General features: G+C 46.4%; 3 protein-coding genes and 1 pseudogene across 3 annotated transcripts; 1 reads left to right on the top strand and 3 right to left on the bottom strand.

Moving 5' to 3' along the window:
* The first annotated feature begins 3,162 nt into the window (after nt 1-3,162).
* LOC144129452 (uncharacterized) lies at nt 3,163-26,717 on the top strand. The gene is made up of 3 exons (XM_077663634.1): nt 3,163-3,534; nt 25,975-26,127; nt 26,199-26,717. The coding sequence occupies exons 1-3, from the start codon at nt 3,163-3,165 to the stop codon at nt 26,715-26,717; spliced, it is 1,044 nt and encodes a 347-aa protein (XP_077519760.1).
* A 6,013-nt stretch (nt 26,718-32,730) lies between these two features.
* Nucleotides 32,731-34,232, bottom strand: LOC144129451 (uncharacterized). Its single transcript, XM_077663633.1, has 2 exons — nt 33,201-34,232; nt 32,731-32,736 (listed from the first exon to the last, which is right to left on the bottom strand). Exons 1-2 carry the CDS (start codon nt 34,230-34,232, stop codon nt 32,731-32,733), a joined length of 1,038 nt encoding a protein of 345 aa, XP_077519759.1.
* Nucleotides 34,233-36,016: 1,784 nt separating this feature from the next.
* LOC144129450 (uncharacterized) lies at nt 36,017-37,192 on the bottom strand (annotated as a pseudogene).
* Nucleotides 37,193-40,993: 3,801 nt separating this feature from the next.
* On the bottom strand, nt 40,994-43,628 carry LOC144129449 (uncharacterized). The gene is made up of 3 exons (XM_077663631.1): nt 43,550-43,628; nt 42,027-42,154; nt 40,994-41,180 (listed from the first exon to the last, which is right to left on the bottom strand). Exons 1-3 carry the CDS (start codon nt 43,626-43,628, stop codon nt 41,043-41,045), a joined length of 345 nt encoding a protein of 114 aa, XP_077519757.1. The 3' UTR covers nt 40,994-41,042.
* Between the last annotated feature and the right edge of the window lie 10,614 nt (nt 43,629-54,242).

The raw sequence follows: 54,242 nt of genomic DNA, 5'->3' as shown, positions 1-54,242 counted from the left end.
CATCCATCCATCCACGAGTCGGGTCTACGCCAAACATAGGAGCCGCGAGCAGCGCGCCAGACGAACGAGCCGTCGGCCGCCGCCTTCCTCCTCACTCTCACGTAAAGACGCAGCAGACGACGTCTCACGTTGCAAGCGTCGCCTCTCGAGCTGCTGTGCAGCAGACCGATATCTGTATTCTTTCTGGTCATACCTGTGTAGCCGAGACAGAAATAAAATCTCAGTTATCCCCTAGCACAGAGAAGTCCTCAGTTTATTAAGCCATCCTGCTGTAAACAGGCACGCAACATTGTGTCAGAATTAGAAAAGTACCGTCAGCGCGTCAACCATGGAGAAGATACCACCACCTGCGAAATTCGACTCCACTGGCTACGCAGCGGAACAATGGCGAGCCTTCAAGCAGAGCTTCACGCTGTACCTCAAAGCAACGAACACAGCGAGAGCAGCTCCAGGCCGGCAAGTAGCACTTCTTTTGACCGTCGGAGGCTCCACACTTCTCGACATTTACAACACTTTGGACTTCGGGGAGACGACCGAAGCAAGACCACACCCAGAATTTGACTATTACACGCATGTGATCAGCCTTCTCGACGCGCACTTCCTACCGAAGCAGAACGAACTGTACCCGCGATACGTCGTCCGATCTAGAATGCAGCATCTGGAAGAGCAGTTCGATAATTTTCTCACGGACTTGAAATTGAAAGCGCGCGACTGCGGGTTCGGAAACGAATGAGATAAAGTGATCCGCGACCAGAACGTCTGTGGAATTCAGGACGAGAGAGAGCGAGCGGTCATCCTAAAGTTCGATGATCCAATTGATCCTCGAGAAAGTCGTCAAAGCGTGTCTTGCTCACGAGGCTACAAAACTTCAGATGAAAGCGTTTAAAGAGGGATCAGCTGTACGCGGGAACGAAATAAACGCTATCAGGAAGCATAATCGTCGCACCTTTCGACAGTAAAAGCTCTAAAGAAAAGGAAAAACCTCCTTCTATGACGATTGCAAAAAAATGCACGTACTGCGGAGGAAGCCACGAATGCAAAAGAACAACAGCCTGCCCAGCTTGGAAGCAAGTGTGCATGAAGTGCAAAAAGAAGAAACACTTCGCAGCAGTATGCAAAAGCAGCAGGGTATGATAGCGACGAAGAGGACATATTGGCAGTCAACAATGAAAAGCCCAGCTCAGTCTACAAACTCCTAGAAGTGAACGGGAACGAAGTAAAATTTCAAGTAGACAGTGGAGCGGCAGTTGACGTGATAATTAACAGCCAAACACGTCCGTCCACAGCAGCTGAGAGCGAGCTCAACGACACTGCGGGAATGGAATGGAAGCAAAGTTTGCTCGTAAGGCAAAGCCCAACTTGAGGTAAAAGCCGCAGATGGAAAGAAGCATGTCCTGGAATTCGTAGCTGTTGGAGATGAGCTCACACCGGCGACAGTCTGTGTGTGTCTTCCTCTGGTCTTGCATCTTTTCTCGCTGGTTTTTTCACGTGAACATGTACCAACTCGCCCAACAATTCACGCTTCTGAACTCTAATCGGAAGAACAGCAGAAAAAATCGGTCTCATAACAATTGACTACAACTTAGTAGCAACAGTTGACGCTCCAGAAGAAGACCTCACAAGGGGCTTAGTGGAAAAATACCCAGACGTCTTTGGAGAAGCATTAGGAACACTAGCGGGACAAGTATACACCTTAATTGTAACTAAACAAGAAGCAATCCCGAAAGCCGTAACAAGCTGCAGAGTGCCTGTCAGCATAAAACCACAATTGGAAAAAAAATCCTGGCGATGGTGGAAAAAAGAGGAGTCATAAAAAGCATCACCGAGCCACGCAGTGGGTGAGCCGAATCGTCGTGGCAACGAAGAAAATGGCGACAATCTGCATCAACCCACAAGCGCTAAATGAAGCACCGGAAAGAGAGCGCCACACACTGCCTACTCTCGACGATGTCCTACCGGAGCTTGCAAAAGCCAATATCTTTTCAAAATTAGACCTTCGAGAGGAGATTGATACTGGCAATGCTGCCTCGATGAAGAATCAAGCCTCCAGGTCACGTTCCAAACGCCCAATGGTCGATACCAATGGCTCCGCCTACCGTTTGGACTAGTGGTAAGCAGCGAAATCACCCAGAAAAGACTGCAAATGGCACTTGAAGGCCTCAACGGAGTTCTGTGCATAGCAGACGATATCCTTGTCTACGGAGTAGGTGAAACTGAAAAGGACGCGCGTAAAGATCACGACAGAAAGCTCGAAAACGTTCTTCAGCGATGCCGACAGACAGGAATACGTCTCAATAAGGAGAAGACACGACTACGCACAGCCACAACCGTTTTCCTGGGACACGTACTGACCAAGGAGGGGCGGAAAGTCGATCCTGATAAGATAAGGGCAATTCAAGAAATGCCTCAACCAACTAATGTGCAAGGCCTGCAGCGATTTTGCGGAATGATTAACTATCTCCCCGGATTCCTTCCAAGAATCTCACGAGTGCTGGTACCACTCAGAAAGCTCACAGTCAAAGACGCATCATGGCATTGGGGAGAAGAGCAAGAACAAGCATTCTGAAGTGCTAAAGAGGCAGTGACAAGAGCTCCTATTCTCGCATACTTCGATACGCGAAAGCCAGTCGAGATACAGCGCGATGCCAGAGATCTCGGACTGGGAGCGGCTCTCCTTCAGGACGGAAAACCTGTGTCATTCGCCAGCAGAGCAGTAACGCCGACAGAAATGCGCTACGCACAAATAGAAAAGGAAATGCTAGCGATTGTCTTTTAACTGCACAAATTTCATCAGTACACATTTGGAACAGCTACAACGATCATCAGTGACCACAAACCTCTTCAGTCTATCATGAAGAAGAGACTAGCTCAAGTCCCAAGACGGCTGCAAGGAATGATACTCCAAACGCAAAGGTACAACATCACCATTGAACACCGACCATGGAAAGAACTACTGCTAGCCGACACATGTCAAGGGAATTCCTTCCCAGTCAAGACAGTGAAGGTCAACTCGAAAGCGTCAACGTAGTGAAGTACCTGCCAGTGCGCAAGGAAACTTTGGAGAAAATTCGCGATGCTACGAAGAGAGATGACTCCCTGCAAACGCTAAAAGCAATCATCGTGTTAGGATGGCTGCAAGCAAAGCGCCAAGCGCCGCGAGACATGCAGGTTTACTACCCATTCAGAGATGAACTCACAGTTGAAGATGACTTCATCTACAAGGGATTACGACTACTCGTCCCAATGTCTCTACGTCGGGAAATCAAAGAGAAGCTTCACGCAGCACACATGGCAATTGAGAGCTGTCTTCGCCGCGCCCGCAAGTGTGTTTTCTGGCCAAGGATGAACGCAGAACTTAAAGACTACACTACAAGATGTGAAGTGTGCCAAAAGCATTCGCCTTCCCTGCAGAGAGAAACTCTCGTGCCTCACCCGGAACCGAAGTACCCGGGGGAACGAGTCGGAGGCGACATCTTCGAGCACAAAGGAAATAACTTTCTGGTGACAGTTGATTACTTCAGCAACTATTGGGAAGTGGGCCAACTAAAGGCAACCACGTCAAACCATTTGATACTCAGGCTGAAAGCCCACTTCGCCAGATGCGGAATGCCAAGATTGATAGTGAGCGACAATGGACCGCAGTTTGCGAGCGAGGAATTCAAAAAGTTGGCAAAGAGCTGGAATTTCGACCACAAAACCTCAAGCCCGAGATATCCGCGCTCAAACGGAATGGCCGAACCAGCGGTGAAAACAGCAAAACTCCTATTGAAGAAAGTGGAAGAAAGCAATTCGGAACCACAACTGGCGTTCCTCGACTTCCGAAACACACCGCGCTACAAGGAATAAACGCCAGCCCGGCGCCCACAAGAACGACTTTGCCGATGACAGCAGAGCTGCTGCAACCAAAAACACTAAATGTGACATACAAGAAACGTGAAAGAAGGCAATGAATAATATTTTATCACGACTGCCATTCGAAGGACTAAGCAACATTGCAAGAAGGACAAGAGGTAACTGAAGCATGGTGTGACAAGCCGAGCCGGGAACATTTCCCGGCCACGAGTGAAAGACAATTAACACGCCAGTCGAGGGCATACCACGCACTGACTAGCCCAGTCATGCGTGCCTTTTTATTGATTGACGCGGTGGTGCCCTCCAGTGATCAATAACGTCACATCCCTCCCACCCTAAGGTAATAACCGACTGCCTCGTTTCGTAAAGGTAGAGTGACTAGTTCACTCTAGTAAAGGTAAGTTAGCCGTCATTGTCCTTGGCTCTTCTCAATTCCGAAAATCCACAAGTTAGGTGACAAGTGGCTGTTATTCACTGCATATCAGAAGAGGTATTCAGAGTGTTGTATTGGGGCCCGCGGCTGAGTGGAGCCGGTAGATAACCTCTGATGTGCACTGTGAAACTGCAGGGTGCGATTGTGGGCCTAAGTCCTCAGCAGATTGGTTGGGCTAAAAATTGATATGAAGGAAACTGAAGCTATGCTGCATTGTGTGGGAGAATGGAACATGTAATGCAGATAACCGATGGTCTGTTTTGGCAGTGGAGTGGATTGCTAGGCAAGGAGAATGTAGCCTGCATAGGCCTGGGATATTTCTAGATTGCTAGGAGGAGTCTTTTTTCCTGCGGGGTGTGCAGCTAGGTTGATAATGATGAGCTCCAATATAGATGCACTCCGTCCTTTTTGCATTTGATGAAGCAGTGTTAGGCACTCAGCTGAATGCTTTCTCTAATAGTACCTTAGCAATGTTTTTTTCAAAATAAATCATAAGGAAATTATGCATATAGCAGCACTTATTAAAAGGATTGCTCATTCAGATTTGCTGTTATTTTGGTTAGTCTGCCTGTCATTGATTTCATATTTGATCACTATGTTTAAATTGCAGCCCAGTCATTATTGCATAAGCCTTGTTGAATGATCGCTTTTTATACACGGTCATGACATATTCAAAAAATGTTTACAACCATTGTGCATACCTTATACAGGTTGCCATGTGGAGAATGCAGGGTGGGAAATTAGAATATTCCGAGCTGCATGTCAAGTATATAGAGGCGTTGTGCACTGGTCTGTTAGGACCTTGAACTTGCAGCACCTCTTCATTGTTGCAGACTCAACCCCACTTTGTTGCCTGCTCATACCACGTGCAGAGCCCAACAAGTTGTACTCCCACCATCACGAGCTAGTGTCTACAAAGGCTGCAGTGCTCAACGTACCATGGTACCCAGCAGAAGATTAGTGCAGAAAAGGAAAGCATTGGTGCGATGTGTTTTAGAGAAATGAGCACATCAAACTGAGACAGACTGGGGACCATACAAGAGGAACCAGTCAGAGGAAAGGAATGCAATAGAAATTTTAAATAACTTGAGAAAAGAGGTTTTCCAAACTTTTGCTTTATATGACCGAATCTTGTGTACTGCTGATCAAGACAAATCTCAGGATATAGTAAGAAAAGATGACATTCTGCTTTTTACTTGTATCACACTGTGAGGACATTGGGCATTGGTCACTATGGAAACAGACAGGAAGTTTGTGTGAAAATGTTTTGAGGGGGCGGGCTGTAATGGCAGAGGTAACTGGCAAAGTTGGTGAACATCAGCATTAAATAGGTGCTGCAAGCACAGCTTACAGCACTGCACTTTGGAAATAGAAAGATAGTGTTGGCTAACGGGCACATTTATAAACTATAATTTGTGGGTTTTAACATCTTGAAGCAACACGAACTGTAAGGGGCATTCTAGTGAGGGGAACAGTTCTAGTGCGGAAGAAGTCTGACTGTCGGGTTTTTAATGTGAACTGACAACACTTAACAAACCAATTTTTGCCTTTCACTTCCATCAAAATGCGGCCACCATGGGCGGAACTGAACATGTGACCTTAGGATAAGCAGATGAATTCCAAAGCAACTCTTGCAGGTTACAGCACACCAATGGCTTGGCATAAGGTGAATAACACATCACAAGCACATGGCAAGTCTGTTCCCATTGCACAGTCATGTTAGCCTATCGATCTGCCTTATGAAACTAGAGCAGAAGCAGAATTTATTGTTGAAGAACATGCTATTTCATTACACTAATTGTGCACATGTAAGAGACCGTTGCAAATTAAATGTGGTTTGCAGTCTCTGGCTACCCGGCACATTTTCTTGGCTCAGTTGGCACCGAAGCAACACTACAAGGACCTCGGTTAGGAGTAACCACACACTGCTATGACAGAATCACCAATAGGGACACTTGCAACAAATTCAGTGTGAGAACTCTGGTTATGACGCTGTCCTATTAATAATAATAATAATTGGTTTTTGGGGAAAGGAAATGGCGCAGTATCTGTCTCATATATCTTTGGACACCTGAACCGCGCCGTAAGGGAAGGGATAAAGGAGGGAGTGAAAGAAAGGAAGAATATAGGTGCCGTAGTGGAGGGCTTCAGAATAATTTCGACCACATGGGGATCTTTAACGTGCACTGACATCGCACAGCACACGGGCGCCTTAGCGTTTTTCCTCCATAACGCAGCCGCCGCGGTCGGGTTCGAACCCGGGAACTCCGGTCCTATTGCGGAAGTTGCAGAAATTTGGCATCACGTCACTAGTTTAGATATCCCACTTTAACAATAATATATAGAGTGGAATGACATGCACAGTGTTATTATTGTTTTCAGTTGCATAATTAACATTTCTATAATTAATTTCATGCACTTAGGCAAAAGCACTGTTGCAAAAAAGCACATTTTCACAAGATTGCTCATCGGCCAGACAATGGTGAGCATTTGCAAAAATTCGGCAGAGACTCTTAGGACTGCTTATGTGTGGGAATGCGAAAGCATGTCGTGGACGCAAGATGTAAACGTTTGTTCGCGCTTTGGGGGCTGAGTTTGTTTCAGGTGACATTTTCCCCCCTTTTTTTCTTTGGAGTATGACACAAGCTGCACACACACGCACATATGACACCATCCTGTGTGACGAATGGTTGCATGACAATTTTGTTATAAATGTCGAGGAAGCTGGTGCCGCATGGAGGTCTGCCAGTGGCGAGTATATGTAGAAGAATGACAGGTATAGGATTGTCTGAAGCGTTGCTCGCCTTGGTGTGTGCATCATATGGCCATTTGATGACGTCACCCTATGTTTCATGTATTTTTCTTGCCATTGCTGGGATTTTCTGTAGTATTTGTGAGTATACACACACCCGACGCCAGCTTCTCTTGTAATTGGAGTAGTAATGGTTTTGCATTAAAACCATGCTAAGTTTGTCACTTCATCCATGAGTAGCAGTATGTCTAATAAGGAAATAGTTGCTGACGCCATTCCTGCTGCGTTAAAATAATGCACCTGTTACCCATGAAGACTTAGAAACACATCGACGTATTTGATAAGCTGTCAGTAGTTGTTTTTGTAAAATTGTTTAAGTTTCACAAAACAACAACTGTGCATTGGGAAGAGCCTGCTCAGAAGCATTGTACCACAAGTGCATGCATGTTTGCTTCCCTTATATTTTTCTTCCCCCATTTCCCATGAAGCCTTTCTTAATTAACCGACCCAAACACTGGAACACATGGCATCACCCAACATGAAAGGTTTTCGTTGGAAGAGATTTCATTGCATGCTGTCTCAAATGGGAAATTACTGAGAGCCTAGTTAAGAGAGGGATAACAGTCACTGGGAGTTCTAGACTTAGCACATAAGAGTGGACCAATGAGCGAGTAAACAGCTGAACTCGGCGCTAGCTCATATAGCAGAGGAGACAGCGGCTTGCTAAATGTGAGCTCTGATGTCTGTGAGCTTTACTCTGGCAGAGTAGTAGCTGCCGTGGGCGACTTTTAGGTTCTGTAAATATACTGCAAGCCCTCTCTCAAGAACAATGCTTCATTGGTTCCTGCAACATGCTGCTGCTTGGCACTGAACTACCAGCCGTGAAGGCGCCAGTTTAGTTCCACTGAGCATCAATCCGAAACAAAAAATTGTGTTTCACAAGAGTATATGCCTGTGATTAAAACTCTCCATCGTTTGGAAGGCTTTACCGCGATGATCGAATTATTGTTCCTAAAATTAATAAGTTGCACATGAACGTCAACATGGATTCAGCTGCAAGACTGGGCTCGAATGGAAGAGCATGTAGAAGAACTTGCACCAACATGCGTTGTGTCAGTCGTGCAACAAGTCTAGTCACCTGGTTGCAAGTCGTATGCAGCTTGTCATTTTTCCAAAAGAGACAGAGAAAGGATAGCCATAGGCATCATGGAGCCTTTAGATCAAGCTCCTTATGAGTGCCACTTCACAGTGACACCTAGCAGATGGCCGAAGGTAGATTTAGCTAATATCAAGCATCACACTGTTCAGAGAAAATCAAAGAAGAGTTCTCTCGGCCAGACCGTTGTTTTGTTCACGCTCAAATTTCGCAGGGAGAAGGCATTTGGTGGCAACTTTTGTCTTATGCTACATTCAAGACCTGTACTTGCCTGATTTGATGAGAATTGAAAGTCTGCATCATATGTAGCAATGCAGACACCTTTGCTGGCAGCGCCAGTTGTTGTCCGCAGCAGGAGTGACAATAAGAGTACATGAACATGAGATGCAAAACACGGTGCGCTCTCCAACCTCTTGGGGAAGGGATAGCACTTCAGACGCAACTGTTGTGAAGCCATTTTTCTTGGTCTGACACTGCCGCATATAATGCGGACTTTCATGGATTCTCACCTCTGCAAGCAAATACTGGCCAAAACACAGTATAAAACAAAACCTCTTTACTTGCAGAGTGCCTTAGCAGAGTATGTCCAGCCGATCACGAATAGATGACGTGACCTGTGCATCGTCATCGTCAACTATTTGGGCATGCTACTATGTACACTGCATGCTACGTGACAGAAATCTTACCAGCTAGGCCGCTTCGCGGTCAGCAGTCTAAAAAAAAAAACATAACTGGCCTCCCATATCGGTGCTCCTCAACAGATTCAATGAACTTGCAGCAGGGCCTGAAGCGGAAGTAATCTTGTGAAGCAATATGGGGCAAAGGACCATGAATTTGCTATTAGTAACTATACCAAAATCGGGCAACTGGCTAAGCAGGGAAAGCTGCTTTATATTTTTGGGCCTGAATAGAACTGCACAAACATGAGCCATCCGCATACACACTGGAGGAGGGGCACTCGTCTAAATTCACTGATGTTCGTCCTGAAATTGACGTAAAACTTCACCACCAGCTCTGCCGAAACTTTACCATGCCCTAACAATGCACAATGTTCAGTTTAGGCCAGTTGCCATTCAGCGCAAACAGACCAAGGTCTGGTCTGTGATGAGCCCTCAATGCTGCTAAATAACAACCCGAATGATGGCAGGCCTTGGCTTTGACGCATAGAACTCTGCCCTCTCACAAGCACATGGTTAAGTGTTTAGCAATGGCTATGCGAGGCGTACTTGTCGGCAACAGCCAACTGAAGCGATTGTCCAGAACTCGCCTACGTTTATGCCCGTCGGTTGAGACCTGTACGTTTAGCTTCGGGGGCTACGACGCCGTGCCCCTCGCAAGCGCTGTGCAGCTCCTTAATCTCAAGCCCGCAGATTTTGTTATCCTTTACGTAGGAGGGAATGACCTTGCGAGGCCTAAGGCCGGTCCGCAAGCGATATGCGTTAACGTCAAGGTAGTACGTAATTGCTCAGCACTTCCAGTTGCTGTCGATTTCAGTACGGAATTCTCATGCATCATTTCGTATCACAGGCCCTTGTCCTGCTTCTGCGCGACGTGGCACCTGTCGTGCTTGTGACAAAGGTGTTGCCGCGATGTTTTGCCTCGATGGACGCCGAGGCAAGTCGTCGCTTGCTTAACTGCAAGTTGACGGCTGCCGTGTGTGGGCATCTTGAACCCAGACGTGAGTACCGATTCATGCTTGTCTTAACTGTGTGCGAGGCAAGTGCAGTCAGCAAGCCTGGCGGGCGCTGGAGCGGTTTGCCGAGGAACCATAAAAGTGAAATATTGGCTCAGCTGTTCTATAACTGGTACAATTGCAGTCGACAGGACGCACAGCGTGCCAGTGCGCGTTCGGTCTAGCACCAGCATAATATTGACAACCGAGTACAGGTTCAAAACTTTCACTTTCTTTGTGGTACACGGTGGCATTGTAGCGCTTTATATAGGTGGGCTGACGACTGTACAAGATGCGACAAATATAGCGGTGCCTTGCAACAATATTTGTGCGTGGGGAAACAAATAGTCGTGTAGAAAAAGTTAACTCCTGCATGTGACCGTGAATTTGCGAACTTTTTTGACAGAAGTGAAGGCGAGCGGACAGTGACACAGTCCCCTTGCTATTTCAGAGCCCGAACTTTCCTGCGTCAATCGACCTTTGTTTTTCAGAGAGCATCCGCGAATTGAGGTGTGTACCCACAGATACTGCAATGGAGCTATCCTTCCAAGTCGAATTTCCAGGTGGCTGGCAAACTCTTGAAAGCATTCTAATTATTGCTTGCTGCGCTGGAGGGGTTGCAGTATACCAGACACACTTGCCAAACTCTTAATCAGTAATTGCATGAACTAATGTTCTTTGGTGATGTGCCCCGCGACAGAATCGCCTGCCACTCGTCACCTTGTCGTTCATTCGCCTCACGGCATTGAACAAGTGTAATTAAACCAACTCCCCGTTTTTAAGGCAGCAAGAAGTATGACTACAGTACAAATGAAAAATCTTCTGGTAATATATTGCGTTTCTAAGGGATGCTGTGAGTGTTGCAAAAATTGGCAAGAAATGAGTTTACTCTGCTGCAACCATAATAGTTAATAATAAATAGCCTAAATGACCTTCCTTGTTCCATTATGCCTACCAAGTTTTCGCTTAACTATTTCACCGAGCTATAGCTCAGATGAAGCGAGCATTGGCAGCTTGTTCGCTGAAACCATGCTAAAAAAACTTCCTTCGCAAATCCTGCTATGATTGGCTAGTCTTGTGAGTTGATTTCGGGTGGGCGCCACTTTCATGTCAGTTTTTATACAGTATAAATCATGCCTACTAAAGCCTCAAACGGCATGAGTGGCAGTGCCTGGCAGAAAGTGAGCATTGGTAAAACAAAGGAAAATAAAGACTTAATGAATTTGGCAAAAAAAAAAAACTCAGCAACACAGAGAGACAAATATAGACACAACTGTTACGCCATCAAGAGGGATGACAGTAATTTGAAACTAAGACAATGACATCAGATGAAATAAAGGGTAGGAAGCAACGCAGAGACAGACTGCAAAATTTTTTTCAGGGTCTATTTAGTATTCATGCGAAATACACTAGGTGGAAAACTATTGAATGAGGCAGGTACATAGTATTGACGTGTGCGCTTTCCATACTGGGTTGAAGAGCGAGTAACATGCCACTGTTTGTAATGTACTGCACACACTCCAGTGTTTGGTCAGCTACCTTGGGCACCTCTTGGCAGCTCACAGATTCTAGCTAAGTATCATGGCATGGCAAAACGCAAGCTGTTGTACAGTCTGTGTGTCCCGATCCAAAGCTAATTTATAATAATAATAATAATAATAATAATAATAATAATAATAATAATAATAATAATAATAATAATAATAATAATAATAATAATAATAATAATAATAATAATAATAATTTATTGCCACAGCATATTGAAATACATACAGAATCGGGCCTGTCAAAGCCAAAAGGAGGCTTGCAGGACTAGGCCCGGCAACATCGGCGAGCGAAAAGTGATGGCAATACAAGTCACATAATAAAGTACACACACTGAATACATATTATGAAGAGAAAAATAAAAAAAAATAAAAAAACTACAAATCTCAAGTGTCATTTGTTTTCTGGCACAAACGCTTTTCACAGAGTTTTAATCATGCGTTTAATAGTTGCCTTAGAAGTAGCGGATAACACATCATCAGGAAGGCTATTGAATAATGTAGGGACGTATACACAGCGTCTTGCTTTGCCGTATCTGGTCGCGTATCTATGGATCTTAAAGCGTTGGCCTTTACGTAGCGTTCTGGCCACAACTGATTTTGTCTTGAACGCAGGATTCCAGAAGTGTCGGAGAACAACGGTTTGTTTATATAAGCGCTCAAAGGAAGACCAAGGATATTAAATAAGTTATCTGAAGGTGGAAAGGAATGTGCATAGGCGGTACTTTTCAACATACTTTTTAAGAGCGTGTCTACACGGTCATGCCACTTTTGAGAGCAGTGCGCGAACAGTGTGATGCCGTATCTCAGAACACTGTATGCTAGAGCGTGCATGATTGTCTTTTTTACCGATAATGGTATGAAAGATTTAACAGTAAACAGTAACCAGGCAGTGCTACGCAATTTGGTACAAATGTGTGCCAAGTGACTGTTCCACGTGAGGTCAGCATCAAAGTAAACACCCAGATATTTTATGCAATGGACACTTTCAACTGGAGAACAATGACAGTCTTTATCATTGTGGCAGTGTAAAAAAATGGATTCATTCAGTACAGTTGTCTTCAAGGGGTTTCTAAAGCAGACTAATTTCGTTTTTTGCTGGTTTATCAAAAGGCCATTCAGAGAAAACCAGTTCATCGCATTACAGATGTTTTCTTGTAGTAAAGCAACAGCATGTTTGTAGGAAATGTGCTTTGAAAGTAAAACTGTGTCATCGGCGAATTGAAAGACCAAGGCATTAGACACTGTTGATGCGAAGTCATTTATAAATAGATTGAAAAGTAATGGCGATAAAATAGATCCCTGGGGAACGCCCGCTTTCAGTATCTAACGGCTGCTAATGACTGTGTTGTTATCGAGGGCTACGACTTGTGAGCGATCTTGTAAGTAACTTTTCAACAATTCATGAAATGGACCTCTAAATCCGTACAGGTACAATTTTCGCAACAATATTTCGTGATTTACTGTGTCGAAAGCCTTGGCAATATCTAGAAACAGGCAGCAAGCAAACAGATTGTGTTCAAAAGCCGCGTATAACTCGTCCGAGAATTCTTCGAGCAGTGAAATCGTTCCACGGCCTTCTATGAATCCGAACTGCCGGTCAGATAGAACAGAAAATTTTTTCGAAAATGATGACATGCACTCTAGCATAAATTTTTCTAAAATTTGTGAAAGTATTGGCAAAATCGAAATTGGTCGGTAATTTTCAAGGTTCTCTCTCTTGCCACCCTTGTATACCGGCCTCACAATCGCTGTTTTTAGCGTACTTGGTATCATACCAGTCTCTAAAATTCGTTAAGGATAAAAAGAAGAATATTCTCCAGAACTTCAAAATTTCTCTGAAGCAGGGCCACAGTAATACCATCAAGGCCCGGTGGTTTATTCCGTTTGAAATTGAAGATTATGCGCGCAAGGTCTACTGACGACATCTTCGGTAAATAGGCGGACGCCGATATGGTACGCGTCAAGGAACAGCTGTTTTGTGGCAAGGATGATTTTGAGCGAGACACGTGCGAAGTGTTCGTTGAACAATTCTGCGGTTTCCTGAAGATTGCATGCAAATATTTCTTGAAAAGAAGACTCATTTCTGTTAACGCCTCTGATATGATTAATCAGTGACCATGTTTTGGCGGGGTTTCTGGCTGCTCGCTTAAACTGTTCACGGTAATACTGACGTTTAGCGGAACGAATAAGCGCAACAACCTTATTTCTTGCGGTCCTATATTCGATTTGTAGTTCAATATTTTTAGGGGAGCGTTTACGACGTTTCCATAACCAATCCCTATGTGAAATTGCCTGCATAATAGTATCATTAAACCAGACATGATTACGTCTTTGTTTTTTGCGGATGATCCGCTTACATGCCTGTTCTAACTTGTTTAATTGCTGGCAGAACTGAGAATAAACTAAGTCCGGGGGATTAGACCTATATAATTCCTGCCAGTCAAAGTTTCCAATTAGATTATCTAATTTGCGCTGATCCACTATAGCAACGTGCACGTTATTTTTTGCAGTGTCATAAGTTGAGCGCCCTGGATTCTTATTAGTAGTACGGTCAAAGAAACGACAAACACTAAAGTAATGATCGGCTAAACGTTGATTAATGACAGCTGACGACAGATCGCAGTTAGGAGCACGTACGTCTATGTGATCAAGACACGACTGGACCAATCTACCACCCAGCGGTTCTTCGCGAGACGGTGCGTTAATAACATTTTCTATGCCAAACGTTGAAAGAACAGCTAGATAATCTGCCACAACCGTTTTAGTGTGACATAGCGTATCTATGTTTAAATCACCTGCTATGCAGTGTTGATCTATTGTGTTATTAGCCTGCAAGATTATTTCCAGTTCTAGAAGAAAACGGCTGATGCTGTTTGATGGCGGCCGGTAAATTGCCAGCAACATAATAGACGTTAACTTGGAGCATAGTTCCAAAGCTAGGCATTCGGCATGTGAAAATGATATATCCATTCTTGATATATTAAACGTGTCCCGGGCGAAAACAGCGATTCCAGCCCCTCTACGTGAACAACGAGTCGCAAACATTGGTTGGTAGCCCTTCAGGCTAAACAAATCTAGGCAGGAATCTGGAACATTAATTTTTGTTAGCACAAAAATATCTATAAAATCAATGGCACCTTCTGCAATAGTTCTAAACTCGTCCCAGACTTTGCGCAAGCTACGTATATTACCATTTATCAGAGTAAATTCTGTAGCAGAGTTTGGACCGAAGTCTTGCTTAAATGATTCAAAGTCAGGAAAACTTAGCGTAGCTGATGGAGCGCCGTTCATTGTATTAGATCTAGGTCTGCTTCACAGACTACTCGGATAAGAGGCGCCTTCTCTTTCCTAGCAAAGATTTTGACTCCTCTTGCCCACACAAATTTGTACTTTTCTTTTCCTACCTTCCTGGCCTTCCAGAACAGTTCACGGTTCATTTTTGTTAGGTTGTCATTAAAAAAGATCTTTTCCAGCACCTTTGATTCATCCAAGACCTTGAGTTTGCTTCGAGCGTTAAACCATCTTTTTCTGGTTGCTACGTTAGTGAAGCGCACCAGGATGATCGGAACGCTGTCTTTCTTGGCCGGAAGGCGATGTACAGCGACAATGTCGTCACGGGAAAAGTCTTCCAGCTGCAGTTTTTCCGCCACGTTCTGTAGCCTATCAAGCAGGTTTTCATTTGGAGTGACTGGCAAACCATATATCTCAAGGTTAGCATTACGGCTGTATTGCTCTGCATCGTTTTGTTCTTTGAGCAAACTCTGTAGCTGCGCGTTCTGCTTGTTCACAGTCTCACGCAATGCCTGCATTTCTTTGTCCCGAGCACATGCGGATTCCTGGCTCGCCTTTAACTGTACTCGAAATGAGTCGCATTCTTTTGACAAAAAAATTAGCTGATTCTTCAAGCTCTCCCACTGTTTTAGTCAGGTTCAGGATTTCTGTTTTCAGAAGTAGCAAAGAATCTACCTTCACCACTAGCGCTGGCAGCGATTCAACATTTCTTTTTATTTCTCTTATCTCTTCTATCAAGGCTGAAATTGCTTGAGTGCTATCTTTCACGTTGACATCGTCTAGCTGCGATGAAGAACCACAGCGCTTTCTGGAAGTTCTGCATGTTTTACAGACCCATGCTTCGCGTTTGGCTGGGCCCATTGTGTTAAATGTGTTGGGTGCTATTCCCGAGCAGCCCTGCCCTAAGTGATATGAGTGTTGGCAATCTGAGCACTTCATAATCCGCCCATCACTTGGTAATACAACTTGACAAGCAATGCAGCTATCCATCATAAGAGCATATAACAGAACAGCAAGGTGAGCAGTCGGCGGCCAAATGTGATTGAAAAATTACAGTAATATGAAGAGACGTACTACCTGTGAAAGTGCAAGGTATCAGTGGTGTGCCCAGCGCATCGCCGCCGACTGCAGAAGGGTCCGGGAAGGCGGTTCCTTTTATCTTGAAACGCTGGCTGGCTCTCAGTGTAGCCAGATGATGGTCTGGTCGAAATTCTTGAAACAGCAGCAGCTGGTTGCTCGTTCCTTTGGGCGTCTTGCGGTGTCAGTTGAGGGTCATGTCACAGGTTGAATCCATGTCGGTCCCGCTTTTCCTGTACTGCCGTACTACCTGTGAAAGTGCAAGGTATCAGTGGTGTGCCCAGCGCATCGCCGCCGACTTCAGAAGGGTCCGGGAAGGCGGTTCCTTTTATCTTGAAACGCTGGCTGGCTCTCAGTGTAGCCAGATGATGGTCTGGTCGAAATTCTTGAAACAGCAGCAGCTGGTTGCTCGTTCCTTTGGGCGTCTTGCGGTGTCAGTTGAGGGTCATGTCACAGGTTGAATCCATGTCGGTCCCGCTTTTCCTGTACTGCCGTACTACCTGTGAAAGTGCAAGGTATCAGTGGTGTGCCCAGCGCATCGCCGCCGACTGCAGAAGGGTCCGGGAAGGCGGTTCCTTTTATTTTGAAACGCTGGCTGGCTCTCAGTGTAGCCAGATGATGGTCTTGTCGAAATTCTTGAAACAGCAGCAGCTGGTTGCTCGTCCCTTTGGGCGTCTTGCGGTGTCAGTTGAGGGTCATGTCACAGGTTGAATCCATGTCGGTCCCGCTTTTCCTGTACTGCCGTACTACCTGTGAAAGTGCAAGGCAAGGTATCAGTAATAATAATAATAATAATAATAATAATAATAATAATAATAATAATAATAATAATAATAATAATAATAATAATAATAATAATAATAATAATAAATGGTTTTTGGGGAAAGGAAATGGCGCAGTATTTGTCTCATATATCGGCGGACACCTGAACCGCCCCGCTCCGTAAGGGAAGGGATAAAGGAGGGAGTGAAAGAGGAAAGGAAGAGGTGCCGTAGTGAAAGGCTCAGAAATAATTTCGACCACCTGGGGATCTTTAACATGCACTGACATCACACAGCACACCGGCGCCATTTTAAAACCACAATTTGATCACTTCAGACCTGAAAACGTGATCGGGCTGCATGTCGTGGAGAGACTCAGCTCTCAGCCTCTTTGAACAGACGAAGACATCGCTTGAAAGCTACACTGTTCAACACCGCAAGCTAGCAGGTCACTGCTCTTATGTTTTGAAGAGATATGCAAAAATCTCGGCATATTAGACTCGCTACCCAATGCACATGGAACACATGCATGGGCAGGAGTTAGGAGTTAACCAATAAATAGCCTGGCTGTGTGTGACTGCATATGTGAAAGAAAGGTGCGCACATCGAATCGTACCTGCATGTTAACCATGTTTGTGTTCAGCAGTCATGGTAAAAATCGTTTCTGATTGTAGCCGTTGTGATAGCATGCAAGTTTCGTTTAATGCATGTCACTTTTACTACTGCCATGCATAAAGCAAATTAATTCTGAAGCCAGGTTTCTGCTGCTTTGCTTCTGTTCATAGAGAACTGTTGGCCGTGAAGCATTAACTCTCGAGCCAATCGCCAAGGAAAAAACTTCAGTTTTGTGCAAGTTCATTTTATTGTTCCAGCTAAAAATTACAATATATGCAAAATATTAAAACGAACCTAAACAAATGTATACTTTTATAATATATATTTCAAATAGATATAGTAGGCCGCAATGGAAAAATTCTATTTTTGTAATATGAACTTTAAAACTATGGAAGGTACTTGTAATGACATGAACAGAAAAAATATTTAGAAAATTTTAAGCGCGCCGCTAATTATTTCATTTCAAAGAACCTAATGTACACACATTACATAACGTCTACTGGAGGAGCATTACTTGGTAGTGTTTGAATGTAGCAGTGAAAACGGGTACACTGGAGTGGAATCACATGGGAAAGCTGCACACGTGATTGTAAAGGCACTCTATTGGACCTCATCACAGCTGGCAATTTATTTACCAATTATTATTTGTATTCCCACAGTGGTCCTGTTGGAGTAGAAGTGTTGCTACCAGAATAACAGGCTCCTAATTCCAGCAAAAGTTCTTCATGTATACTTATTTATTGAGAAAGTGTGGCACACATCGGTTTTTTCCGTGGCGTGAACGCTTAAAATTCTACTTTGGCACTGTTTTACTGTTGAAACTTTTTTGTGCACACGACAGCAGAGGTAATATTTATTTGTAGGAAAACTGAAAGTATATTCTTATATTGATAAAAGTCACATAGATAACCAGTGAAATGGAGACTGAAGGGCCCCGCATTGCTTTCGGGTCCACTGTTTACACTTTTGCTGTGGCTTTTGCTGTCGTTCAAAACTATAATGAAGATGGTGCATAACACGTACAAATCAAGGATGCTTTGGGACATGCGTATTCTGACATTTTTTATTTGTTAGCTATTTTTCTGTGTGTGCTCATAATTTTATACCTTTTTTCAACGTTACTGAAGAGAATAACATAACTAAAATCTTACTGCTCAGAAACCAGTAATGAATTGCAACATCCTTCATATGTCCTCATATGGAAATGTCTTGGGCTTAATGTTTACTGAACTGCACAAGTGAAACTGTACAAGTGAAACTATGAAAAATGCGTTCATAAAATTGTTGCTGCTTTCTATTTTCAGCACTAAAATTGCACCTCTCATTCGTTCTGGTGTGGGTTTTTGGATGTGGAAATTGCAGAATGCGCAGAATTAGTACTTGATGTAGACAGAGAGAACAATAAGCAGGAATAAAAGAGGGCGAAGAAAGAGTTGCAAACGTGGCTTGCTGAGATTCAATACAAGTGTCGTGGATACATTGTCATTGCCAACAGTTAGTACTATCTGCCAGGAGCACAATGTAACCATGTTTGGAACAGCGGCTACGAAAAGACAAGTTTTTTTGGGTAGCCAGTAGTTGAGGATGCTTAATACAACCCAACCGACCGCTTGGCATTTGCGCCCAATTAGAACACTGCAAGCTGTTCTACTGGGACACTGTGGGTGCATTGAAAAAAGGATGTAGAGAGATGTGCTTGAGGAATAGAAAAAAAACTGCTTCAAGGCTTTTCATTTGCAAGAACCGCTGCCACAAGCACCAGTTATGCTCAGGTCAGTCAAGACGTCATTTTTGTAGCATGCGTAAAAAATCGCCTGCAAAGTTCACGTCTATGCGATCACACAGCCCCGATGTCCTCATTTCAAGACTTGTTAACATTATTCAGCATCCATGCATAGACATGATATCGTTTTGCTTTTTCGGTTACATGGATGGTAGAGAAGCTAAACAATGCAATAAAAAATTTCAATGCTGAAATGTTTCAAAGAGGCCATAAAACAAGTTGCCCAGACACTAGCATTCTTGATTATGAGTGGTTTATCATTCTCTCTTGGCACCTGCGGCATGCTGAAAGTTAGAGCGCCAGCACACATTTCAGATGCAGCTCATGCTCCCGGTGTCTAGGTGGTCTCACGCCAAGTGGTTATTTCTTGAATCCTTTCTCTTGGTAATGCTCTTGTGAACACGCTCTTATTCCTTCCGCATTAGACCCCTTGGTCATGGTACGTGCATGTAACTTGTTTAGTGTGGGTTTTGGTTACTTCTATGATGTAGTGTACTGCTGTGCAGAGCCGTCCCATGCAAGGCCTGTGAAATGAATGCATACAGAAAGATTTTTTATGATAGATGCTTCCACATTTCATGGTAGCTCTTGTATGGCTCTTCCGAGCATTTAGAGGTTGCACACCTCAATTGAAACCATAAATAGAAGCAACAATAATATACTAAACTCATTTTGTGAAAATCAGTTAAACCAAAAAAATTCAGCGTTTTAGAGGTGTACTTTATAGCCTGCGCACGAGCTTCACTCAGCAAAGTGCTGCAGCCAGGAGAACAGTGGCATCGTCAGACTGAGTAGTGCTGTTGTACATTTTTAGGCAATACTCCATGACCTTATAGACACCGTGGTGCAGACTTGGGCTCCACCTCCTTGTCAAGCTTAGTCTACTAATAAAGCATATTTTGTAACAGCTGTTACTTTGCCAGAGACACTTTTAATTGCATGTAAGAATAGCGGCAATGTTTGCGACCATATCAGGCCTTATTAAGAAGTGTCCTGGCTTCCGCGGTGGTCATGGTGTAGACCGTGTGATGTACGGCCCTCTGTCTCCTGGACATCTGCTGAGGTAACATTTTGCCGTTTTTAAGGAGCGCTTGCTGCTTTCAGAGCTGCTTAAGTTAGTGCAGCATCAACTTGAAAGCAGGAAATACGGATCAATTTATCACAACCAGATAAAGTGATTCAGACACGAAGGAGACTAGACAGAAAGGACTCGTTCCACTTGCCTAAGCATGCAAAGTGTATACGCCCATGGTTAGTCTGTTGCTTTTTATGTATTTTTATGCTCGCAAATAAAGTTGTACACGCTACATAGCCTACAGTCGGAATAGAAAGCAGTTTTTAATTGGGATAATAAATGAAACATGCGCCATTGCATACTATGGCATCGCTGATACCCCCGTACCACCTAGCAGGAGCAGTGGTTTATTATTAAAAAATACAAAAAGGCAGGAAAAGATGTCAGCCACGGTAATTGCTGCCTGATATGCTGAGCACCCAAGCAGCAGTGGAAATTAGATGTGCAGGAATATGTTAGCAAGGAGTACAGAAGGGAAGAGAGAGAGGAAGGAGAGGGGGAGTTTATACACTATTCACATTTACAAAAATATACAACAAAAGGTGAACAAGTTTGCGCGGAAATGTCCAGGCCCTGTCGGAATTACAACTGCATGCGTGCGACAACTGCTCATAACCGGCCAACTCTGGCGAGCGCTATTTATGTTTGTGAGTGCAGTGTTGGTCTATTTCACGATATGTGTGATAAATTAGCGCACACAGCCACTATTTGAGCAAACTTCATGTTGCAACTACTGTAGCATATGAAACTAACAAAATTTGCCTGCAGAGGGTGAACGTGCTGTGTCTATGCATTTTTCAATCATAGACTGCACACTCAAATCTCCGCATTGCAGACGTGAACTTCATGCTCAAACATCATCTAAGCCGTTTGCACACAACCAGTCTTGACACAGATAGCGGTGAGAACTGCAGGCCCCGCTTTGTCTACAAGTTTTCCGAGAAGCCGTTATGCGTGGCTGTAGTGCTTTTTTCAGCTTTTTGCAGCTGGCGAATAGGTTCCATCGCTTTGCAGTGCAGTGGCGATAGAGTTGTCTGCACATACTATGCTAAGATACACGTGAGCATTCTGTTCCAAAGAAATTATCCAGTTCAAGATATTGAACTGATTGATATTCATATTTTTCCACCAGGTACAGGTCCAGTCAGTGGTCATTACCATCTGTGTCGGAACTGTTCTAGACAGTTTAAGCAAATGCTATCAGATAGTGATGCACCCACTGGTGAAAGAGCCGATGAGTCTATCCCTGAGAATTAAGAGTTTGATCGGTTAGGTGACCCTAATGCCTCACTACCGATAGATCTGCGACGTGGGAAATGTTCTGTGAACAGAAAGCTTAGGATGGTGGGTAATAATTAATTCACAACAAAAAAGAATTTCAATGCAATCACTGCTGGCAGTGATGCGCAGGCTCGTAGTCGGTCGACCCGGGACTTTTATTCTTCAGGCCTCGTTGTCGGTCGTGGTACCGAAGAACGCGGTTTCCCATTTTTCGTCCGCGAGCTCCGACGGTGAAATTTTCCCGCCTTCCACGCCGTATTACGTCATGTCGGGTCCCTGGGCGTTCAGTTCTCGGCGGAGAGGTGGCGAGATAGGCCTAGCTCGATGGTTGGGCCGGCAGTAGGCCGGCAATATGCCTAGGTGTCCGTAGGTTGGTAAAATTCGGTTTTACCCTCCACCTGGGGTCTCCAGGTTGCGCACAAGTCCACAAACACTGTTGCGCTTTGCCTACCTGTTCCCAAAGACCGTCCGCGGAGAGAAAGAGCCCAAGGCATTATATATCTACAAAATTCCTTGCGCCGACTGCGACGCAAGCTACATCGGCGAAGCCAAAAATCTCAAAGAAAGAATTCGGCAACATAAAAACGACGTCCGCAACTTCGCAAGAGAGCGCAATCCTGTAGCCGAACATTCCGAGGTCTCAGACCATAGAATTAACTTCGAAGAAACCCGCATCCTCGAAATCGAAACAAATTACCACAAAAGGCTGCTTCTGGAATCCTAGCACATCCAAACCACCCCGAACAACATCCACCGCACAAAAGGAAACCTGCCCTCCTCCCCCCTCCCCCCAAAAAAGTCGCCATTGACCGCCTCCCCACAGTGTGACAATTAACGCAACTAACAGCCTTAACCCCCTTTCCTCCCCCTCCCCCACGCCTTTCGCATCACAGCTTTCGTTCCTTTGACCCCTCCTCCCTTCCATACTTAAAGACACTAGCTACTGCCCTCAGTCACCCCTGATGAAGGAGCCGAGTCGGCTTCGAAACTTTGGGTTTGTCACAAAGTTCATGCCTGCCCTGTCCAGCTTTGAACTTTGTTTCCCAGAAACATGTCGCGGAGCGGCGTCGACGACTTTTTCCCCCTCCCTCACGGGGGAACGGCATTCTTACCATAGCGCTGGAGGAGTCACTCAAAACTACTCCCCCCGCCCCCCCCCTCCTAGCATTGTTGCCATACAGGTGGCAAGCGCTTGCACGTGTTGGGAACAGCAGAAGCGGATTGAATGCCCCGGCACCGTTCGCGGCCCCCAATGACTCCTCGTGGGATTAAGGCATTGTGCCGAATTCTTTCGACATTCCTTCATGTGTTCTTTTTTTTCTTCTTGGGAGCTGCATTCCTCTGTGCGTGGCTAATGAAGTCTTTTTTTCCCTGTGTTTTTTTTTTCCATTCTTTGCCATGCGAAGGGGGCGATGGGAACGCCGCGCGCTGGCAGTTGGTCTGGAGATTTCGGTGCGTGCGGTCGTGAGTGAGGTCAGCCAGGGAAGTGGTCGGCAAGGAGCCTAGGCGGAGATCTGACGCGTAGAGCGCGGCGACGGTGGTCCCGACGACGCGAGGCCGAAGTTCGCCCGTATCCGCAAGCCCCCATCAGCCCCGCGACGAGCAAGCGCAGCCCGACGCTCCCTGCGACCGGACCTTGCCACTTCGCAGCTAAGCCATCGTTTCTCACCGCTCACTTCAACTCTTTTATTTTTGTATTTTTGCTTTCTGTGTTTCTCGTTGTAATCCTTTGTACTGTATTTCCGTCTCGTAACATTTTTGTGTAGCAATCGCCCTGATGTTTCTTTGTGTTGTTTTGTTAACGTGTTCAATTGGTGCTTGTGTTATTTGCGTCTCGTCAGTGTACGGCGCTACCTTGTCGGGCATATTGTAATACTTGGTTGTTGTTTGCCTAATTAAATTAATTCGCTACGGAACTTGCCTACGCCTCATGCCTCCGGTCAACGACTAATCAGGCGTGGCCCCTTTCGCCGGTCAGCAGTCGAATCGCAATCTTTCGCACGCGGGGTGGAGAAGTTTGTCACTCCTCCTCCTCCGAACTTACGGAGAGTGCAGTGGTGGGCAGGCTGGCCCGATTAATTGTAACTTCGGCGCCAACCAACACCACAGCCGCCCACGATATCTTGACAAACTGGCGTCTGCGACAGGACTTGCTGACCACGATTGGCTGTGACCGCGAGGAATAGCGTTCAAGTAATGTCTCACGTACTGTCAGAACTGAGAACAAAGAACCGTTGGTGCAATGGCAGAGTTAGAAAAAATAATTGCTCTCGGGAAGCAGCTAGGCTTCGAGGGGGTCGCCCTCCAGGAATTCCTCAGAGATGAGCGCGCGAAACAGCGCGAGCGCATGAAAGAAGAGCAGCGGCTGCTCGAGAAGGAAGAAAGGGACAAGGCGCGCTCCGCTCGTTGAATGCTCGAACTGAACGCTGAACTACAAATTTTCCACGCGAGAGGCGAGGGTGGCGGGAGCGCTGGTTCAGATTCCACTTCGGTTCAAAGGGAACCTACATCGCGTTTCACGGTCGTCAGTCCACATAAGCTAATGGCGCCGTTTAACGATAAAACGGACGACTTGGACGCCTACTTGATACGGTTCAAACGAGTCGCAGAGGCGCAGAAGTGGCCGCGAGACCAATGGGCTACTGCCCTTAGCACGTGCCTTGCGGGAGAGGCGTTGAGCGTTTTTGGCCGCATGCCGGGAGCGGATGCGGTAGACCATGACAAGGTCAAGCGAGCTGTTCTGCTTCGTTTCCGCTTGACGGAGGAGGGATTTCGACAGAAGTTCCGGACAGAAGCCCCCCACGAGCACGAAACCCCGTCCCAGTTCTTCTCCCGATTAGAGAATTACTGGGAGCGGTGGGTACAGCTCTCTTCGTGCGAGCAGACCTACGAGGGTATCTAGAGCCTCCGTTTGAGGAGCAGTTTCTAGAGAACTTAATGCAAAAAAGACGAACTGCGCAACAAGAACACGGACGAAAGGGAGGCAGACACACACTAACGCATGCGTTAGTGTGTGTCTGCCTCCCTTTCGTCCGTGTTCTTGTTGCGCAGTTCGTCTTTTTTGCATTATGATCAACCAACTAGCCCGACAAGTCCTCTAGAGAACTGCATGCCGTCGATGGCTACCTTCCTGAAGGAGAAAACGGCGGGTGATCAGAATGAGCTGCTACAAAGGGCAGACAACTATGTCACTGCTAGGGGGTCCACATACTTTGGCCGGCGTGAACTGAAACGTGAGGACCGGCCCGTAGACAAGTCCTCCGACGCTGGCCGCAAGGGCCACCAGGGAAAACCGCTACCCGCGGCAGTATCATCCACACCACGCTGCTACATTTGCGCGTGACCGGGGCATGTCGCGGCGCATTGCAAGGAGAGCCGGAGAAATCCTGAGCAGGGCAACCGGGCACGCCCTGGAGCAAAGGACGTGTCGGCCTGCATTAAAAACTGCTATCTAGAGCTGAAAGATGGCCAGTTTCTGCCAGTGGTAAACCTCGGCAGGGCCCAAGAGTCCGGGGTCCTTCCCGTCGTTGAAGGCCTCATTGCTGGGCAGAGGATAAAGGTGTTGAGAGACACGGGGTGTAACATTGTTATTGTCAACCGAGACCTTGTAACAAAGTCCCAACTTACTGGCCGACACCGAGCCGTTTACCTGGTGTACCGCTCGGTCAAAACGCTACCCGAGGCGCGAATTCAAGTTGACACACCTTACTATAGGGGAGAGGTGCTGGCCGGATGTATGGAATCGCCACTGTTCGACCTAATTCTCGGGAATATCGACGGCGCCAGGCATCCGTCCGAGCCTGTCGCGACTTGGAGGGGAATAGCCCTGAGTATCGAAGGGGCCGAAGCGGGTGCATCGGATCCCGTACAGGGACAGCCAAGTACCCCGGACGAGCCCGCACCCGCGGCGGCCGTGACCACCCGTCAACAGTCCAGGCAGCAATCGTCGGAGACGTTCCGCAAGTTACGAGTACCAACCGCGATGGCAGAAGTCATCCCGACGCAGATTAGCCGAGACCAACAAGCGGACGAGACCCTCCGGCGTTGTTTTCAGATGCAGAGAGAAGAGGGAAAGGTCCGGTGCAAGGGAGGGGGCTCGTACACCTTTCTGCTAAGAGATGGCATGCTCTATCGCCAGTTCCTACCAGAGTCAGGCTCGGGTACTTTACAGCTGGTTGTCCCCTTTCAGCATCGAAACAAGGTTCTCCGCCTCGCGCACTGCGGACTGATGGCAGGTCATTTGGGGCACAAAAAGACTTGTGACCGCATTCTGGCGGATTCCTTCGGGCCCGGCGTGCATGGTGACGCTAGTCGGTTTGTGGCGTCGTGCGACAGCTGCCAGAAGACAGCCAGCCCCACGGGGATCAGTCAAAAAGGTGCCCCTTGAGAAAATGCGTCTGGTTGACACGCCGTTTCGCCGGGTGGCTATCGATATTATTGGGCCCCTCAAGCCCACAACTCGGAAGGGGAATCGCTACATCATGACGCTAGTCGACTATGCGACCCGGTTCCCAGAGGCCGTCGCCCTGCCCAGCATCGAGACCGAGCGGGTGGCCGAGGCTCTCTTACAAATTTTCGCCCGAGTGGGTGTTCCGGAGGAGATGTTGAGCGACCGAGGGTCGAATTTCACCTCGGAACTCATGGCAGAAGTGGGCCGTCTGCTGTCTCTTCGTGTGCAGACCACCTCGCCCTACCACCCGATGGCTAACGGCCTCGTGGAAAGGCTCAACGGGACGCTCAAGAAGATGCTCCGCCGCATGTGCACAGAACAGCCCAAGGAGTGGGATCGGTTTATCGAGCCGCTTTTGTTCGCCTACAGGGAGGTCTCCCAGGCGAGCACTGGGTTCTCCCCGTTCGAGCTTTTGTACGGGCGGAACGTGCGAACCCCCTCACTATACTGAAGGAATTGCGGACGGGGGACAAACTGGAAGAGGAGACCAAGATGGCCTACCAGTATGGGATTGACCTGCGAGAGAGGCTCGAAACGACCTGTCAGATGGCACATGAGGCTCTAGAAGAGGCAGGTGAGCGATACAAGCGGTATTACGACCGCGGGTCTAAATCGAGGGCATTAAAGGTTGGAGGCCAGGTGCTCTTACTGCTCCCCACCGAGCACAATAAGCTCACGACGAAATGGAAGGGCCCCTATGTGGTTAAAGGGAAAAGGGGAGAAGTCGACTACGTGGTAGATGTTGAGGGCAACCCAAAAACATTCCATGTCAATATGCTGAAGAAATACTTCAGCCGGGTCCCTGAAACCGACTCTCACGTGCCGGTGGTTGCGGGAGTAGCCTCCAATATAGACGATGGGGCGCTGGTGTGGCCTCTCGGGGAACAAGCCGACCACTGCGATGTCGCGGCGTCCGAGAAACTGACCCCACCACAGGCACAGGAGCTGCGGTCCCTCATTTCTTCGACATAAGGAGCTGTTTTCCGATCGGCCCGGATACGCCACGTGGGCCGTGTGCAACTTGACCACTACCACCAACAAGCCCATCCAGGTCAGGCAGTACCCGCTTCCCTTCGCAGTGCGTCAGGAAGTTGAGAGGGAGGTTGCCGCGATGCTGCGGATGGGCGTGATCGAGAAGTCACGCTCACCGTATAATGCCCCAACAGTCCTGATAAAGAAGCCCGACGGTTCGAATCGCTTTTGCGTAGATTTCAAGAGATTAAATGAGGTACTGGTCGCCGACGCCGAACCGATCCCGCGCGCCGACTGCCTCATCGCGGAGGTGGGAGGCAAAAAGTTCTTCTCTAAGATGGACCTCGCGAAGGGCTATTGGCAGGTCCCCCTGGACGATCGCTCAATGGAAAAGACGGCGTTTTCGGCTCCCAGTGGCCTTTACCAATTCAGGAACATGCCTTTCGGCATCAAGACCGCCCCAGCCGTCTTTGCTAAACTGATGAGGAAGCTCCTAGACGAGATAGACAACGTCTATCATTACTACGACGACCTGCTCGTAGCGACCGAGTCGTGGGAGGACCATGTCAAGGCACTGGAGCAGGTTCTAACGCGAATCCGGGAAGCCGGGATGACCATACACCCGAAGAAATGCGAACTCGGCGCCGATCAACTGTGTTTGCTCGGTCACACGATTGGAAAGGGGACCCTTGGCCCGATGGAATCAACACTGGACACGATCCGCCAAGCCCCACGACCGATAACCAAACGCCAAGTACGAGCCTTTTTGGGCCTAGCAGGATACTATCGTGAATTCATCCCGAGTTACGCAACTGTTGCCGCACCTCTGACAAACCTGACCATAAAACTCGCACCAAACAGCGTTAGGTGGGGGGATAACGAAGAACAAGCCTTTAACAGCCTGAAACAACTGCTCTCAGAGGCCCCCATCCTACAGGTTGCGGATTTCAGCAAGCCATTTGTACTCCGTACCGACGCCTCAGATCAAGGGGTTGGGGCAGTACTGTTGCAGGAAAAGGACGAACTTCTGCATCCCGTCGCGTACGCGAGTCGCAAGCTACTTCCCAGAGAGAAGGCCTACGCAGCAGTTGAGAAGGAGTGCTTGGTCATTGTGTGAGCTATCAAGCGCTTCAATTTCTACCTCTACGGCAAACGATTCACCGTCCAGACAGATCATCAGCCACTGAAATATCTGAACGAGGCTCAGTTTATGAATTCACGGCTGCTTCGCTCGGTGCTGCTCCTACAGGAGTACGACTTCGGGGTCGAGAGCATATAAGGGAAAAGATAACGTCGGCGCAGACTACCTCAGCCGGGTGTGAATAGCCACGGGGTGAACTAAACGCGTTGCGACGGCCCAGTTTCACACTTAGCAAGAAATTTCTTTTTATTGTTATTTTGTGCATTGTTGGTAGTGTTTTGAAATGTTATGCAGCGCAAGATGTTTGCGTGTGGTCGTGTTTCAGTGTTGGACTGTTGCGACCGAATGTGCAGTGTCGAACTGTTTTGACTAATTGGGGCGTGACTGCGTGAGGTGTGGCAGTGCGTGAGGCGTGTGTCGGTGCGCTATCCTGCGAGCCTTCGTGGAAAACTGGTGATACGACGAGGTGGTGCGCGCTGGTGACAGTGATGTGCGCGTCTTTCATCTGAGGTGGCTTGTCCGCTAGGAGCGTGTGTGCATGCACGAAATTTGTGTTTTGTTTGTGAATGTTATTAAGAATATCATTCTTTTCGTGGGGGTTGTGTCACAAAGTTCATGCCTGCCCTGTCCATCTTTGACCTTTGTTTCCCAGAAACATGTCGCGGAGCGCCGTCGATGACTTTTTCCCCCTCCCCCGCGGGGGAACGGCATTCTCACCATAGCGCTGGAGGGGTCACTCAAAAATACTCCCCCCCCTCCTCGCATTGTTGCCATACAGGTGGCAAGCGCTTGCACGTGTTGGGAACAGCAGAAGCGGTTTAATGCCCCGGCACCGTTCGCGGCCCCCAATGACTCCTCGTGGGATTAAGGCATTGTGCCGAATTCTTTCGACATTCCTTCATGTGTTCTTTTTTTCTTTTTGGGAGCTGCATTCCTCTGTGCGTGGCTCCTGATGAGTCTTTTTTTCCCTGTGTTGTTTTTTTTTTCATTCTTTGCCATGCGAAGGGGGCGACGGGAACGCCGCGCGCTGGCAGTTGGTCTGGAGATTTCGGTGCGTGCGGTCGTGAGTGAGGTCAGCCAGGGAAGTGGTCGGCAAGGAGCCTAGGCGGAGATCTGACGCGTAGAGCGCGTCGACGGTGGTCCCGAAGACGCGAGGCCCAAGTTCGCCCGTATCCACAAGCCCCCATCAGCCCCGCGACGAGCAACCGCAGCCCGACGATCCCTGCGACCGGACCTTGCCACTCCGCAGCTAAGCCATCGTTTCTCACCACTCACTTCAACTCTTTTATATGTGTATTTATGCTTTCTGTGTTTCTCGTTGTAATCCTTTGTACTGTATTTCCGTCTCGTAACATTTTGTATAGCAATCGCCCTGATGTTTCTTTCTTTGTGTTAATTGTTGTGTTAACGTGTTCAATTGGTGCTTGTGTTATTTGCGTCACGTCAGTGTACGGCGCTACCTTGTCGGGCATATTGTAATACTTGGTTGTTGTTTGCCTAATTAAAATAATTCGCTACGGAACTTGCCTACGCCTCATGCCTCCGGTCAACGACTAATCAGGCGTGGCCCCTATCGCCGGTCAGCAGTCGAATCACAATCTTTCGCACGCGGGGTGGAGAAGTTTGTCGCTCCTCCCCCTCCGAACTTACGGAGAGTGCAGTGGTGGCAGGTAGGCCCGATTAATTGTAACTTCGGCGCCAACGAACACCACAGCCGCCCACGATAACTTGACAGGCTTAAAATTTAAGTTTTTGTTGGAGATGTGCAGTTTATTATAAGTCAATTCATCTGGCGCTTAAAAAAAGCACTTACAAAGGAGCAGGAGAACAACCATGCCGCCGGTGGGATCCGAACCCACGACCTCTGAATATCGCGACTGGTGCTCTACCAACTACGGCGACGGCCGTGAATGTGCTGCTCTCGTGGGTATTTACAATTATTGCGTGTAAGCGAACTTTGGATGGATGGATGGAAGGTAGGAGCATCCCCTTTGAAACGGGGCAGTGGATGTTGCCACTATGCTCAGTTTTTTTCTTTTTATTTTTGTTTACTCTGCTGTAAGTTGTTAATACAATTCGCCATTTCCTTTAAAAAAACGTCTTCCTACACTTTAAAACTTATGTCACCTCTCTGCTTTTGTGCCACCAATCCTCCAATCGCTTTTTGCTAATTTCCACCGCAGATTTATTTACATGACTATTGTTATCTCTAAACCCTAAAGCCTCAGGAAGAGTGACTGTGCCTGCATCGACATCGGGATGGATACCATCGCATTTTAGGATGAGGTGTTCTATTGTTTCTACAGATTTACCATACACAGCACATGTGTCACCTTCGTTAAATTTTTTTTCTGTAGCTGCGTGTTCTAAGACACCCTGACCTAGCTTCAAAGAGTAGGGCACTGCCTCTTGAGTTATCATAAAACGTTTCCTTCCTGATCTGCCTTTTCCAGCATCGATATAGTTCTACACTATGCTTCTTTTCCATTGAATCTATCCAATTTTCGCCTTCGACGTTTTTAACCTGTCCTTTAATGCTCTTTCTTTCTCCTTCCTCGTCTCTGGCAAACTTACTGGCCAGCTTTCTAGTTCGTTTCCGCCACTTTGTGTCAACGCTCTTTCTGTACAGGTATTTAAATACCATAGCTGCCCACCGGTTATCATCCAATTTGCTCAGGCGTTCTTCGTATAGTACTTTACACTGATCTTCTCGTGCTTCGAACGTTGCCCAGCCCATATCCTCCTGTACTGCCTCGTTTGTGGTTTTCCCGTGGGCACCTAGTGCTAATCTTCCGACGGTTCTCTGATTTACTTCTAATCGCGACTGAACTGCAGCCCTTAAGCATAGAACCGCATTCCTGAAAGTAAGCCCGGGCACCATTATTCCTTTCCAAATACCTCTCATGTCTTCATACCTGTTGTACCCCCACAATGCCTTGTGTTTCATTATCCCGGCATCTCTTCACCCTTTTGCTATGAGAGACTGCTCGTGCTTTTCCGTGTACACATGCCCGTTGTTTACCCATACCCCGAGATATTTGTATTCGGCCACTCGGGGTATTTCATGGCCTTGTATTGTAAGCTCCTGATCAGTTGTGCCGTTGAAAACCATCGCACCTGACTTAGTTGCGCTAAAACTGTAACCTAGACTGTCTCCTTCGTCTCCACAGCAATTCACCAAAGTTTGCAAATCTTTCTGGCTATCTGCTAACAGTACAATATCGTCCGCATACATTAAACCCGGTAGTCGTTGCTCAACAACCTTTCCGCCTAATGTGTATGACAGGTCATAACCTAGATTGCTTCCTTGTAGCCTTCTTTCCATACTTATCATATAAAACATGAACAGCAGCGGTGATCGAGGACAACCTTGCGTTAATCCTTTGTGTATCTGGACAGTTGTTGTACTGTTAATTCCTTCCCATGTTATTTCAACTTCATTTTCTCGATCTATTTCATGCAGAAAAGTAATTACCTCATGACTGACACCTTCACCTTTTAATACGTTCCACAGGAGTTCCCTGTTCACGTTGTCGTATGCACCGCTTATGTCCAAGAAAGCTAAATACAGAGGTCTGTTTTCCGCCTTAGCTATTTCTATGCATTGGGTAAGCACGAACAGGCAATCATCTAAGCGCCTACCACTTCTGAACCCGTTCTGAAGTTCTCCGAGTATTCTATTACTTTCTACCCATGACTGCATTTTTATTTTCACCGCCTGCATCGCCAGCCTCTATGTAACTGATGTTATCGTAATCGGTCGGAAGGATTTTATGTTCGTCTTATTGCCTTTTCCTTTATGAAGCAAATTCATTTCACTCTATTTCCAGCTGTGCGGAATTTGCTGATTCGTTATGACTGCCTCCTATACTTTTATGAGCGTTTCCTTGCCTCTTGGGCCAAGTTCATTAATTAGCTTGATTGGAATTTCGTCGATCCCTGCTGACGTACATCTTGGACCTTTTTCCAGTTAAGATTCGTCAGTTACACGCTGTTTTCTATTGTGCGTTCCTGTGTTGCTCCCTCATTTTGGGTGACTATTCTATCGTCTTTCTTAAATTACTCAGCTATAACTGATGAAATGTAGTTCACAGCGTCATCTCCCTCTAAACATTTTCCTTCGGCATCGTGAATCTGTTCCTGCCCAGCCAGCTTATATGGTTCCAGAATTTTCTTGGCCCCCCTTTAGTTGCATCGCGAACTTCAGCCAGCCAGTGATCAGAGGACTGCTTTATTTTAACCTGGACGAGGACCTGCACTTGCTGTTTCTTTTGTCGATAAGATTCCCATTTTCGGCCTATTTCCTCTTCAGATATCTGCACCCTCTTTGCTTCTCTGTGTTCCCGTGATGCCAACCGTCGCTGTTCGTTTCTGGAGGCTGTGCGCTAAAAAAAGACGTTCACAGGAGAAAGAAGACAACAGGAAAGAAGCACAACTTTCAACTTTAATGACGACAAAAGAAGCCGGGCGCACTTATATATCACCTGTTATCCAGAGATAAGCTGCATGAGCTAGAGCGTCAACCTAATCACCAAAGACGAGAAAGAGCAAAGGAGGATTTTTCAGTGAGATTAAAAACCTATGAAGGTGAACATATCAACACGTGCTGAGGTATGGGCTAACAACAATGCATTATAACATGAGAATACAGATGTGCATGAAAGATGTTAATAAAAAAGAAGAAGTACGTAACAACATGAAAATATGAATAACAAAAAATTCTGGCAAACAAAGAAAAGAAGGGAGACGGGGGAAAAACCGTGTAAAGGGCGGCAGAAAAAGTTAAAGGCACATTAAAACTTCTAAAACCAACTAAAATACATAGGAGCGAATGGTTTGAGAGATTAGATATAACCATCCAAATAGGATAGTTCATTCCTAGAAAGGTTAATAGATGGAGTGCTAAAGCACTTGTCTTTTCTTAGGTCAATGAAAAAAGCCTCAATTACTTCTCTCTCAGTCTTGTCTGGGGCCTTAGCTAGAAACTTTGTTTCATTAAACTTGGGGTAGCAGTTTTTGCAATTGTTACAGTGTAACGGAAGGTTGCCTCCAGATCTGTTCTTCAGGGTGACGTTGTGCTTGCGGGCGCGCTCATTAAAACATTTCCCGGTTTGCCCCACATACACTTTGCCGCACGTCAGGGGGATCTCGTACACAACATTGGCAGTGCATTGGGTGTATACAGTGTGATGTTTGATATTACAGACCTCCTTAACAAGTATCTTGGTCACCATCGGACATAATTTTGCTAGTTTGCAGGGAGCCGAAAAAACCAGCTTAACCCCGTGACGAGACGCAACTTTCTTCAAATTGTGCGAGAGACTGTGCAGGTAAGGCATTACCTGCACAGGTTTCTGTTCTGTGGTTTTAGCTTGATCTGAATTTTTTATCTTTTTCAAAAGGTTTTCAGACATGCCGGTGACCAGGTGGGCTGGGTAACCTGCAGATAAAATCCGGTCAATCTGGGACTGGAAGCTTTCCCCTATATTGTGGGCGCATGATTTTTCTAATGCGGATTTCATGCAAAGGGATACTATGCCACGCTTGACCAGCTTGGAGTGGGCACTGTCATAATTCAAAAGTGGTTTCTTTGAGCGTGGCTGATAAGCCCAACACACATGCGCATCTGTAAATATAAGTCGAAGGTCCAGAAACTGGAGTCGATCATTTTCTGCCCGTTCATGCGTGAATTTTAGGCCCCTTGATAAAGAACCAAAGGCTGTGAGAGTTTGATTTATAAGTGTATCTGCGGCACAGTGTGTAGGCACATTAAGAAGGATAAGATAGTCGTCGACGTATCGGAAAATACGTGCTATCCCTGTTTCCTTCAAGCTGGCTTCAATGCGACGGTCAAATGACGCCAGAAAGATTTCACATAGGACCGGAGCAACTGACGAACCTATACATATTCCCGCCTTTTGTAAGTAAAATTCTTCCCGGAAGCAAATAACAGTAGAAGCCAAATAAAACTCTAGGAGGTCCAGAAATTTAACAGTTGTGACACCAGTGGAATTCTGAAACCTGACTTCGCCATATTCTTCCAAACGTTCTCGGACACCAGCAAACAAAGCGTCGTGAGGCACAGAGTAAAATAAGTCCTCAACGTCAATAGAAAACCCGTTGGAGGCTGACACCTTGCCTCCTTCCAGGACCTGCACGACTTCCGTTGAGCTTCGAACGCGGTAAGGGTCACCACCAGCTATCCTGTCCAGCTGGCGCCGAAGGAAGTCGCTCACCACTTTTTGCCACGTATCTTTTTCAGACACAATGGCACGAAGTGGGCATGCAGGCTTGTGCGTTTTTCCTGAGAAGAAAATTTTGAGGTATCCGGTCTGAGCCACTTTGACTGCCTCTCCTATTGATTCCAGGTTCATCCCTGCAAGCAGTTTTAGTGCGGCCCGTTTTTGTCAGGAAGGGTTGAAGTCGACTAGTCTAAAGTTCTTCTCGATGGCTTCAGTGGCTTTTTTGTTGAAGGTATCATTCGGCATGACAACAAAACCACCTTCTTTGTCTGCCTCCAGAACAGCGAGGTCAGACGACTTCATGAATTTGGCAAGTCTATTGAGCGGAGGGTTCTTGCTCGGATGCAATTTGCTGAGGCATGCGACACCTTCCCCAATGATCCGGTCTCTATCTTTGTCATTGACTTTGCAGCCGATTTTTCGTACCATCGCTACCAGAGCCGGGCGGTTCGTCTGAGGCTCAAAACAGTACTTGGGTCCTTTTTGCAAGATGTTCTTGACTCCGCTTGGAAGATCGACGTCACCGAGGGTGGTAACGGTGTTGGCACACTCACTTGGTTGGGCTTTTGGTGGCAGTGATAGCCTCGTTGTCTGCCACAGAAACTCGATGGATCCGGCTGCCAGCTTCCTGTATCCACTGAAGAGGGAGTTGGCCAGCAAAGGATCAGTCCCTTCATAGAGAAGAATTCGGAGCCAGTCATAGCATTAACGCACCTGTCGCCAGGATTCGGATTTCAGAACCTTGCAGATCCTTCGGGAATGGCCCCATGAGGGTTCGAGGCCACCGAAGAGTAATCGAATTTCCCAGGGCACAATTCTCCGCTTCATGCAGTAAGAAAGAAACCGAGAGCGGCAGGTTGCGACGGCGATTAGGTTCACACACAGAGCAGCAGCAGCTTGCCTGGGCTGGTGACAGAGTAAAGAGCCCGTAGTAGGAGAAATGTGATTTAGTAAGACTTTCTGACGGGCTAGTTGGTACATATTGATTTCTGAGGCTGTGCGCTAAAAAAAGACGTTCACAGAGAAAGGAGACAACAGGAAAGAAGCGCAACTTTCAACTTTAATGACGACAAAAGAAGCCAGGCGCACTTATATATCACCTGTTATCCAGAGATAAGCTGCATAGCGCACAGCCTCCAGTTGCAGGTCAGTGACCTAACGGCCGGGCCTTTTCAACCTGACAGCTATAGACCACGACCTAGTGTATAAAGGGCGACCAGAGCATCCCGTGGTCGCCTATGGCAGCGCGCGGCCGAAGAAATACCACGTGATCATCGAGTAGGGACCAAGCGCGCCGGTAGAGGCCGCCAGTGCTCACCCTCACAGCAACGCCCGAAACACGCCGGCCTGCCTTCAGGAGTACGGCGATGATGGTAAAAATTCGCGCAGGAGCTGCAGTAAAGTCGTCATTTCACATTATAGAAAGGGTGTGGCTATAAAAATGCGCGGCGATACAAGCGAGAGGCACTAAACCCCAGATATTTGCTATCTTCGCTGTGTAGTGCAATGAAATTTGAAACTACTTTGAATGCGCGGCCGTGCGGCTGCTAGGATTGAAATGGTGTAATCCCTTAGAGCTTTTTTTCCCTCATTGTCTGCTGAAAAGTTGGTTTAGTGCTGTGCTGCCATTATGGTCTAGTGCGCACTTCCCGTGCTAGCCGAGGCCTGAGCGCGCCCGCATTTCACTTTCCCGTTGGTTTCGCTAGTCCCGAGCCGGACGCAATGAACGCACATACGTACCGCTTTGCAGGGCCCACGCGTTTCTTTGCTGCATTCGGCACGTTCACTGAAGTGACATGTCGTTGAGAGTGCGGTAGAACATGAGTAGTTCTAATTGCAGTGCATGCCACAATCGCAAAAATGTGCTGTTAATGACGTATTTATTTACGCCGCTTTAACAAGTGATAACGAAAGTCTGAGCCTGAAAAATGCCAAGGGCGCTTTATTGTGCCATCAGAGAGATAGTCACTACACTTTAAGCACTTTTCTGGAGTCTGGCTTCTTATTCAGTTTTTTTTGCGTTGTCCTCAGTGAGCAGCCCAGCGAAATTTGTCAAAAAGGGCCTCATGAACTTTTTTACTAACCAGTTTCGCAAGTTCCATTCTATGGGCCTCCGAATGATTTCTGTCGCACATAAACAATGGATTTTTAACAATTGAAGGGACTACAACCTCTCCAAACTTTTTTAAAGGCTGTGGCCCTTTAACTAGCACTGCAGCCGCTTTACAGGCAGCACCCTCAAGGATAGAAACGAAGCCCACAAATGCCAAAGTGGGGTAGGAGAGCCCTCCCTTGTCAATTCCTGCAATAAGGGCAATGGTAATTGAAGTGCATGTCGGTGCACGTAACTTGTAAATGCATCCCAAGCAGTCAATGTTGTCTTGAACTGCCCTTACCAGGAAGCCAGCAATCAGAGCTAGTGTACTTGACCTCAGGCTCTGTGGTGGCAGACCTGGAAATAAAGTGTGGTAAAAACAGTAAACTGGTTAGTGATTTCTTTGAATAAGAGTGCTTGCTACAGAGACCTTGACATCGAGTGCAGGCCAGCATATAGTTGAATAAACAGCCACTTGAGACATTTTTCAGAAAATGCCTATACATGCTTCATTGTTATCATGCCCTTTTTTACAAACATGCAGACCGTTAGAAGTAAATTCTTAGCTATGTTTGCAGCGCTCGCTCCACAGTGCATTGATTAGGACAAAATGCTTACTTGGGTACCGCTCCAATGCAGACAGGTAGGGGAGAAGAAGCTTTCCAACATCCTTTCCTGCAGTGGCATTAGTCACTGTTTGAGCAGGCAGACGTGATGCTGCCCCTAGACTTGCCACCACACTTCCGACATTGCCACTTGGTGAATAATGAATGATCCCAGTGACCAGAATCTTCTGAAGTGCCGACAACGCTGAGTAGGCATCTGTTTGATCATTGCTGCCATTTAGCTGCCTAACAGCTGAGAACAATGACTCTACATCATCACTAGAAAACTTTCCCGTTAGCACGAAGTGAAATCCTGCATTTAGCAGGTGTTTTGTGCACATAACAGTGGATTCGGTTGTTACTGTCAGTGCCTTGAGAGATAAGAGTTTCATTTCATAATGAAAATTCATATACAAGAGAAGAAAATAATCCAAAATGTAAAGCTATGAAAGGGTGGTTGCCAAGTGATATTTGGGCAAAGCAGTTTAAATGGTTTAAGAAATAAAATCAGGATGACCTTTGTTCACGGAGATGACCTTTTAGTGCGCTAAATGTGGCGTGATGTGGAGGCAATGATTTTTTAAACTCATATGACTAAAAGTATTGCTGGAGATCATATTATAGGCTTTTCAGTGAGCACTTTTTCCGCAATCCTCTATCATGTTCTGATGATGTGAAATGCCAGTCCCCAATGTGTGCCACAGTTGTTTACACCTCAGCAGAAAAGTTTTCCACCAATTTTGTGAAGAGAACCTTTGGAACGCGTAGGGAAACTTAAGGAATGTTCTATTGTCAAATTTTTATGGTTGCTGCGGGTTGGGTCCACCGCGAGAGCAAACAAAAGTTCATTCTGGTAGAAGTCCATGTGGCCACAAATAGCTCCTGCGCAGCTGTAGAATTCAAGACGCTAATTTCTTGAAATTCAGAAGCCATTTTATACTGGAATGCATTTAAAATGTGTACTGCTCTGGTTCATTCTCTAAGGTGTTACTTAGGGCTCAGAAAAAACTCAAAAGTTGACAGGTGTGCCACCACATCAAAAATGTGCAGCTCACAAGCTGCAGTCAGGGAATGCAGCTCTGCTTAGGTTTACTATCCGCACCGACATACAGACCTGGCAACTTACTGTTGCTTTTTCTTTGCAATAAGAAGAAATTTGTTTATGGCCAATGAGTTTCTTATCACCAGTCAGGAAGAAGGTAAAAGGGTTCCAGCAGTCGTGGCATGCTGATGACTTTCGTGCTTGAAGTTATGCCTATCTGGCTTTGTGATATGGAGATGGAAAGCATTTCAGGACTATTTGTGGCAAATGTGCAGGTGTAGTTTTGGATAATCACGAGACTTTAACCACTGTATTGGTGGCTTGCTTTGTTATTTGGTGCGCAAGTAACTCTTGCAACTTTCTTTAATGCAGGAACATTCTGTTGAAGTTAAAACTACTTCAACTCAGTGGGAGGACCAGAACAATGAGCATAGTTATTGCCAATCTGGACTTGGCACATGGTCAAAGAAGCAGCAGCTATCTGCAGCAACGTTAGGAGAAGACGACTGTGTCTTTTATACGAGGCTGGCTAAAAGACCCTTCCGAAACTTGGTCGCAGCAGTGGAAGTAGAATCGAGGAAGGTCTTAACTGTGCTCCCCTATGAAGATCAGCTGCTGCTCACTCTCATGCGACTGCGCCTTGGCCTTCTCTATGGGCACTTGGCTAGAATATTTCAAATATCTGTAGGGAGTGCCTGCAACATTTTCAGGCTTGTCCTGTCGGTGCTGTGCACCATTATGAAAAAAAAGTCGTAATTTGGTTACCACGATCAATCATACGAAACAGCATGCCCAAGTCATTCATTGTCAACAGATACGACACAACCACATGTATTGTCGACTGCTCCGAGATAAACCTGCAGCGGCCAAAAAAAACTGATGCCAAGGGCTCAAACCTACAGTAGCTACAAGGCGCACAACACTGTGAAGTTTCTTATTGCCATAGCACCAAAGAGCTACATAATGTATGAGTCTCCAGCTTATGGAGGACGTGCATCGGATAAATATATCACACAAGACTGCAAGCTGGGGGACCATCTCGGCCCAGGAGATGAAGTCATGGCTGACAGAGGCTTCACCCTGACAACAAGCATGATAATCCAAGGAGTGAAGCTAAACGTGCCTGCCTTCACAAAAGGTAAGGGTATCGCGTAAACATGCGATAATGAATGACTGGATTGCCTCATGGATATGTCATTTTTCAGGGAAATCTCAACTCAGTGAAGAGGAAGTCACCAGGACGAGAAGGATAGCTTCCGTGCGTATTCACGTGGAGCGCGCAATAAACAGGATTAAAACCTACAGAATATTTAAGCAGGCCCTGCCCATCAAGTCCAAGAAGATGATAAGTCAAATGATTCTTGTTTGTGCAGGGCTTTGCAATCTCAAAGGCCTTTTAAGTGCTACCAGGATAGCAACGACAACTGAGTAAATTTGTGCCAAGTACACGAGTACGCTTGGTCAGCCTCCCTACTGTGGAAAGTTAACAAAATAAAGTAGTCGTGCCATATGACTGGAGCCATGTTGCAGTAGTCTTCCAAGCTAAAACTTGGAAAGGACGTCATTCCAAAGCAATGACGTGGCTGGCATTTAAAAAATAGGTCCTTACACGTGCTCAAAACTTATCACTAATACCTTAAAAAAGAGGTCCTTCTAATCCTCAATGTGCATATGAAGCAAAGAACTGGCAAAGCAGATGTGGGGACACTGCACACATGCATGTGGCTTTACTTTGCATCAGCATTTTCTAGATTGGTATTGCTTGCAGCCAATGTCAACACTTCTCACAGCTGCCTCGACTTCATGGTATTTGCACTTGAGGTGTTTCACATACACAGTTTTCCAGTTTATGAATGCACAATAAATGTGGAACTAAATAGGTGCATTTGCAATTAAAAGGCCTTCTTATGGTACTCACCCGTTAAAATGAGTTTGTTCGCTCTGTAATTAGATTGTGCCAGCAATGCAATATGCACTTATTTTATTTGCAGATATTGCCCAAATAGCACAGTGGCCATTAAGTAATATACACACAAAACAAGTGGAAACTGTAGACATCATTACACGCAACAGTGCATTGGCCATGGAGATATGGATTATAACAATGCATACTGAACAAGTTGGTGCGATGAAACGAGGACAAGCGATACAAAGACGAGCGCTACTCACACCTGAAGGTCTCGCTTGTCCTTGTTTTTTCCGCGCCAACTTCTTCAGTATGCATATCAACCAACTAGCCCAACTTTCTCCTCCCCTAATTATAACAATGGTTTTGCACTGAGCAGATCGCATGCTCTATAGATCACACAGGGCAACAATTATAGGCCATAACTTGTTGAATACCTGTCCTGGACCGGCAATAAATTCATGAATTACAGGGTTGCCTATTGTGCAAGTACACTTCAGACACACAGTATCTCGCACTTTAAATGAAGTGTTGGATAATGCGCAGCCCAAGAATTTTTATTCCAGGAGCACTCCCTTTTCAAACTCTGAGTTCACAGAACCATGAGTACTCTGTGGAGATAATGAGCCGTCCAGACGCTTGGCGCCTTTACAATTCTGGCAGGAGGTCACGGAAGTAAAACTGTTGGAGTCGTGGCAAGTTTGAGTTCACGAACATAGGTGCAAAAAGCACTTCAATAACAATTTCAGCTTCTATGCTCCACATGTAAAAATAACAGAGTTCACGACCTGTGCACAGCATCTGCAGCTGAACTTGGGCATAGTAACTGTTCGGCCCATTTTCGGACAGCATGTGCCTTCACATCAACCTCCTTAACGTCGTACCTTCCAGAACGCACAAGGTACACACAGTTCATCACATGTGGACACTTTATTTCTAGAACAGCGGGAGCTGTCTCAAGGAGACCATAGGGAGACGCAGAGAGCCAGGGCATATCTGAACATAATATTGTGCCGCATCGTGTCACACTATGCCCTGTTTCTTTTTTTCAAATTGTGCATGAGCCAATGTTTCATATTTCTGGCCATACTTCGTAGCTTCATTGCCAGAAAACGTGGGACTGATTATATCACTCACTGCTTTGTGACCTGGTGTGCCACTTTTCTTAGGCACTTTTCTTATACAAGATGCTGTCAATCTAAGGCAGCGCGCCATTAGCCAAAGTGGCGAATTTCGGCTCCTTGTTTCTTTCTCCAAAGCTGCTGCTGCCTTTGGCGATAAGTTTATAAACTTGTTATAGAAGGCACATAGCATCGAAGGCAGCTGGCGGGTGAATCACTTGTGGCTTCATGGCTGCCATGTGGTGCAGCCTCTTGCCGAAGTCTGCTGGGCTGCCGTGGTGCTGCCCTGAACGTTGCATAAAGCTGTGTGCCTGGAAGTGGAATGAAAGAGCACACCACATTGAAACGAATATGCCCCTGTAACCTCTGTCCATATAGTCTACAACAAGAGGTTAAACTTTTCCTGTGCTCTAAATATGTAATAAGGCTGACATGCTAGCGATAGCAAGTTAGGCTTTTCAGCCTGCCAAGACCTAGAACCATTTTCAAGTAACGGGAAAAACTGCCCTACAAAACACGTGAGTGGAATCTGGAACCAAACGTGCATTTGGCTTTGCACAAAATCATGCATGGGAATATTTAGCATCTGCCATTTACTCAGCACGCAGCCAAGTAAAGACAGAAATTGAAAACAGCTGACCACATTAACAAAATGGATGATATCTGGAATATTGAAGAGCTTGGGATATCCTGACTCCTCATGCATTTTCTTCAATTCCTCTTCTGAGAGTGGCGCTTTAAAAGGCACAGTCTTAGCCTGAACTTCAGGGTCGACTGTTTTTTGCTTCGACTTGAAGTCTATGTGGTCAAGTCTGCTGGGCTCAACGTTGCGTTTTGTTCCTCTATTCCATTTTGCGGCAGCGTTTGTGCAGACCCTTCCAGTGAAGCCACGAGAAACTTCGCAGTCCACCTTCCACGGTACCGCTCCCACATGGCTGCACACTCTTGCCTGTCCAGCCATGAAGGAACAACCAGCACACAGAACTTCACCTGTGCTCTTTGCTGACAGCCACACTTGGCCTGCTACTTACAGCCTGTGAGGGCGTCACTTCAGATTTTAGCATCACAATGCCATCACTCACTCTGTGTGCAAGTACTTTCCCCACTCACCGTGACTGCAAGTAATTATATGACTCTAATGATTTGTATGCTCTTACTTCAAGCAGGCCACAGGCTTTTGTCTGCACTAAGTAGAACACAATGTCCGGTCCCCTTATCTCTGGCCAGTCGCGCATGTCTTCTGACCAGTCTTTGATGTCATCTGGGTGGGTATACGTCATGGTTTCTGCAAATGAAAAGAGCACATAACTATTGGTGCATTACTCTTCCATAATATAGTTTTTAGATGTTGAATTCAGAAAACTGCTTTTTAATAAGCAATGCAAATCAGCTGTCTCAAGGAGACAATCTCAACAAAGCATTGTAATCATAATCTATATCAAACAATATAAGACCATCATATCTAAGTTATGCACATGTTGTGGGCAGACATTCTTTTCTACATAACCACTGCAAATTTCTCACTATGCATTATGGCACACTTAGTGAATAAAAAAATGCATGCAGCTAGCCTACATTGCCTCCTAGACATTATTAGTGGTTAAATGCCCAGTGCAGTGCTTACACTTTATCCGACTACGCAGTTAAGTGAAGCAATGTACCAGTAAACAAAGCATTCTCGCTGCAGACATTACTAGCAAACTTTGCGGCGAAGAAACTTCCATTCAAAGCCATTTTTCAAGGAACGCTTTTCAGTCAGACGAAGCAATAACACCACGCACCCACTTTCGCTTCTCCAGCCGTACGGGGCGCAAAAAAGGCGAGTACGTGTAATCAAGCTCTTATTTCGCTGACATGAACGAAAGGGTGTGACAGCGACGATTGCGTTTTTTACTCAAGAGTATGCGTCCATTAAATTACGCTCGGCATACCAGCACTAGCAAGAATAAGTGCAAGCAAGAGCGTGCGCTTTCTTGCCGCCGTGGCGTTCACAGGTGATGCGAAAGCGGGTGTCATTCTTCTCGGTGTCTTGAATCGGCATTACCCTGCGCGGGGGCTCACTGGTTAGGACGCTTGACTGCTAATCATGAGGACACGGGTTCGATACCGGACGCAGCGGCCACGTTTCCATGGGGGCCAGACGCAAGGTGCTGCGTGATGTCAGCGCATGTTAAAGAGCCCCAGGTGATCGAAATTATCTGAAACCTTCCACTATGGTATCCCTCATAGCCGATGTCCCATTGGAACGTTAAACCCCTTAAAAAAAATAAAGTCTTACCCCAAACGCTTAGCCTCCCTAAGATCGTTAGCGAGTCCCCTCCTTGGCGACTAATACTACGTTACTTTTAAGACACATCATCCAAGAGCGCAACTATTCACTGATTACCTGGTTAGTTGTGCCCACAGAATGTCTGCCAGCACGTTCACTTCCTCAAACCGAAGAGTGGCTACACTAAACAACAGCTATCAATGTGTTGCCGTTATGCGCATTATTAATACATGATGAACCTGCAACCACCAACTTGGCAGGAGACGACACAGGAATATTTTCGAACGTTACTGAATGCGCACAATGGGTAAATTTGCTCCGGAACATGCGCAGCTTCGCAACTTGATGAAGCGTGGCTGCACACAAACACTGCTGCCGACAAAGGAATGAGTACGCAGTAAAAACACTCACCACTGATCAGCACATGTCGCGACGAACTCGACGCAGTCGACGAAGCGCAGGCACCGCGGGCTCCGTTCTCGGTGCCCATCACGATCGCGTTATTAGAAATCACCTAGTTGCTATTTGTTCCTCCGCGCAGGGCAAAGGAAGTGGACAACACAGCAACAAAAACAGACGGCAAAAATCAGGGATGCTGAGAGGTCACAGGAACTTTGGTTGCACAAGCGAAGCAAGGCACGGCAGCAGGAGTAAATTTGTTGTCACAGCTCGAAATGGCACTCATTCTTCTTTCTGACGTTATGCGGCGCCAAAATGCTAACATGGCGCCGCGCAGAGGGGGGATCTTAAAAAGGTGTATAGATCTGCAGGGCTCACTTGTGAGCAAGGTAGCTAATATTCATTTAGTTAGTAGGAGATAGGTAGTTAGTATTCCTTTCTAGGTGATTGGCTTTAGCGGTAGGCAGAATTTTATTTGAGCACGTGGTTGCAAGTGTTTTTTTTCTAGCATTTTGTGGTAGGAATAATAGAGTGCTGCTAAGATGGTCAAGCAACTGAAGGTTAAACGCAAAGAGTGTGAGAAGTTGGTGAATCTGAAAGAAACGCGGTTCGAATCTGTAGAGGAAGCCGAAGGCGCGGATTTTATGTGCAAATGCTGCGTATTAGCAGCACGCCTGGACAGGGCTGACGAAGCAAACACCAGCCTAGCGCTACGTATGGATGCCCTAGAAAAAGAGCTGCATTTAGAGAGGGCAGAGAAGCGCAAACTCCAAGAGCAGCTTAGTTAATTGTTGAACGCAAAAATGGCTGACACCGCCAAGCGAAGCGACATTGGCGGACATTCCAGCGCCAGCCACGATGATGGGGCCTGCGCTGGCATGGACAGCGATAAGGAGTTAGGTCAGGCGGGTTCAGACAGGAACAGCTACGCACACGTGGCAGCTAGGAAGTCTGTTGGAGATGGAGAGAAGGGGAACAAGATAACTTCCAGGAATGAGGTCGCAGCCACAGATAAGAGGCGGCATAATAAACCGGAATTTAGGATGGAGGAAGCGAGTGCCCAAGTACTTATCGGTAGTGACTCAAATGTGAGTAGATGCAAAAGAACTATAATGGAGCGTGTAAAGGGTGATAAGCGTGCAGCTGTCGGGGCATTCCCAGGCAGGAAAATGGACGTTGTACTGAGAGAAACAAAAAACGAACTTTCTAAGAATGTTGAAGAGCGCAATTTGGTAGTAACAGCGGCGGGACAAAATGACGTCTTGAATGGTGAACCCGCAAAAGTAGTGGAAAGATTAGCGGAGGGAGCTGACGATTTAATGGCGATAGCACAGCAAGTCCAGATCGTGGTGTGCACAGTGCCGGAAGTGCAAGGACGGAACGGAGAAATTGCCAAGGACGTCGTGGCTGTAAATCGGGAGATATGGAAGTTCAGCCAGGAGAAAGGCTTTGAAGTGGCAGACATAAACAGGGAAGTGCACAGAGCCGGCTTTGGCGGAGGCTTTACACGAGATGGAATCCACTCTAATAGAAGACTAGGAGCCGAGATCGGGTGGCGCTTGGCAAGCCGGGCAGTAGCTTTTTTAGGGGGTCCACTGCGGCTCAGGCCACAGGGGTAGGTATAAGCAAAGTAGAAAGTGTAGCAATGAAGGCTGACGCCAATAAAATGGCCACTAAAAGGTCCAGGAAGAAAACTACAAAAAGGAAATTTAACACTAGGATCAGGTACATAAACATGCAATGCGGTAGAAAGAGAGCGAAGTGGTTAGAGATGGAACAGAACGAAGAAGTAGGTGTATACGCGCTATGCGAGACCCATCTCAGGGATCTAGAAGACCCACCATTTATTGATGGCTACGTCTGGGAAGGGAGCAACAGAACAACAACGGAGAGGAAGAGAGGAAGAGTAGGTATGCTGATACATCAAGGAACAAATTGGCAAAGAATAAAATCAACTTGCAAAGAACATGTCTGGGTATCGGGTACAATTGCAGGTAAAAGGACATGGCTAGGAGTAGTTTATTTAGAGACAGGGGACAAATCCAGGCAAGAGAACACGGATCTAGTTATATGTCTCAATGACGATATAAAGCAGTTTGGAGAATGCGCCAATATTATTCTATTGGGGGATATGGATGGCCACATCGAGGATCTGGATGGATACACAGATTATAACGGGAAGTTGATGCTAGACTTCTGTGAGCGAAACAACCTAGTTATTGTAAATAGAGAAACTAAGTGTGAGGGACAAATCACGTGGGAATCCCGTAACAGGCAAACGACCATTGACTACTGCTTAATCTCGCAGGGGATGTATAGCAAGCTCGCAATGACGGAAATAGACGAAGAGGGGAAGTACAGCCTCGGTAGTGATCATAAGCGTATTAGTCTACAGTTTGGAGCCCTGCTCAGAAGAGAAATGAAGGGGAGTCAAAAAGAGTGCGGAAAATTAAATGACGAACAAATAGCGCAAATAGCGGAGTGCATAGATGAAGCAATAGAGACACATCCCATGGAGAAGTGGGATTATAATAAGTTAGAACTCCTCATTAGTACAAAAATATAACAATTAAAAGGAGTAAACCGCTGGAGAGGAAAGAGGAAGCCACGAAGTTGGTGGAATAAGGAAATTTGGGAGGCCATCGAACAACGACGGTTGGCATCACGGGAACACAGAGAAGCAAAGAGGGCGCAGTTGTCTGAAGAGGAAATAGGCCGAAAATGGGAATCTTATCGACAAAAGGAACGGCAAGTGCAGGTCCTTGTCCAAGCTAAAATAAAGCAGTCCTCTGATCACTGGCTGGCTGAAGTTCGCGATGCAACTAAAGGGGGGCCAAGAAAATACTGGAACCATATAAGCTGGCTGGGCAAAGCAAATCACAGAAAGCAGGAACAGATTCACGATGCCGAAGGAAAATGTTTAGAGGGAGATGATGCTGTGAACTACATTTCACGAGTTATAGCTGAGTAATTTAAGAAAGACGATAGAGTAGTCACCCAAAATGAGGGAGCAACACAGGAACGCACAATAGAAAACAGCGTGGAACTGACGAATCTTAACTTGAAAAAGGCGGAAGCAAATATTCCAAGATGCACGTCAGCAGGGATCGACGAAATTCCAATCAAGCTAATTAATGAACTTGGCCCAAGAGGCAAGGAAACGCTGATAAAAGTATTGGAGGCAGTCATAACGAATCAGCAAATTCCGCACAGCTGGAAACAGAGTAAAATGAATTTGATTTATAAAGGAAAAGGCAATAAGACGAACATAAAATCCTTCCGACCGATTAAGATAACATCAGTTACATACAGGCTGGCGATGCAGGCAGTGAAAATAAAAATGCAGTCATGGGTGGAAAGTAGTAGAATACTCGGAGAACTTCGGAACGGGTTTAATGTATGCGGACGATATTGTACTGTTAGCAGAAAGCCAGGAATATTTGCAAACTTTCGGGAATTGCTGTGGAGACGAAGGAGACAGTCTAGGTTTCAGTTTTAGCGCAACTAAGTCACGTGTGATGGTATTGAACGGCACAACTGATCAGGAGCTTACAATACAAAGCCATGAAATACTCCGAGAGGCCGAATACAAATGTCTCGGGGTTAGAAATAGGCATTTGGAAAGAATAATGGCCGTGACCGCGTTTAACAGCCGGGATGAAACGAAAGCACATACACTCTTGCGACGACTATGGCGCTTCTACCAATCGCTTTGAAGCGGGTGGCCTCTCCGCCAACTTCAATCGCCGCACTCATCCTATCTGGAAGAGATCCTTAAAGTGTGTCGCAGAGCTCAGCATTCGCCCTGAGTTCCTCCCAGCGCTCTTGCACGGCAGACCAAAGGTTGTCTGACTACAAGCCGTGTAGGCTGCGGGAGCACAACGCTTCTTTGATGTTTCCCCACAAGATGTTGATAATATTCAAGACCGGGGATATCGGTGGCCATTGCAACTGCCTTTGGAGTTGTAATATATAATCATCGCCATCCTAAAGCGTGTTAAAATTACTCCACGCTGATTCTTGGGTGTACAGATTACCCGGTATGAACTTAACTATTCAATTAGAACGTTTTTTTTTGCTTGCACGAATAGCACGAAGAAAATTGTTGCGAATGAGCAGCAGTTTAATGCGGGGCGAAGGCGAGTTAAATTCCCTAGCACATGAAGGCCGTGGTGCGGGTAACACCCGTATGCTATGAGACTTTTTGTCTGAAGTTCCCAACTTCTTCACATTCTTGCTTTCACGTTAGTAACGAATTGAACGTTTCGCGAACTGAAAGCTCTAAAGTTAGGCCGCACCATGAATTCATCGCTGACTTTGCGGCGCCCAACTGAGCTGATCGGAACAATATGAGTCGCGAGAATATTCTAGCTGCTCGGTACGAAGCAGCTGACCGCCTGATGTGCTGCTCAGCTGGAAGTTCAGCGCTGGTTTGTGTGTCTCGTCTCCTTCTTGGTCTGTGTGTGCACTGTTGAACCACCATTATGCATCAACACCAACTCGCCCAATCTGTAGTTCTAGAGCAACCAAGTTGTGGAAGTGTCATCACAGCTTGGAGACTTGGCTGAGGCATCGAGCAAGTTTTGCCCGTGACAGCCTTTACTTTTGTGAGCACATAAAAAAAATAAAACACGAGAAGCAACTGCCCCCAATATACCATGTGCTGCACAGAACCAAGCGCAGTTGCTACGCCTCTCGGGAACCGTGCCGGACTCTCGATTTTCGTGCGCATAGCAAGAGCAAAGTTAGCTTTACAGCAAAGCAAGCGCCTTGGTAGAGCCGCCGCGCTTAAGCAGACGACGCAGCGGAGGCCCCACATACAGCTGTCACTGCGCTTGCGCGCTATTTCCCCAGGCGCCTGCGAGAGGCGCTCCCCGGAGCGCTGGCCACGCAGAGCGGTGTTCAGGGCAGATGTGGACGACAGGGTACATAGTTGCTGGCCTCTCTCAACTCTATTGTTTATGGCTATAGTTATTTCATTTCTCCAATCTGCCTGATATCCCTTTATTTGCGCTGCCCCAGCTCAGGTGCTCGCAGTAGGAAAAATCTTTCCCTTCGTTTTTATTATTTGGATAAAACCAGTACTACTAGTACTACATAGAATTGCCGCCCATCACAGTTAGCATTCAACTTTGCAAATGCAGGACGTGAACACCGCCGCGGTGGCTCAGTGGTTATGTCGCTCGGCTGCTGACCCGAAAGACGCGGGTTCGATCCCGGCCGCGGCAGTCGAATTTCGATGGAGGCGAAATGCTAGAGACCCGTGTACTGTGCACGGTAAATAACCCCAGGTGGTCGAAATTTCCGACGCCCTTCACTACGGCGTCTCTCATAGCCAGAGTCGCTTTGGGACGTTAAATCTCCATAAAACAACGACTATAGAAATAACATGCTCACAACGACCAGTCGTTCATGTTTATAGCATGCGAACAGCTTACGGCCCTTGATTATATGGTGCTAATTGCGGTTTGCGCGGTGCTCTCATATTTTATTAGGTAAAATTACAACATTGGGCCAGAAAAATGCAGAAGAGTGAGACGTCGGAGCAAATGTGCTATTAATTCCCGAATGTTATGCAAAGCACTGCAGCTAATTTACCGAAGCTTTAAGAGTTAGGTTCGTCTAACGCAGAATATAGCAGTGGTCTTTTGCTGGTCATAATATTTCTGAAGTACGTAATTAACAAGTAGCGCTATCTCTCTTGTTATTCATAATTTTAGCTCAACATTTTCAACATAAATGTAGACCAAGCGAGAAAATAATTTACATATGTACACATGCCAAGGTTACCGGATACATTGTCATTCACAAGTAGACATGATGCTAAGCATTTAAGGCAAGCGTATTAAAGAGGTCCCTTTAGCATCTTTGAGTAGCTTAAAGTAATTGCTCGTGGGCGATGTAAAACGGTATAGCATACCTATTGACAGACGAGTGAAGCGGCAATACTTAAAAAAAAACACCTGCAGCTCGTTCGCTTTGACGAAAGCTGAAGTTTACATTCCCATCTGCACGAATAAAAATTAGCGCCTAACAATATGTTTGCATAGAAAAGATGACAAACCTAAACTTTGCAAGTGCCGAATATTTGCAGAGCGTGCGGTTGTTTCCGAAAGGTTTCCTAGGATTAACTGAGCTACTCTGTAACCAGGTGTTACAGGGAAGACATTTTCAAAAATATGCTTTTTGGCTTTACAATATGGCTTTTGCGGCACAGTATTATTAGTGTTGCTCTCCAGAAAACCGGTGAATCGTTTTAGTAGTAAGCTGGTTAGCTAGATTTTAATAATTAACTTTTAACGATTGCAGTAAGGCGCTTAGTTGTAATTATAGATTTGTAGCCGGTCGTTAGTTATAGCCATATAAATTTTTTATAATTTTGAAAACGTGGTTACCTTTACGTGGTTACGCGTTTTCGAAATTCTAAAAACTGATACGGATATTAGTGACCACGAGCTACATATCTCTAATTGCAGCTAGGCGCCTAATAGTTAAAAAGTTAATATCAGAATGAATATCACAATAACAAAATTTGGAGATTCTCATTTGCGACCACGTTCTATTTGCGGCCGCCTCGGCATTCAGAGTTAACGGCAGATGGGACCGCATTCCCGGGGGTATTAAAGGTCGGTCGTAATCGAGTGACGTCACCATACTGGCCAATAACGTCATGTAGATGCGGGCGTCAGGGTGCGTTAAGAAATTTCAACTTTAACATAAGTGATGTGTCTACACTTGCATCAGAACTTAGATCAGTTACTAAAAACAAAAGAAGGAACGAAGAGGACCGGGCTGGACGCATTGTTGCCGTTATATGATCATTAGACTTTGAAACGTTTGTCACGCTGTGCTTTCAAATACGTGACCAAGTGTGCATGGCGCATCATAGCCACAGCTGCCGCTGAGCGAGTACTTACAATGTGAAAATAAAATGCTTGCTTTCCGATCCCTCATAGTTATGTAACACCCAAAAATAATTCTGGAATCTTCTTCATCTTACTTTTCCATGAGTCGTGTCGTGTAATATTTCCATACGGTTTGGTTTATGGTTTAGCGTCCCAAATCGACTCTGGCTATAAGGGAAGCCGTAGTGAAGGGCTTCGGAAATTTCTGCCATCTTGGGTCTTTTAACATGCACTGACATCGTACAGTACACGGACCTCTAGAATTTCGCCTTCATCAAAATCCAAGCCCTCCATAAAGATCACAAATTACAACATTGATGACGTAGCTACACAACTCTTCAGATCTACAGGGTCGTGAAGTCATAGCGGCAGCACTACGAGCAGTGCTTTTGAAGAAAGAAAAGCAATTGCGCTGAAAATAAGAATTTCGGGGAACACAAAGCCCCACCTTATTGGTTTATATGCTTGCGTTAACAGGTCTTTTCTGCGGCTTGGTGTCCTCTGCATATTTTCTTTTCAAAATTTCAGGCTATTTCGCATGGTTTCATGATGTAACATACCCCGGCGAGCAATAAGCACTCGGCCATGTAACCAACCAACTGCCACCCGCTGGTGCACCTCCCAACTCAGACATGTGACGGCGACCAGCGCTTGGCCATGTCACCTAGTATCGTAATCTAGTATTTTAACGCCGTTCAGCCACAGCGTTGAATGCCGGGATGCATGAAGAGTTTTTACGGCGTGAGGCCGGCAATTTTCGCCCGACGGTGAGCGCCGCCACCAATGTGGACTTCCAGATATTTGACGCACGGCGTCGTCCGACGACGGCTCAGGCGGCGGCTGACGCGAGCCAATGGGTGCGCAGAAAGCCCGCTCTTTTCCGATTTTACTGCTTGCGCGCGCCGCCGTCGACGAGGCCGCCTTGGCCGACGAGCACGTGGTGACTGTCTTGAAGGTAAACGACTCATCAAGCATAGCATGTCTTTTTTTTTATGGGGACATGAGCTATTGTCGGATAAAAATGGCCGCGCGTGTTTCCTCAAGGCCGGCGGAAGAAAACCACGCGCGCATTAAAGTTTTAGTCGAATGTTTTCTCGAGCGTGTGATTCTGGATATTTGGACATGTTCATGCGGAGTAATGTGATGTAAAAAAAAAATCCGGGGTCATCTGGTTGCATGTTACATTCTCGAATTTCCTGTTTACATTATCCCTACGTCAGAAGACAGGCTGCTGCTCAGCCGTGGAACTTAAGTAGCTTCACATCCTGTGCCGGCCCTCGCCCTCCTAATCTAGCCAAACTTGTGGCAAGCCTAGTGGGAGCTCCGCGTTTTTGCGCCACTGCATGAATTGGACTCTACCGTGACGCGCGCGCGCACACCCACCCACATACTCAGCTTCCCCCCCCCCCCACACACACACACGCACACGCTGAAAAAGGCAGTGAACTGGGGCGATGGAAAGTTACGTGAATGCAGGTACAATTCCTAAACAAGCGCATCCCGAAAATGGTTACACGTTTAAATGGTATTATTCAATCATTTATACGCTGGGCAAGCTATCACCGTAATTCTGTAGAAGTGCAGGGAACACATGCTGTGTGCAAGCAGTCTGGGTAACAGGATCAGCATTAAAGCGCCATTCGTAAGTAGAAGGTGGCATATTTTCTTTTAATGCGAAAGCATAAAAGCTCATAAGGCGGAAAATCAGGCGTTGTTGTCCACCCCAGAGGTTTGGAAAAACCACGTGACCTAATCAGAAAAAAGGAAAATTAGGTTTCCTAAATAAAATTCCTCCCGAAGTGGGTTCCGAAACCAGGGGACCCGCCGCGTTGGCTCAGTGGTTGGGGTGCGATGTCAGTGCAGGTTGAAGATCCCCAGTTGGTCGAAATTATTCCGAGCCCTCCACTACGGCACCTCTTTCTTCCTTTCTTTCACTCCCTCCGTTATCTTTTCCCTTACGGCGCGGTTAAGGTGTCCGCCGTCATGAGAGGCAGATACTACGCCATTTCCTTTCCCCAACAACCAATTTTCATTTTCAAGGTTCGTTTTTAAAATTGATTTTGAAGAAAGGAAATGGCGCAGTAACTCTCTCAGATATATTGGTGGACACCCGAACCGAGCCGTAAAAGGTTTGACCTCTGGCTCACTTGAAAGCCAAAACCGTAAGCACCGCGAAGTCGTTACGAGGTAGCATAGTGAAGCATTCGCTTCAAAAGTGAAGGAAAAGAAGGTTGCCGGCCGTGGCAGCTGCTATCTAATATCTTAAGCACCCGAGCTGCAGCCGGCGGAGGTGAAAGGTTTATGGGGGTTTAACGTCCCAAAGCGACTGAGGCTATGAGGGACGCCGTAGTGAAGGACTCCGGAAATTTCGACCACCTGGGGTTTTTTAACGTGCACTGACATCGCACAGCACATCGTGCCTCTAGAATTTCGCCTCCATCGAAATTCAACCGCCGCGGCCGGGATCGAACCCGCGTCTTTCGGGCCAGCAGTCGAGCGCCATAACCACTCAGCCACCGCGGCGGCTTTGAAAGGGAAAGGATAGCGAGAAGCATAGAGGGGAGCGATAGCAAGGAAGCGCAGGGGCTTGAGCTGGGTTTGGTTATCGTCGTCTTCATCAACTTCCATTCGGGCGACGTGAACAGATCATATTTGCTGACCATTGCATTAGAGCAGCACGCCATCGCCGCAGCCGAACACCACGCGTGCATGCTTTGGTCTTCACAGCTCGTCAGTAGACTATTAATTGCTCTCCGTAATTTTTTCCCCGTTGCGAAAAAACTTGACAATAATGGTGAGTCAGGTTATGGGGAGATATGTAATGAAGCAAATGAGCCGCATATCCTGCTGTATGTATGTGGTCACCATACATCAGCCAATACTATTCGGACCCATATAACTGCAGCCTCTTTCGGAAAAAAAAAACAATGAAGTGCAAACAAATCCGAAACACCGGGTTCTCACTCATGCTTATACGGCCGCTAGTTCTGTTCAGTCATTCAGTCATCAGCTTTTCTGCACAGCAAAAAAACTTTACCATGGAGACGCGGACGGACCCACGAAGGGAAGTTGGGTGCAGCGCTAAAAAATTTTATTCCACGCGTTATGCTCTGTACTGAATGATTGATGAGCAGGGCCTTGGCACATTTTGCCTTTCTCCCTTCCTATTTGACAGCAGTGGGGGGGGGGGGGGGGTGAATTATACTTGCAAGGCAGCGACTTAAGCATTATCCCTTTATCCCGCCAGCAACTAAGGGTTGATGTATGAAGGAAAGGGTTCCAGCTTAACCTAACAATAGATGTCTAAAATTCTGCCCCAAACCGGTTTGGCCGCGATGGAGCAGTTTGCGCTATGCAGAGAAGCTGACTTTCAGAGTTTTGCAAAGGGTCCGTAGCACATTGTAACATTTGTACTCTTATAGTGCATAGGCAGTCTTTTCTCTGTGTCTTAAGAGGTTCGTGCTATTCGGTCACTCCAGCTCCTATAGATGGCGCGGCGGCAGCACGACATGGCGGACAAGGCACGGTGATAGCGCCGATGCCATAGCGTGCGCCTCTGTTGAAGCAAAGCGGCTTCTAGACGTTGTGGCACTGTTGGTGCGATTTTTAGCGTCTAGATAAGCAGCAGTACATGATTGTCGGTTATTAATAAGTTCCTATGTTTAAGTTTGGGTGCATTACAGGCGCGAATTAAATTTTTATCGATATGAGCATTGAATAGCTAGTTCTCAAGTGCCGCAAAAACTCCTAAACTTGCGAACTCAGCATAGTTTTAATAATAATAATAATAATAATAATAA

The sequence above is a fragment of the Amblyomma americanum genome, chromosome 4 (genome assembly GCF_052857255.1).
Source record: "Amblyomma americanum isolate KBUSLIRL-KWMA chromosome 4, ASM5285725v1, whole genome shotgun sequence".
NCBI classification, from domain to species: Eukaryota; Metazoa; Arthropoda; class Arachnida; order Ixodida; family Ixodidae; genus Amblyomma; species Amblyomma americanum.
The sequence above is the reverse complement of the archived record's forward strand: the minus strand, read 5'-3'. Positions and strand labels throughout refer to the sequence as shown.

Excerpts from the sequence above, each read along its gene's own strand:
- LOC144129451 (XM_077663633.1), bottom strand. The coding sequence starts at position 34,232 with ATGAACCTGGAATCAATAGGAGAGGCAGTCAAAGTGGCTCAGACCGGA.
- LOC144129452 (XM_077663634.1), top strand. The coding sequence starts at position 3,163 with ATGCAGGTTTACTACCCATTCAGAGATGAACTCACAGTTGAAGATGAC. Across the intron at positions 3,535-25,974 it reads ACTTCAGCAACTATTGGGAA|ACCACCTCGCCCTACCACCC; the intron begins GTGGGCCAACTA and ends CTTCGTGTGCAG. Across the intron at positions 26,128-26,198 it reads CCTACAGGGAGGTCTCCCAG|GAATTGCGGACGGGGGACAA; the intron begins GCGAGCACTGGG and ends ACTATACTGAAG.
- LOC144129449 (XM_077663631.1), bottom strand. The coding sequence starts at position 43,628 with ATGGGCACCGAGAACGGAGCCCGCGGTGCCTGCGCTTCGTCGACTGCG. Across the intron at positions 42,155-43,549 it reads GCGACATGTGCTGATCAGTG|AAACCATGACGTATACCCAC; the intron begins GTGAGTGTTTTT and ends TTTCATTTGCAG. Across the intron at positions 41,181-42,026 it reads AAGCCTGTGGCCTGCTTGAA|GCACACAGCTTTATGCAACG; the intron begins GTAAGAGCATAC and ends TTCCACTTCCAG.